We start from the raw sequence: 64120 nt of genomic DNA, 5'->3' as shown, positions 1-64120 counted from the left end.
TCTCTATCTCTGTCTCTCTCTCTCTCTCTTAACTCTTTTTTTTATCATCATATACCTATATTATTGGCAACAAGGTCAAAATCACCTATTATTACATTTCAAGCTGTCTGATTTGTTTTTTAATAGCCAAAGACGACTACGAGTTATTATTGTATACGATCCTTAATACAACTTTGTCTGATTTGTCGTTTAATAGCTAAATATAATTGAAAGTTCTTATAGTATACAATCCTTAATACATCTAAATGAATAGGGCTTAAAGTAAAGTTGTTTCTCTCCAACAGTTTATGGGTACAGGTTAGGTTCGGCTGGACTTGGACCCAGACTTGAATGTGATCACGTCTAGGTTTTGGAGCCAGGCCTAATTTGTTGGGTCCAAAAGTTGGACCCATAATCAGAACTGAGGTCAGGTCTATAGGTCAGGTCCAGGGTCTGATCGAGTCCATTGTCACCCCTAGGAAGAAGGTCAAGTGCTCGAGGACTGATAATGGTGGATAGTACACTTCACCAAAGTTTGTGAATTTTTATTGAGAACGAAGGAATTATTCATCACCTCACCATTCTGAAGACATAATGAAATTGTTGAGCGCATGAACATGACACTTCTAGAGAAGGCTTGTATCATGTTGAGTAATATTAGTTTGTCAAAGGACTTTTGGGCAGAGGCAGCAGGTCACCATCTACAACAATAAACTACAAAACACCACAAGAGGTATGGTCCGGTAGACCTATTGATTATTCTCATTTAAGAATTTTTTGTTATCTTACTTATGTTCATCTAAAAGATGATAAGTTGAGTCCCAGATCAAATAAGTGTATTTTGATTAGGCAGATGGAGTTAAGTGTTATAAAATGTAGTGCCCAGATCCTAAGTCGTGTAAATTTATTATCAGTTGTGATGTTAAAACGCATTTAGATGGGTGTAGAAAAAGAAAACCACAACAACATTGATGCAGTTGAGGTAGAGTTGACAACCCAAGAAAATACCCCAAAATATGTGCCAAAAAGTCACTATAAAAGAGTGGAGGAAGATGTTGACCATGAGGATGTCTTTGAGCCCACTCTATATACGGAAGAACCTCAACTTGGAAAGAAAAAGAGGATAAAAAACCCAATGATGTGGTATAATTTTGAGGCTATAGTGGCTTATGCATTGGTGGCCACAAGCCAAGAGCCAAGAGCCATCCACTTTTAAGAAAGTCATAGGATAGTGACACTACCAAGTGAAGTGATGTCATGGATGAAGAAATAAAGTCTCTTAAGAAGAATCATACTTGGGGTCTCTTAAAGTTACCTAAGACGAGAGCCATTGGATATTAATGGCCCTATAAGAAGAAAGATGGGTCACTTGTGACTGGTGGTGATCGGTTTAAAGTTTGGCTGCAAAAAGTTATATGCTAAAAGAAGGTGTTGACTATAATGAGATTTTATTTTCAGTTGTGAAACACACTTCTATTTGGGTATTGCTAGCTATGGTTACATTATTTTATTTGGAGTTAGAGTAGTTTGATGTCAAGACTGCATTCCTTCATGAACAGTTAGAAAAACATATTTATAAGACTCAATCATAAGGGTTTGTCGTTAAAAACACGGAGGACCATGTCTGCCAGCTGAAGAAATTGTACTGCCTAAAGCAATGTCCTAGGCAGTGGTACAAGTACTTTGATACATTCATGATTGGACACGAGTATGTCAGAAGTAAGGATGATAATTGTATTTATTTTAAGAGATTTACTGATGGTTCATTCATTTATCTATTGCTCTATATGGATGGCATGCTTATTGCTGTGAAGAATTCTTTAGAAATCAGTACATTGGACACTCAGCTTATCAGAGAATTTAAGATGAAAGAGTTAGGTTCAGCAAAAACAATTTGGGCATGGAGATATGTACTGATCGAAAGTATGGTAAATTGTGGCTATCTCAGAAGGAGTACATTGAGAAGGTCATCGTTAGGTTTGAGATGGAAAACTCAAAGCCTGAGGATACTCCTCTTATTACACATTTCATATTGTTGAACACATTATCTCCAAGTTCAGATGCTAAAAAGAAATACATGTCGCGTGTTACCTGTGCGAGTGCAGTTGGAAGTTTCATGCATGTAATGGTTTGCAATCGTTCAGATTTTCTTTTGCTGTTAGTGTTGTTAGCAAGTATCTGGCTAATCCAGGAAAAGAATTGATACAGAGAGAATGGATGGAAGTAATAATTAAATAAAAATAATAATAAAAGGTGAGATAATATATATTCTCACAATATTTGCAAGGGAATTCACCCCAAAAAGATCTTTTCACAAAATCAACTTTACTCAATTCCAATATCTGCTCTTAAAATGAAAGACTTCTTCCTTTTAAATACACAGAATAAAATAAATAAATGTATAAAAACACATTTATCTCTCCTTCTAAAACTCTTCCTTTCTTAAAAACAATAGCCTTTCTAACTACATGTTTATGAAAAGTTTGACTTTCTAACTAAAACATTGACTTTCTAAATATTAAAATATTTCATCTAAGATAATCCTTCATGTTTCTTTCTATCTAAAAGATAACTCATAAAATTCTACAATAAATATCTTTTTATACACCTCAAATCTCTCTGACAAAAAAAAAAACAAACATAAAAATAACCCTAAATAAACTAAAAACTTAAATAATACCATATCTAAAATCAAGAAAATATATATAACAAAAACCCTAATTTTTATTTGCATTAGTCTCTCGGAGTTGAGAGAAGCTCGACCCCGAGCTTATGGAAGTCGACAATTTCCTTCATTATCTTATCCAATTTATTCCAACTGGAAATTTTCACTCTCTTGATGACGCTCTGAAGCAAGAGCCTGTACTTGAAAACAAAATCACATGCACTTCTATCATGACAGGTGTTAACCCTTATGAGTATCTCGAAGAGGCACTCATTGGGAAGATTGTCAAGAGAAGGTTTCCTTTAACAGTTGGTATTGTCTTCCCATAAAACAAAAGAAACCATGACACAAGATCTCATTCGTGGAGGGAAATATGCATCCAATTTGGGAGCACGAGAGAGAAAACTCGAGTCTATGAGGCTCGAAGAGTATGTAGGCCCTCTATGGGAGTCATCCCTATGAAATTTTGGGATGTTGACTTTAATACCAAAATCTTGCGGACGCTCTATAGGATGGGGATCATGCTTGTAAATTTTTTTGTTACAATCAAAATCAACACATTAGGTTTGTCGTGGGACCATCAGTGCAAGATCAACGTGATTGTGAGCACCCTCTTCGCGATGGACATTGTTCTCTAACTATTGTAATCGTTAATTCATTTCACTTCAATTCGAGCATCATCCATGACTTTGGTCAAATATTCACGAACATCCTCTATGACTTTGGTCAAACTTTCTAAAGCTTGTCCCAAGTGATCTTCTATAACAGGATTTGCTTTCGGTGCTATTGCAAAAAGCTAGATCTTAATTGCATTGATACCAGTTGATACATGGAGAATGAATGGAAGTAAAAATTAAATAAAAATAATAATATAAAATGAGAGAATATACCATCTTTCAAAGTCTGCAAGGGAATCCATCCTAAAAAAATCTTTTCATAAAATCAACTTTTCTCAATTCTAATCTCTATTCTTACAATGAGGGATTGTTTTCTTTTAAATATACATAGAAGAAAATAAATAAATAAATAAAAACATATTTTTCTCTCCTTCTAAAGCTATTTTCTTTTCTAAAAAAGATAACCTTTTTAACTACATGTTTATGACAACTTTGACTTTCTAACTAAAAGATTATTTTTTAAATATTAGAACATATCACCTAAGATAGTCCTTCCTATTTCTCTCGATCTAAATGACAACTCCTAAAATTCATAAATATCCTTTATACCTCTCAAATCTCTACAACAAAATAAATATGTACAAAAATTACCCTAAATAAACTAAAAACCTAAATAATACCAAATCTAAAAAAAAAAAAAAATTATTTGCATAAGGAGCATTTACTTACAGTAAAATGGATTATGCGTTACCTAAGGGGTACATTAGATGTGGGACTGATGTTTGATGAAAATAACAAGTTTGACGACAAGGTTCTTGGTTATGTTGATCTTGACTTTGAAGGTGACTTTGTAGGAGATCTATTAGAGATTATTTGTTTACACTTGCAGGAATTCCGATCAGTTGGAGGTCGATATTATAAACTGTGGTTGCCTTGTCGATGGCTAGAGCAATGATAGAAGCCATATGGCTTGTCGATGACTAGAGCAATGATAGAAGCCATATACCTTGTCGATGACTAGAGCAGTTAACGAGGTAATGATAGAAGCCATATGGCTTAGAAGACTTAGAAGTGATTTGGGCTTACGACATGATGTGATTATTATTTATTGTGATAGTTAGAGTGCAATACATTTGGCTAAGAACCTGGTACAATCATATTGATGTTAGCTATCATTTTATACGCAAGATAATAGCTGAAGGTGATATTTTATTACTGAAGATTAACACCAGAAGAATGTTGAGGATATGTTGACAAAGTCAGTTTCATTACAGAAGTTCAAGCAATGTTTGGACTTAACTAATGTGTTGTTGAGGTGAGCGCATGAGGAGGTGTGTGTAGAGAAGACAGTCGATGAGAATGTCTTTTAGAATTCATGCCAATATGGAGATTTGTTGATATTTGTCTTGAATCCCTAATTTTAAGGGATTGGTTTTCCTTTTACTTTGGTTTTTCTATTATGTAGGATGATTAATTTTTAGGTTAGTCCTAGTTGGGTTAGGATAGACATATGGGTCTATAAATAAAGATAAAATTCAAGATTCCATAAAAGTAGGAAAAAGTAAAAGGTTTACGTACTTCTCTTTGGGAGCTCATATAGCAAAGATAGTAGCCATTGTTACGCTAGTTGATTTCCTATAGACCTGAGCCTATTAACCGTAATATGAATGGATCTGTTTTTTGGCGTCATGAGGGAGACAATATTACAAAACAAAGTTATGAGAACGATGCATTCTCTCATGGTGATAGTTTCATGTGTGATGTTGTTGGAGATGTTGGTATTGGACTTTTGTTCGTGTTGCACAGGTTGCCATTGTAGGTGCTGATAATTGGGAATGTTAACGATCACGATGAAGTTAGAAGTACTGTTGCTATTGGTGATGCTCGTGGTTGTTATGCAAGATATATACATGTATACCAGTGATTAAAAAATCAGCGAGTCACAACAGACTCGCCCGAGTCAGCACGGGAATCAGTCCCCCCGTGTCGACGTTGGATCATTTAGTTCTAGAGAAGAATCGACGATTCTATATAGTAAATCGCCACATGATGCGCCCATCGTGTGTTTGATGTGGGCATTAGAATCGCCGCATGATGCGCCCGACGTATGAATGATGTGGGCATTCTTGTAATTTTCGATTTAAAACGGGCCAAGGGCTAAGAAATTAGTGTCCACACACCTTACCATGCATCCCTAGCCACCAGGCCTTTAGCTTCGACACTACTTCGCACGTGATATGAGTAAGCAGTACCAAGAAAGTATTTATTCACTTTTGTCTTCTTCCACCTTTTCGATGTGGGATATTATGAGTAAAATATATTACCTTGAAAAGTTGATATATTATAGTATTTTAATCGGGCTATTAAGATCTACTGGTTATCATATCTTTTATTTGTGTAGAGGTCGCTGGTTCGATGCTTCAAATGGAGGGGTGGTTGGTTCGATTTTTGAAAATGTTGTTTTTTTTCCTTTTCTTGTCAAAAAAATAAAGGTTTTTTGTTAAAAAAAAATGAAAGATTCTTATCAATTCATTTTCTTGTAAAATTTATTGTTCTTGACAAAAAAAAAAGGTAATAAAACAAGTAGTTATTGCCAAAAAAAAAAAACAGGTTCTTATTAAAAAAAAAAAAAAAAGGTAATACGAAAAACATTTCTTGTAAAAAAAAAAAAAGTTATTGTCAAAAAAAAAAAAAAGAAAAGGTTCTTATCAGAAACCATTCTTTCTTGTAGTCCATGTATGATTATATACTTCATCCATGATAATTACATGATTTTTCTTTTATGTGATGTAATTTAATGGTTAAAATAAGTTCATAAAGGGAAAGAACATCTCAATATTCGCATATTGATGAAAAAAATGAAAGTTAATAATGTAGTACTGCTATTTCTTATTGGATTCCTAAAAACCAATATTTATAATGAATTTTAATAATTTTTTTGGATTTTTTGTAAGTCTTAATCCTGTCGATTCCCAATCCGAATCGCCAATTCACTGATCCGGATGGATTTTTGGGGTGCCCGATCCGAGGCACTGATCCGTTTTTTAAACCACTCATATATATATATATATATATATAGACACACACACACACACACTGACACGCAACGTATATAGGCGAGATGCTACAGTGATTTCTCCTATAGGCTCGGTGTCGTCCCATTTTTTTGGATGACGAGGATTAAAAGACCGTCATGGACCTAGCATGTCCTGTCATGAACAAAGCATGTCTATGGCAATTAAAAAAACACGCATTACCCCACAAACATGGCGTCGTCCGTTGCGGTTCCGTTTGATAAACCGCCACAAACATGCTATGTGCAGAGTGAAACACAATTCAAAATTGCTGTTAGGTATTGTTTACAACGTAAAATAAGAGATATCTTTGAGTGAAGATCCCTAGATCTGGCACTACAAAATCCTTACTAAAATGTATTAAAGAAGTGGGATCAATCGAATTTTGATGCAAGGGCCGATCTATTCAGATATGAGTAGACCTTCTCTCAGATCAGCAGTAGAGTCGGCGTCGATCCTATGCACAAAATATAGAATCAAGCAAGGAAATACTCTAGATTTAATGAAAATACTAAAAAAATAAAACTAAATATACCTAACTAGGCCAGTTGGCCTGGGACACCCGAGGCTTTGAGACCTCGCCCGTATCAAGACCATAGTTGAGTTTTTAAGTTGTGCATCCTCCTTTCTTTCTTTAGAATTGAGCAAGCCTTGGCTTGGTTGAACTAGGGTTGGGGATTACTGACCTAAAGGTTGAAGATGGCTATTTGTGGATTGATGGTTTATGGTTTTCTCGGCTCTAGGGTTTTTGCTCACTTAGCTAGGTGAGCAAAAACCCTAGAGCAAAAATGAATTTTATAGACTGAAAAATGCATAAAATGGACAACTACAAAAAATGAGCGTATTTGCCAACCCAAAACATGTTTTTGGGGTCAGAGGGCTAGGCGACACACTGTCGCCCAGCCAAGCCAGCTCAAAACCACATTTTGAGGCAAGAGGGCTATGCGACACAAGTGTGTGGCCCAGATCAGGGCTGGGCTTGGGTGACATAAAGTGATCGCTCAGCCCAAAATGGTCCAAAGCCACTGAATTTGGTCTGAAAATGGGTCGACAGTTTAAAACACATGATTTGGGTCGATCTGGATTAGGCGACGCACTTTGTGTCGTCTAATCCAAATTTGATCAAGATATGAATTTTCCAATTTTGTGGTGATTTACATGCTTTTTCATAATTATCTTCAAAAAATAGAATAAAAATGCAATATTTTGTTATTTTTAATGATTATTTCCAAAATCGATGAATTGTCCGGATACTGGATCGTAGGGTGGAGACCAGGGACTATGGTGTTCTATGGTTCAAGGATTTCTTAGAATAATGTGGTCCTAAGGGTTGTCTAAGGTTAGGAAAATAGTGACATTTATCTTGCTAAAAAATGGGGTGCCTACAGGCATTTTTAAGATTTTTCTTTTATATATATATATATATTGAGGCTTGATATGGCATTTAATAGAGCAGAATAGAGATCCAAGATTCATGTAGTCGACCCTAATTAATTAGAAAAATGCTAAAATGATGATGATTATTATTATTATATATATTGAAGCTTCCAATCAACCAAAATATAGAAAATAAATAAATATTTATTTTGTGTTTCACCTCATAGTTAGTCAAGCTGTTATTTAAATTGGGGTGTCTCTCTTTGCACGCATACCATAAATACTACCTTTGATTTCTCATCAATTAGATTCCTTCTAAATATTAGATGTTTGGTTTACCTAAATGGACAGCCTTAAAATAGATAAAACTAAGTATTTTGGAGACCACTGGAGCGGGCAAAATGTTCAAAACTCCAAAACATAAAAGAAATAAAAATTTAATAAAAATAATAAAAATAATAATATAGTGAAACTCTAGTGAGACTATTGTCATAATCAACAACACCACCCATACAAACTAAAATCAGGAGATAAGTGTTATTGAAGGAATTCTAAAAAGCATAAATGAGATTGCAGGTATTATCACACAATGTGAGAGAAAAAAAATAACATATTTTAACACCCAATAAAAATTATGCTTGCATTGTATCTGCGCATAATTTTTTTTTTTAACACAAAGTACCCACTTTCTTTGTTTTTTTTATTTTTATTGGATGGTGGGGTCTATAAGAAAAGAGAATATCTAGAGAGAGAGGATATAAAACTATAGCTCCAGCCTCTATCAAAATCTAGCCAAAATGCTTATCCAAGAGGTGAGAGAGAAAAACATGGGCGAAATGACTGCTGATGAGATAACAAAGAAGAAATTTGGTTAAATGCATTGGAAAACTCTCTCCTTATTTCCTCATTTTCTGTTCCCAATATTTATTATGGGGGAGGTGAAGAGGGAGAGAACCATTTAATTTAAAAGTTAGTGAATTTAGATGGAAAAACATGCTAAGCTTAATGTGAAGAGGGAGAGAACCCTTTTGGTTCCCTCCTTAATGAATTCCAAGTCTACTAGTCTCCTTTGTTATTTATTCAAAAAAACTACCAGTGTCCTTATCATTTGTACTCAATATTTTTTTTTACACTCATTACCCTTACTTTGTAATATAATTGTTTTTCGAGCAAAGGTATTTTCCTCACTAGGAGGAGTAGAGTAGATATTCTTATAAGAAGCTAATATTATTCTATTAGTGGTTAAGAGCAAGTAATGCTCCATGTGGGTATGTCACACATCATGAGGATAATACCATTCTTCAATATAATTAATCAATGCTCTCTTTCTATCCAGATTTTTTATTTTGTCCTTAATTACCTAAATATCCTTAATTAATCAATGCTCTCTTACCGGAGGTGGTTTTGGCTGTTTTTGGTTGTTTTTTGGAAAATAGAGATGTATCCCCTTTTTTTGCATTTGGCGGTAGCCAAGGGATTGACAAAGAAAAGCCATTCTTGCTTTGATCCTCTATTGATTGACCTGATGGCCATTGTGGTGATTGAATCAGAGGTATTTCCAGTGAGGCCTTTGCTCTGCTATACATGAGACATATGCTTTTTCAATGTATTTAGCTTTGGCGAATTCCTCTTTGGCACTGCCTTTGAGTGCTATTCCTCATCTAGGTGATCCTTCTTTACTAATTTTGGGGCCTCGCAACGTTTCTTAAATGGTAGCCAAGATGATGGATGATATGGGGATGGAAGAGGTTCCTCTAAGCGTGGTGATGAGATTATAAAGCGTAGAAGGGCTAAGATTGATGTGGAGAAAGAGGTAGAGACTGCACGTGAGTCTGGCAGAAAATCAGCGAAGGGTCCGGTTGCAACTTCCAAGTCTCCAGGCAAAGGTGCTTCTTCAGCTAAAAAGAAAAAGGTGTTTCATAGAGGTGTCCGTTCATCTGCTAGATTGGAGGCCCATGGCATCCTTAAAGGTGGTTCGATTGCTGCTGCTATTTCATTTAGTGACCCATTGGTGGTGGGCCTGGACTCGTCTTCATCAACCTCTTCTTCTAAAGATGATGAGCTCAACATGGCTTTACTGTTGGAGAAAATGTACTTTGGTGGTGGTCCTTTTGGACCAAGTTCTTCATCTAACCACCCCCCCTTCTTGTTTTTAAATGAATTTCTTATCTTAGAATGTTAGGGGCCTAGGTGACCCCAGAAGAAAAATGGATGTTCTTTTGTTGGTTTCTAAGTACAAACCAGTGATTTTGGCTTTACAGGAGACCAAACTACCTAGTCCTAATGTTTATGGGGCTAGGGAAGTTTGGGGTTCAGGTACTGTTGGTTTTTGTGGGATTGATGCGGTTGGTAGATCTGGGGGGTTATGGGTGCTTTAGGATCCTTTGGTTATTCAAAACTTTGAGATCATTATTAGAGAGCTATTTTTGCTTCTAGGTTTTAATGGTCATAATTTGGGTTCTCTTAGGGCTTTATGAATGTTTATGGGCCTTCTGTTTCCATTCTTAAAGAAGGTTTTATTAATTATATGAATTCTATTATTATGTCTGTTCCTTATCCTGTGGTGGTTGGGGAGGGGGGGGGTTTAACCTTTTTCGGTGGCCAAACGAATGCTTAGCAGGAAATCCTATTAATACATCGATGATGATGTTTAATAGGTTTATTGAAAACAACTCTTTTTTGGACCCTCCTATTATTGGTTCTAAGTTTACTTGGTATAATAATAGTGTAATTAATCTTTCTATGTCCAAGCTTGGTACATTCTTGATCTTTATCGATTGGGTGGATGTTTTCCCTTTAGTCTCTGTCAAATCCATGGTTAGATTGTCTTCTGACCATCTCCCTATTTTACTGAATACGGGGTCGTTAAGAGGGGGGGCCTAAACCATTCAGGTTAGAGGTGAGTTGGTTGGAGGAGAAAGAGGTTCTTGAACTCATTAAAGGGACTTGGTAAAATACTATGGTTGAGGGTACTATAGAGTTCCAATTACATAGAAAATTATTGGACGTCAAACCTAAATTGATTGTGGAAGAAAGATAACAAATTTGACTTAAAGGCTAAGATTGATGGTGTCTTAGCTGAGATAGAACTGTTAGATCTTAACACCCAAGTCTTTTAACAGAGTAATCCATGATAGATCGAAGTTTGAAACTTAAAGAGTTGGGGGATTTGGGGAGATCAGAGGACCTTTACTGGAAACAAAGATCTAGCAACAAATGGATGAAGGAAGGAGATCTTAATACCAAGTTCTTTCATGCAATTGCTAGTGCTGGGAGAAGGCAAAATAATCTCTCTGGGTTGTCCATTCCGAGGATTGATTCAAAGAATAACGCTGCTATGGAACTTGGGGTTATTAGCCATTTCAAGAGTGTTGTTTCCAAGGAAGTAAAATTTACCCCCAAGTTAACTAAAGTTCCTTTCAAGGTTTTGAATTTGGACCTTAATGTCAACTGGAGAAAGATATCACCATTGAGGAATTGCAAAAGGCTGTGTTTGCAATGCCAGGTGATAAGGTGCTGGGTCTTGATGGATTCCCTTTAGCATTTTTCCATAAATTTTGGAACTTGGTTAAAGGTGACTTGTTGGTATTAGTCAGAGATTTTATGATTAGAGGACAAATTTTTGAAGGGGTTAGCTCTACTCTTTTTGGCTTTGATTCCTAAGAAATCGGTGATTTCAGAGCTCTCAGATATCATACCTATTAGTTTACTCACTAGTGTTTATAAAATTATTCTCAAAGTGTTGGCTGAATGCCTTAATGTTGTCCTTCCTTTCCTCATATCGAGTACACAGTCATCGTTTTTTGAGGACCGCCAAATTACTGATAGTGTGCTGGTTGTGCAAGAATGTATTCATTCTCGAGTTTTGATTAAGAAGCTTGGGTTACTATTGAAACTAAATATGGAAAAGGCTTACGACAGGGTAGAATGAGGTATTTTGTTAGAAATTTTAAAAAGAATGGGGTTTGGCGATAGGTGGAGAAGTTGGATTTTTAGATATCTTTCTTTTGCTAATTTTTTTGTGTTATTCAAGGGCAGCCCTATTGGTTTTTTTAATGCTATAAGAGGACTTTGTCAAGGTGATCTTCTTTCTTCCTATTGTTTACCATCTATGTTGAATGTTTTAGTTTGATGGTGAACATGGTGGATAATTTGGGGTAAAGTTTCAAAATTTCAGACTCAGGTATCATTGTATCTCATTTACAATATGCATATGACACTCTTATTTTCTGTGATGCTGAGTCGATCCAAGTGGAAAACATTGCCAGATTTTTGGAAGTTTGTGAGGTTACTCTGGGTCTAAAAGTTAGTTTCCATAAATCCGCTATGATTGGTATTAATTGCTCAGACATTTTGGCAGAGAATATGGCAAGTGTTATGGGGTGTAAGGTAGGGTCTTTCCCTGTCACCTACCTTGGCTTACCTATCTCAAACTCAAGGTTGTCTATTGTTATCTGAGACGAAGTGCTTGAAAGGGTGGGAGTCAAACTTGATATGTTAAAGCATAAATACTTGTCATTGGGAAGAAGGGTAACTTTGTTGAGATCTTGTTTGGCTAACCTTCCAGTTTATCAGATGTCCTTGATCCATATTCTCTCATCAATAGGAAAAAAAATTGAGAAGATGATGCAAGACTTTCTTTGAGTTCTTGTGGTGAGGCTAGGAAATTCCATTTGTTAAGATGGGATAGAGTCTGTACTCCTAAGCGGGAAGGTGGTTTGGGTATTGGAAATGTGAGAATAGTTAACCAAGCATTGATGTGTAAATGGTGGTGGCATAGTATCAATTCGAAAGATCACATCTGGTATTAAGCCCTATTATCAAAATATGATATGGATAGATACGAACTTTGGCTAGGAGGTGGAAGAGGTAAGGATACTTCTCATGTGCGGAGGGCTATTTCTAATTGCAAACCTATGATTTTAGGTTATTTCAGATGGAATATTGGAAGTGGAAGTCAGGTTCTATTTTGGCATCATAAGTGGATTAGGGATTTTCCAGTTAAATCTGATTTCCCAGAGCTTTTTGGGGTTGTCTCTAGGCCAAATATAAAGGTTTGTGAAGCTGTTGAGATGAGAGGCCATTTGATTTCGTGGAATATCTTTCTTATTTATAGGCGATTGAATAATGTGTTGTTGTCTCAATGGTGTTCATTGATGGAACTATTGGACAAGGTTTATATCTCACAGAACGCTGAAGACGATATGATTTGGGAGATTGAAAGTGATAGTTTGTTTTCTGTTAAATTTTGTTATAATCTTTTCTTTCATGATCGATGGAGATGGTCTTGTCTCAATATTGTTTAGATATGGAAATGACCGATTCTTCATAAAGTCCAGGTCTTTACTTGGTTGGCAGCACAAAATAAAGTATTGACCATTGATAATTTAGTCAAAAGGGGAAAGATATCGCCAAATGTTTGTTTGCTTTGCAAAGTAGATGGTGAATCGGTTGTCCATTTATTTATCCATTGCCCTTTTACGATAAGAATATGGTATTGGTTGTTTGAAGTGGTAAGTGTGACTTTGGTGCTTCCCCAATCTGTGGTTGGGATGTATCGCAGCTAGCTCAACCTTATTTGCCGAAGTTTGGAATGTGATTTGGACGATAGCAAAAGGTGTGATTCTTTGGGAGGTGTGGAAGAAGAGAAATAGAATGACTTTTGATGGGACCTCTATTTCTTGCGATGAACTAATTCATATTATCAAGCTTTTTATTTGGTCTTGGCTTTTAGTTAGAAAGGAAGGTTGGGGAATATCTAAGGTAGATGTTTTGGTCAATCTCACTAACCTTTCTCTATGGGTGTTGGTATTGGTAGACCAAAATGTATGTGGCTTGCTCCTGTTTTGGGCTGTCTAAAGCTTAATTTTGATGGGAGTTCCTTCGGTAACCCTGGCCAGGCTGGGATTGGTGGAGTTTTAAGCGATAGTTTTGGAAATATTTTATTTACATATGCAGGTCTAATAGTTATTGTAATTGTTAATTTTGCTGAGCTTAGTGCTTTGCTCTGGGGACTGAAGATTTTCATTCCTAAAAATCTAGGTAATAGTTGCATGATTGAAGGGAACTCTTTGAATGTGATTAGACGGTGCAATAAGGAGTAGAGGGTCCCTTGGGAACTCCGTTCTTTATGGTTACAGATTATGGATGCTTTTGCGTCATTATCTATCTCTTTTTCTCATGTCTATCGTGAAGCAAATTGTGTAGCTGATGCTTTAACTAAGGGTGGTGCTTCTTAACCCTCCTCTGTTATTTCTGATGATGTAATATCCTTTTTGTAATCATCAATAAAAGTATGATTATTGGTCCAAAAAAAGATATCAAATATCAAAAAATAATGAGTACATTAAGGAAATATTTGATGTGTAAGAGTACCTTAAGAAAAAAAACTGACTACTAATATTCTTTTCCTTAATTGTTACGAAAATATAATTGACTTGGACCTAAACCGAGACTCGAGGGGTAGACTCGATCCGGTAATATTTTTTGGCTCCCAATAAATAAAATATATTTAAATATAGTTAAACACAGATATTTTAATTGTCAAGTCAGATCGCGTCTAGGCCCGACCTGACTCGGACCAAACCTAAGCTATTACCCCTAACAATTTAGGATTTCAAATTAATATTACATTTAAGATTTAAAATTAATATTAATACTAATAAAAGACGAACTGACGAAACAAATAATTTGACAGTAAAGAGAAAAATGGTTTGTTCGGCTACTCCTCGAAGGGTTAGCAAATATCATTCATTATAATGAATAATCAAACAGGGTGCCTAGTGACTTCGATACAAACTCGAGCAAATATCAAAGTCAAGGATGAGTGCCAGAGCCCTAGATCTAAAAGGAAATGTTGTGAGGCTGGTAATCACATAGCTCTGGTTTTCCATCCGAGAACCTTTAGAAAGAAAAGCAGCTATCAAAAAGCACCAATGGCTCTATAATTTTTACCATATAAAACTCCTTTTTATATAGGAAAAAGGGAAGTTTAATGTTCCTTTTAACGGATCATTGACAAAACGGCCCTTCTAGATATTAGAGATATGCTTATCCTCGTATAATGGTTTGAAACTACTTTGAATATATATATATATATATATATATATATATATATATATATATATATATATATATAAAGAGAGAGAGAGAGAGTAATGATCTTATGAGACCCTCCTACACCCATGTATGTAGGCCCTTAAGGATCACCATTAAATTTGACACAGATCTCTAGAAAAATTATCATATGGGAATGATACTTGACTTTTTTAGAGATCTGTGCCAAATTTAATGGTGATCTTTTGGGGTGCTATACACATGGGTGTGGGAGGGTCTCATAGGATCAATACTCATATATATATTATATTTAAGAAAATTTTATAAAGTATAAACAAAGAAAAAATATTCCAATGGGCACAGGATGCCAACATTTAGGAAATGAAAATCCAACCTTTTTTCTTGTAAAATAATTTGCTGGTTATTCTAGAGTGGATTCCAAAATGTCAGCTTATGAAAATCCTCTTAAGCATATATTTTGCCCAACATAATATCTAATCATGTGCTCCATGTAGAGTAGCGCAGATATGGTTGTTACTTGTTTTTGTAATCCACCATCAATGCGGGTGCCCTAATCAACCGCAACAAAAGAAAAAAAGGAGAAATTTAACAAGAAAGCTCTCAAGATATTAAAGAAAGTAGTTGAGCTAGAATATCCGTTGTTTTGATAAATGGTAATATATTAAATAGCTGATGATATTTCGGGTGTTTTTTACAAACTAGAAAACTGGTATTTAGTTTTGGGCACGTATACTAAGCTCCTACAAGTGTATGTTGTGTGTGTACTCCCTCAATCAAATTACCTACTTGGAATTTTTTCAGTTATAAATTTTGGGAACCATCTGAGAGTCAAAGATTTGAATTTTGAATTTTTTTGACATGGAGATCTCACCGTCATTGTTCAATCTTGAGATGTTATCTTTTTTTCTATTACATGAAAAGTGCAGTTCAATCGTATCTTTTTATTTATTTTATTTTATTTTTATAACAGAGGTTTGTTACCATATATATTAGTTTATACAGGAGTAAACACCGATCCCAAATAGATGGGATAAAACTTGGATGATGATGATGACTCAAAAGAATAAATAGTCACTATACTCTTACATAAATATAAAACCTTTAGGTGTATCTTTTTTGGATAATTGAGTGGGGACGATATGTTTTATCCGGATTTTAAAAATAGGTTAAGAGTTAGATCTTTTCGAAGTGTTAGTGATGTTTTATCCGGATTTTAAAAATAGGTTAAGAGTTAGATCTTTTCGAAGTGTTAGTGAGATTGTATTAGTAGTGGGAGTGAAAATCGCAACATCCCCATTAAAGTGTGGGATCCTTAACTTTACTTTTTACTATGAGAATATCACAATGGCCCTTCGCCATTAAATGTAGAAACGTACTACTAGGGACGACACAAATACCGGCTGGTTTAAAATCTGAGAGCCAAAAGGCATTGTGTTCCAATTGCTAAATGCTGTGATGGCCCCGCGGGCGTCGGATGTCTCCTATAAATATCGAACAGAACAGGTCGGTGATCAGCAAAAGTATGTGGTCCAAATTTCCACTTTTAAATCGCGCATCAAACGGGTGGGGTTTGTAGAGAGCCAAGGCTATAAACAATCAAAGTAAATTGATACTTTAAAATAGTATAAAAATATAGTTTTAATATTGAAAATCTTTGTGATAGTTTTAAAATATATTTTTATATTTAATTATAAAATTTAAAGCTTAATCTGTAGATTAAACTATAAAAACTTAAAAATCTTGAAAATTGATGATCTAAAAAAAATATCATAATATGTACTACTTCCCGCATTTGAAATCCATTTTTTTCTTTTTCATGTTCATGCAATCTTAATATCCAGATGATCAATTTGAGGATATTTGACAATGAAAAGAACTCTTCTAGTTAAATTTTCAAAGGGGGTTCTAATTGGATTGTTTAGAGCCCCAAACGGAAAAGCAGTTACTCCTCATAGACCGGCACGTACAACATTTTCCACGTGCACCGAGCGAACCTACTCCCGACATGTCTCCGACTGCGAGAGCTGTCCAGTGCCTCCGTACGCCAGTGCGACGCGGGTCCCACACGCGGAGCAAACGTATTTATGATCCTTCCTGCGTGGTCCCACTTCCACCCTTCAGACTCGGCATCCGACTTACCGGAGCTCCTCTCCTGACACCGTGTCCTCTGAATGACGTCACCATTCCTTTGCACGTGTGAAAAGAAACTACGCGCAAACGAAGAAAGGGCGACGAGCTATTCGCGTTTGTTTCGTCGGGAGTCGAGGAGACATACTTCAGAACTCTCTCCCTCCTCTCTCTCTCTCTCTCTCTCGGCTGTGGAACTTTCAGCAACTCGTTCAGGTTCTCTTTCTCTCTCATCTGAAGCTTGATATTATCTCTTCAGTTTTGTTTCTCTCTCTTCTGTTTTGATGGCTAAGCTCTCTATCCATGTATCTGTGTTGTATTTTACCTATCTATCATTTGATTATTGTTTGTGTGCTCTGTTTCGGATTTTGAATGTTAGATCCATTTTGGTAACTTATAAGGATTGTTGACGATATCCATCAATTTAGTAAACTTTGTGGTGGTAGATGCACCTAGGGTTTTTTGATTGGAATATGCGTCTGTGTGAATTGAGGAATTGGTTTATTTGATGTCATTAGTTGCTAAATTTTGAGATTTTTAGGGTTTCTTCATCTGTGTGTTTCCGCTCTCTGGAGTCTGGGACTTCTGCTTTAGTGTGGAGAGTTTTTGTCTTGCGCTCGAAACCTCTGCTAATTTGGGGTTTTAGGGTTTACTGTTGTATGGGTTGCTGCTATATTGATTTCTCTCAGCTCAACTGCCTGTAATAAGTTCAATTCCCATGCTTCTGTACTTTTGGTTTTGATTGATCCTCTGTTCTTTTGCTCTTGATCTCTTTTGCATTTGTATCCAGTTCGACTTTATCTGTGTTTTGGCAATATGGAGCATAAGTTTTTGTTCTGGAGAGAAATTGAGTTTAGTTTTGCTCTTTAGGTGCTATGTTTTTGGCCCTATGGGTAATTAGTCATGGGAATTGGATTTACTTTTATCCAGAAATTTCTGAGATTTATCAAGTTTCTGCTCCTTTTGCTTGGTTTCTTGGTGGTCGTTTAATTTGTAACATTATGGAAACACATGAGGGAAGAATGATTTTCACTTTGGTTGCTGTTGTGTCACTGTGATTCTCATGATTATCTTTGTATGGAGGCTGTCAATCTAAGTTATCTCTTTTCTTATCTAGAATATCTAGAATGTCCAATTGGGTTGAATATGAACTACACTGGTATTCACGTATATTTATCAGAGTTCAATTACACAGCTCAGGCTTGTGCTCAAGACCCTGAAAATGGAAAAATTAATATAATTTAAAAATTAAAGTGAGAAAAAAATTTGATAACATGCAACAAAAGCTTACCAATGGTGTGCGAAATGAGGCTTCAGATCCTTTATGCTAGGTGTTAATGCGAAATGAGGCTTCAGATCCTTTATGCTAGGTGTTAATGCAGCCCCAATAAAAAGTCGAAACCAATTTTGCACTCTTGACTTTGGATCTAGGAGATCCGAGTCTTTCAAAGTTTGGGAGGAATAGTATCCAAAATTCAACAATATAAAGTCATTTTTTGTATCTATGGAAAAAATAGCATCCGGTTGGACCAAGAGCACAAAGTTAGTTCTAGGGTTTGATTTTCGTTAAAGATCTACCATCTATTTTGAAATATATTTTTTTTTAAATCAGGCTAAAACTTGCCTAGTTTTCAATCTAGTACGAAATTATTGAAATCTAGCAATGTTTTTTGGAATTTAAGGCTTCTAATAGCTTTATCTAGTGAAATCTAGCTTAGGTTTCATGGATCAGAAGTTAGGGTTTTTGGGCTCCAGCGAGTGAGAAAAATCAAACAAGGGGGGCAGATTTCCACCCCATTTTATTTCTGATTCAGCGTATAGTACTCAGGAAAGTCCTGTAATGGCTCCCCTGAAAACTGTAGAACTTAGGTGAGTCTGCCCGAGTCCTACAATACTAGGGTGAGTTTGTACAATACTCACCCAAGTACTGTACAGGTATTCCACCAGTGAAAAATCAAAGAAGGGGGGCAGATTTCCACCCCATTTTTATTTTCTGATTCAGCATATAGTACTCAGGCAAGTCCTGTAGTGACTCCCCTGAAAGCTGTAGAACTTAAGTGAGTCTGCCCGAGTCCTACAATGCTAGGGAGAGTTTGTGCAATACTCACCCAAGTACTGTACAGGTATTCCACCAGTGTAATGACGTACCTTATACGTACGTTGGCAGGGTGCCGAGGCAAAATTAACTCTGCCAAGTTCAAATTGACTCGCCGATTCTTTGAGCACTGATATTTGTTGATGCATATTGTGCTTTTACCTCTCATCGCAAGTGTCTTTCCCAAAGCTATGTTATTATAAATCATGCAGTGATTCTTATATATAAGCAGTTGGAAAGTTACCCAGCAAAATAAAAAGGAAAAAGCTTGGGATAATTCATATACTTCATTAGTTCTTGGTTACCTATCTCATACAGGTTAATGAGATGTTAATGTTCAATTTGAGCACAAGGAAAGTATGTTTCTTTTTAACTCTTTCTTAATATAAGGGTCCTTGCAGGCTGATGGCCATTCCTTGGAGGTTATAGCTCGAAATGATAATATGATGTATTGAAATTTATATCAGTATTCATTTTTTGTCTATTTCCTCATGGTAACATGCCCCTTGCTGACTCATTTAGGAACCTAAAGAGCTGATGCCTGATCGGAAAGGTTTTTGATGTTCATTCTCTCTTATCTTGGAGAAGATGTCCACTTTCAAGGTATGCTTCTATTCGTATTAAATGAATGACTTTGGATGTAGATGCCTGTACAGTGCTTTTATAGATCCATGGATCTTCCTGTTATTGTGGCAAAATTACTATACTCTATGGAACTCGGTTTCCCTACATATTTGTCCATTAGACCGTTTAATCATGATTCTTCTTTTCGGTATTTTTGATGTGTTTTTGGTTCATTGCATGTGCACATCCCTTAGGCCTAAGTTCACATTGCTTGTAATAGAATGTAATAGGCAAATGTATTAGGAAACGGAGAATGGGAGGGTAGAATATGCTTTTTAGAAAATAAATAAAAAGAAGGAACCCTGATAATTTCTGCAAACAAATGGGAAACAAACTTGGGAATAAGACTGGATAAAACATGTTGGAAACCACATTAAGAAATGCATAAGAAATGCAAAGTGCATCTTTGCAGATGCTCCTTCCCAATGTCATAGAAAAATTCTTTCTTGTGGGGGTAAATCCCCATGAGAATATGTTTTATTTATATACTTATTTATTTTGATTAATATAACTTGAGAATATGATTGGACACAAAAGATCAAATGTTTGATCTATCTGTCATTACTGACCTTCCATTCTCCTCAATTGACAGCAGTTAAGCTAGTAGTGATGGCTTTCAGACAGGTAAATGATGCATATCTTTCTGACGAGTAAATGATGTATATCTTTCTGACGAGTAAATGATGCCTATCTTTCTGACGGGTAAATGATGCCTACTCCAAGCCATTAACTTCATGCGACAGCTCCCAATGTGATGGGCAGCTGATATGTACAACAAGAAATTACACCCCTTGTTTGGAAATTTCAAATGTAATGGAACAGCCCCAATGCACTTTGTTTGATCATTAAAGATAGCATATTATGGTACTTGTCTTATCATTGTTAAAAGGAAGTGGTGATTAGTGATTATTGAGTTCCCTAAAACAGTTGTCTAGATAATTTCATCAGAAATAGTTGAAGTCATGCATTATTGTGTGCTGACTGCTGACACTTGACTTTGATACCTGAGCTTGTTTATGCCCAACTATCCCCAGATATTGTAGATTGAAACAAGTGCAAAATTTTAAATAATTACATTACATTACATACGGTGTGATCCACACCAGTAGCAAAATGGACTAGAGAAAAAAGAATTAATAATCTAAGATATGTGTAGTACAACTCTTAAGGAATAATGGTAAAAAATCATTACATGACCAGCTTAATCATCATGATAGGCATTGGTGGCCACCATGAATTAATATAAATCATGATAACGATTTGATAGATGATGAAGATGAGTTGGTTAACACTGAGTAGGTACATGGATTTCTATAGAGCTAAGATATTGGTTTGGATCTGTAATGATTGCCAGAGTAGTGGACTAGATTAGGAGCCTGATTGCAAGATTAAGAAGTAGATGTACTTTTGGCTATTGGTAGTGAGTTGTGATGATTTGCTAGGTCTCGACTCAGAGTGGGGTGCTGATTACGAGGTAGCCTAGGAGTAGATTTGTATGTATGTCATTAAGTGTTTCTTTTGACCGTTAGTATGTCATGAGGCGTTCAATATTGGTTACAAATGATATTTGTGTGACATTGGTAGATAGTGTTATAACTAGGAGAGTATTTTCAAGATCTGGACTTGTACACTTCGACAGTTCAACCATATTTATGTTTATCTGACGTTGTTGTGACCTATTGGAGGAAACTTCGTCCTTTTATTGATATTCATTCTTTTATGGACGAATGACTGTTCATAATTTTATTTTAGATTATTTTCTACATCTGTTTATCTATCACTATGATTACACATTTTAGTTGTAAGGGAAGAAAATGATTCCTTTAATAGTGTAAATTTATTTGTTTATCCATGTGTTATGGGGTAATATTGCATAATAGATTTGGAATTGACTTCGGGAACCTTTGCGATGGTCTTGCTTCTAAAGCCAGCACGTTGTTAGTGATTCCTGGGCAGTTACATAGTGGTCTTGAACTGTTGTGGATTGTAGGGGTTTCAGAACATAGTTCTATATTTTCCATGTTCCCTTTTTGTGTAGGGTTTTACAGCCATATATAAAATGTATACATGTGTCCTGGGTCTTATAACCTTTAGGAAAATAACTTCCAGAAATTCCAGCACAGATTTCTTCATTTCTCAGGGACTGAAGTTCTCGCCTTGGTATTAGAGCAGCTTCCTGCTTAAGACTCAAAACCATCTCCTATTGGAGAGTACTAGCATAGCATATGATGTTGTTTGTCTTTCCGTGGGTTGGATTCTTCCTGCACATCTAGATATTTTAGTTGGAGTTTCTGGTTGGGATGGGCAATACTTGTTGTGCTTTGCCATGAGTTTTATTTATTTATTTATAACATTGCAACCATAGTTACCGGAATCTCTGCGATTCCGGTTCCGAAACCCGTTTCCACGTTTCCGTTAAGGAAACTCCACGTAAACCCTTTTTTTGAACCAACGAAACTTGATTCCTTTATTTTGGAATCTCGATTCCGTACCTAGGTGGAAACCTTTTTTTTGCAACATAGGAAACTTGATTCTTTAATTTCAGAATCTCGATTCCTCACATATGTGGAAACCTATTTTTGGAACCAAGGAGACTCGATTTGTTAATTTCAGAATCTTGATTCAACACTTCTTTTAAGAATATTTTTCGGAACCAAGGAAACTCGATTCCTTAGTTTTGGAATCTCGATTCCTTATTTTTGGAATCTCGATCCAGTAGATCTAGAGAAACTTGAACCCCCTAATTGTGGGTAGACGCTCCCAAATAGATTGAATCTGACTTCTAGCGAGGTTTAAATCTTGATTCCTTGTTAAATGAATGATACACGATTCTACAAATAATGGAACTCATGTCGTCAGGATTTTGAATCATCTGTACCATATAAAACATTGGTTTCTTGTAAATAATAACCACAAAAGTAATGTTTTATTTTCTAGTGGATATCATGTTTTGAGGTCCCAAACGATAGCATTAGGCAGCATGTGTACCGAAGGGAATTTAATGAGATTATGTTGCTTTTTTAGTTATCTTTATAGTGTTTCTTATATTTGCGTTAATGTAAATTGCTATAGTTTTTTGCTCATAGTTATGTGAATTGCTTAAGTGAATTTGCACCCCTTCTCGCCTTGCAACATTGCTTAGTACTGTACTACCGATTGCAAAATGGTTATTAGTAATGTTATTTTTACTCTTTTTTTCCTGATTTAAATGCTTATAGAATAATGTTCCTTATATTTGCGGTGATGTAAATTGCCTTGGTTTCTTAATCTTACTCATATGTTATGTGAAATTATTGAAATGCCCATAGGATAATGTTTCTTATATTTGCGGTGATGTAAACTGCCTTGGTTTCTTAATCTTGCTCATATGTTATCTGAAAAGACTGCTTAAGTGATCTTACACCGTGTGTAGCCTTACAACATTGCTTAGTATTGAAATACTGAATCTAAAGTGGTTATTAATAATGCTAATTTTATTTATGCTCCTCTAATTTAAATTCCTATAAAATATTGAAATCATTTAATAACATATAAAGCAACACATATGGACTGACGATTCTACACAACAACATATCTATGTACCACATATGTCAGAAACTCGAATCAAGTGATGTCAGAGACTCGATTCTGCTATTGTAATTCTCGATCTCAAATCAGCATGGATCTCTTATCCATATATTTCAGAAACTTGATTCCAAACATGTTAGAAACACAATTCCATTGATGGAAACTCGATTCCGAATATGTTAGAATCACGATTCCATAAATGATGGAAACTCGATTCTGCATATGTCGGAAACTCGATTCCGCATATGTCTGAAACTCGATTCCATAGATGACGGAAACTCGATTCCGCATATTCATGAAACTTGACACTTGGAGTGTCGAACCCAGTGGGATGGGAATCTCGATTTCTAGGAGGCCGGAATCTCGGTTTCATATGTGGATGAAACTTGGACCTATTCCGATCGATACTCGATTCCTGAAAATTAGGAATCTCATTCCCAGTGATTCCTAATGTACAGACAATGATTCCTACAATGGGAAACTTCTGACCAGGCGCGATTCCGGTTCCTCAAACTATTCGGGTTCCCAAGCATTTTCAACAACTATGATTGCAACACCAAAAGCTGCTGAATATTGCAATAAACAAAGCCATCTCAAAGCAAACAGCTCAAGCCAAATGCAATCCTATATTGTCCCTAGCACAAAAATCACAATATATTGGTTACAAACCAAACTTGCGGGCTTAATTCGACAATACAACTTAAGATAGGATGAAATTTCCCATCCATTTTGTTCAAAATGTATCTCGGGTTTTGTGTATAACTTACCTTCGTCATCGCTAATCAATTTGCATGTATTGTTTTTCTAATCGTATAATTTGCATATTCTAAGTCTTAACACCCCAAACATACAAGACACATCGAAGCTGACGATCTTTTTTATGGTGAGAAAGTGATTTTTGAGATCTTATGTATTCTTCATGTGAGAAGCGTAGTTAAATTTGCAGACACATTTACGAAGGCCTTTGGAAAAACAAGGGCTACATGACATCATGGACAAATTGGGCATTATTGATATCGATGCACCTTGATGGAGCTAAATGTTAGATACTGCTATAATGACAGTATGCATCTTATTTCCAACATTATTATCATCAAAGATTATATTATTGCACTTGTTATTGTAAAGTATGTTATAACGCAGGTCTATCATTTACTACTTGGTTACAAGAGAACGTATGAATATGATATATGCTTCATTTGTAGCTGACATACTACAACAAAAGGTGGTGAAGTTGCAGCAGCGCATGTTGAGCTTTCTTCTGCAACTTGCCTAATATTTCATCATTCATGGAAAGACGAATGATGAATCTACTCATTGACTTTTTGAGCAAAAGAAATCTAGGTTGGTGGATGGAGAGATTAAATATTTAGTGATGATTTGTAGAGGGGTTATGAGAGAAATCCCAGTGAGTTAGCTGGTAATTGCCTAGGTCCACTCAACCCACAATGTTGTCCGCCTAAACACTTGCATCACAAACACCTGCTCGAGTATTTTAGGTTCTTGTTTTGAGGTGGTTGACCTGCTGACTGCTTTTGGGCATTTTAGGTGTATTCTTTTGTACCTCGTGCAGTTTTGACACCATAAGCCCATGCAGAGACACATTATATTTGGATTTGTCATATATCTCCCCAGTCTCTCTGGACACGGATTGTTGAGTTGGAGTCCTGGTATCTAGAACCTTGAGAGAAAGAAAAGTTCTCAATGATGCTTTCAACTCTGGAGAAGATATTTACTAATGCCATGTGCATCATGAGATCTTGTAAATCGTCTCTCTTTTGGGAGTGCATTTGTTGTTGCAATTATGCAATGGAAAAAGTTTATATAAGGTTGACACCTCAAATTGTAGAAATGCGGTGCACCTCAAAAATCCATCTGAAAAGGCTATTTTGATGTTGGACAACCATCTAATTGATCATCTCGGCATTGAGATGCATGGATATTAGAAAAAAGAAAAAGATTTCAAGTTCAAAGAATAGTACATCTCGCAACACATTATCTAGACCATCCATTTTCAAGATTTTCATGCGTTTATAGATCTACTTGATTTGAACCACTTTTGGAGTTTAAAATTGTATGATTAGATATGACAATAGATTCTCGTGGCTTCCTAAAACTTTTGACACGAAAATTGCATCTTATGACAAAGTTTATCGGTGCACCTTCCTTTGATTGTTTAAGGTTACCACCTTATGTAATTCTCAACTTGGTAGAAACAAGAATATGTTAAGAGTCTCATAGGGACTTTATTTCTTCCTAAAGAGTATGGTTTTTATCCTCTTATACATCATGTTGATTCACAGTTCACTATTAGTTTGTAGGCTCATGACTTACTGGGGATCTGATCAACCACTTAGTCAACTCAAATCATTACTTAGGCAAGTCCACAATTCAGTCACACAGACTGTGAATTTAGGGATTAAAAAGATATCTTGTTATCATGAACAGTTTGAAAGGATTGCTAACATCTTCTATAAAAATCAGGGAAAATCAATTCAAATATTGAAAGAAATACTCATGCCATATTCCATGTCTCTAAGAATGAAAGAAACCAGTTTGAGCATTTGTCAGTTTTCTTTTTCCAAAATCTGATCAAAACTCTGTTCTTATTGCTCTTGAGAAGGTAATGACTACTTCCACTTGGTAATGGGGGTCATTTATTCCAATTTCCTTGCATTTGCAGGACGTGGTGAATTCAGAAGCCACTTAAATACTTAGGTCACTGCACAATACCTATCAAAAAACAAGGAAAAAGCTAAAAAGGGGAGAGCAGAGGTTACCACTGGAGTTTTTTTAGATAATGCAGTAGATAATAAATTATTTTCTCTCATAATATTGGGTACTTGAGTGCTAGTCAAGAGTGCTTTTGCTTTTGCGTTAAGAGATTCACTAATCTCCATGGGCCCAACAAATTTATTTAGTACTTTATATTGAAAATTGCAAGTAGTCTTTCCACTCTGAAAGCTCTGGGGTCCTTGAAGGTAGTACCATCAAAGTTAAGCTTCAGGTATCATTCTGTAGTTTATCTCAAGCTATTCTCCACTCTTGAATCAGAATGTTTATAGTTCGATTAATTCGTCCAGTACAAGTGCCCATTAGTTTGCTTTATATCTAAATGGAGAGAGGACGAATATAGGAGGTTGCAAAGAATTAAATACAACTTTCTTTTTACTAATCAATTTTATTTCTTTACTGTCAGAGATTGACAGGTATTGATCATAAAACTTGCAATATGGGAACTAAAGCTAAGTGGTTTCCAAGTTGGAAGTTTTTAGTTTTTGTAAAATCTTCTTTAATATCATTTGACTCCCATTTTCTCTTGGTTCTCTTGATGTGAAAATAAAAATGACAATTATCCTGTAGTTTATTGCTGCTGGCTTCCTAGAAATGGATTGCTCTCATCCTTTTCTTTTATTTTCTCCACATTTTGATTTGTTATGTGAATCGTATATAGTCCCCATCAAGTATGGAGTCCTCTTTATTGCATGTTTATGGTGAAATGATCTTGAAATTTAGAATGTGACAGTGAACTAATTGGTTGTATTGGTATTATTGCAGATTTAAACCTATTAATGGTACGTGTTCTGGCTTGCTGATTGACTTCTTTTCTCTTGAGCAATAGAAAGAGGAGGTGGCTATGTCAGCACTATACCTCTTGGTCAATCTTATTTACAAAATTGAAAATATTACTCAGGCATTTAACTTAAGAATCTACCTCGACTGAGATGAAAATGGACTTGCCAGCTTTTCTAGTGTCGACTATTCTTTTTATCCAGCTGGAGAAAGATTTCACTAGCAAGATTACAATCAATACAACTGGGGAATGTTCAACTTTTGGTGGTGTCATAATTGCCACCGCAAATCACTGATTGCCTCGGGCAGTTCACTAAGTTGGGTGAGTCAACAGTACTTTGATAATTGGCTTCAAGAAGCTCAGAGGTACAACTTAAATGGAAATGACAGTTTGACCATATTATTAGATACGTTGAGAAAGCTGCATGTGGACCAGGAGAATTCAAAAGGAACTTATCTGATGCTTGGGACAAGGTTCTGAATAATGAATATGGATGGAGAAACACAGGACCTTAGCAAGAGCTCAAATTCTCGTGACCATGAGCAAAGATGTACTCTTGAATCAAGATCATCACCAGGAGTGAAGTCTTCAGATTGTGTAAATTCCAGAAGTCCATTAAAAGAGGGTGCCCATGTAGAAGGTGAGACAAGTGGTTCCAAAGCCCATCATCTTTCCAATCACTTGGAACCAGTGAATGATGTGAATGTTTCATTTCGTATTAAAGGAACCTTAAAGACAGCTTCAGATAAGGAAAATGCAAAAGGTTCTCCCTTAGAGGCACACCATCATGGCTCTATTTCTGAGGAAGTCATGGACAACAAATGCCGATGCCTTACAGATACAGATTTACCTCTGGGTACCTCGGAAAGAACTGCTTCCACAATTAAATGCAGGTCTTTAGAAAATCGAACTGCTCTTAATCATGAAAAGGCTTCAGAAAATCCTGAAGTGAAAGAGCAGGATGATAAGAAGCTTGTTACACCATTAGCTCCTAATGTTGCCGCTCAAAAGGACTTAATTGAAGCTGATTCATGTGATGTTGATGTGAAAGTGAAGGAGAAAATGGTCTGCAAACATCTTGAGGATTCTCATATTTCAGAGGAAAAAAACTTGAACAAGGGTGTTGATGATGGGTCACCAAATTACTGGAAAAAAGTAATGGAGCAGAGACCTGAGAATCAGATTGGTGAGCCTTTGGGTTCCAAGTCCATCCAATATGCAACTGGGACCTTGCTTGGAAAACAAGAAATCTCAGGTTCTATATCAGAAGATGATGGAAGTTTTAGAACAGAAGATGGAAGGAACACTTTTCCTTGTAAATTGGATATGAAAATCAAGCGTGAAGGCTCCATGACCTCAGTTGAGAAGGTCAATGATTCTAAAGTGAATCTGGAAAAGAAAAATGAAAATTTCCTTAAGAGTAGTGCAGATATGGAGTTCGCATATGCAGTTGACGATGCTCTGGAGGTGGCTCGGCAGGTGGCAAAAGAAGTGGAGGAGGAAGTCGGTATTTATAGAGAGGCACTTTGTAGCTCTTCCTGTGATAAGGACATGAACATTGAAACCACTGTGAGCACCGCTGATTCCATAGAAGCTGAGAAACATTCAATGGTTACTGGGGATGAGCAGGAGCAAATCACTCAAGACAGTTCTGAATCTTCTGATGATGAGATGGGCTCCAAGAGGGCATCTGGATGTGAAGGGTTGATTTCAGAGAGGAAAGATGTAATACGAGAGGAGAAATGTTCTTCAATGATGAAAAATGAGGACAGGCTATGTGAACAGGAATCATCTCAATTGACAACCATGGCACAAGAATCAGCCACCAATGATCCCCGACATCTCTGCGGTTTTGATTTAAATGAAGAAGCTGATTACCCAGATCAATCAATGGCGGTGACTGTTTCTTCTAGCTATGTTAATAACTTGACTGCACCAATCCCTGTGGTGGGTTTTCTAAGAGGGCCTGTTTCCTTACCTGTAACTCCATTGCACTTCGAAGGCAAGCAAAGCTGGATAGGATCTGCAGCAACTAGTGCATTTCGTCCAGCCTCACTTCGAAGGACACCTGATAAAGACAGTGCATGTTCTGTTGAGGAGAGCAACTCTAACCTGAAGCATTCTCAACGTTCCCTCTGTATTGACCTTAATGTTGCCGATTCTTGTGATGATACAGCTATGGATTTGTTATCACAAAAGGAGGTCCCCATCTCATCTGGTCATCCTTCTGGAGACTCTTCAATTGAGGTCAGTTCGAGAAGGGCAGAGAAGCTCAATTTGGACCTTAATCGTCTAAGTGAGCAAGATGATAACTGCAAAGATCTCTTATCTGATTGGAGGATGGAAAGCCGATTACCGCAGCTTAGAAATGGGGTCTGTAGCCCTTCACCTACATCATCGTCGAGGCCTTGTGTGAGGGATTTTGATTTGAATGATAACCCATCATCCCATAGTGAGGTGCATGATCGTCAAGCACCTCAAGGAACTGGTGGAAAAAGTGGGATTTCCAATGTTTCTGTTGTTTCCATCATGGGAACGAGAGTTGAAGTTAATTGTAATAATGCTCCATCGGCTCCTGCACCTAGGGTTGATCCAAGCACGATGCAAAACTTTAGTGGCAGTCAGTATGGACCAGAATTCATGAATCAGTCATTTTTGTTGTCTGGGCCTGCTCTCTCAATGGCACAAGTGGGGAGAGTGCTACCTATTCAGGCAACTCTTGCTTATACAGGGCCACCTGCTTTTGCTTACAATGGTATGGGACTTGGCCACACAATTCCTCTACCTTCCTCCATGTATGCATCAGGTGGTGTGCCTTACATGGTGGACTCTCGTGGGGCTACAGTTGTTCCCCAAATCATGGGACCTGGCAGTCTTTCCTTTCAAAGAGCTTCCCCATATGTCATGGGAGTTGCCAGTGCATCAGCCGTGAATGGTATTGGCATTTCATCAAGGCCCAACCTTGACCTGAATAACTCAATGGTGGAAGAGCAGATGAAGTCGTTTCAGCAGGTTGCTTCATCTGGGTCTGTTCCTCCCATGAAGAGGAAAGAGCCAGAATGTGGGTGGGATTCTTACCAATTCGCCTACAAACATAATACATCATGGCGCTAGATTATTGAGGCTACAGTATAAATTACTCTATGACCTTTTGTATCTGGGCTACTTTTGTCTCCATTCAAGTTTGAACTTTTTACATTCTTTTCAGGGGCCTGACCTGCTGAATTGAAACCAAGAGTGGAAACCTGATATGGGTTTTCCAAGCATGCCATTTCACACCCTTGTAATTTCTCTTTTGACAACATCATCTTCATCAGCCTCCCCACTGCGCTAGTTCACTTTATTGGAACTAAATGACTGCCCATCCGCTGGTTCGCAATTCGTAGTTTGTGTGAAATAATTATTACCTTTTCGGTTCGTCATGAAACCTATATCCTTCCATTTTTTTTGGTCACTGTGCAATGTAGACCTATGCAAGGGGGGTCTCCTGATTAGTATTGTACATGTTATTTTTCAAATCATATTGCTCTAACAAATGTAATTCCTATAAATCTACTATGAACGTGGTCATTTTCTTACTACTATTGAGCTACTCTTGGAGTTGTGTGCATAAGCCATCCTACCAGAACATTGATCAAATATGTGCATGTATTTGTCTGTTAGCTCTCTCCCGAGAAAGATACATTTTTGTAGTGGTGTTAGAAAAGTCAACTGCAATGCGAAAACTCTCTCTTTTATATATATATATTGGTTATTCTAGTATGCATTGTACTTGTGGTAGGTTTAGAATTTAGTACTTTAAATTTTTTTATTATAAAATACCTGAAATTAAAATTCAGTACTTCTAAATCTTTTACTATAAAATACCCTTACACAGTTAAAAATGACTTTTTATATATATATTTCATGTACTTTGGAAAGGGTATATGATCTTTTTAAAATCCGGTAAAACTCAATTGCAATTTCAAATTCAAAAAAATTCTCTATTTTGAATGAAGGACCTCAAAAGTTTCAAGTTAGCGATTGATAACATGCTATTTGAATATTTGTAAGGCCGTTTGATGTCAAAAATTTCGAAGTATTAAATTTTAAATTCTCTACCAAAATAAATTTTTATTTTTTAACGTTGTTAATCTAATGATAATAAAGTTCTGTGAAAAATTTGGAAAGAAAAAAGATTCTTTTAAAGCTTAGATCTAAGCATCTCAAGAAAATGGACGGTCTTTGTTAATTGAGCTAAAAAAACACTTTCTAAGTTGTGTTTTCAAAAAAAAAATTTTGTGATTGATCAATAGAGTGACAAGAGTGTATATTTAAAATTTCAGTAAAAAAAAATGCCCCTAACTTGGTTTTTGAAGTTCATTATATTACGATACAACTGTTGCATGAAATCACTTCAAATATAGGGCAAAGATTTCATGCAATGGTTGCATCATAGTATAATGTAACAACACTTCTAGAAAACCATTTTGTGGTATTTTTATGACCCAAAATTTTGCACACATACTCTTTTCATCTCAATAATCAATCCCTCTCAAAAAATAAAATTCAATTTGAACCTTAGATACGGTCAAAATAAGTCTTCTAACAACGAATCTAGACCATCCATTTGGGGAATTTCAAGATTTTAGCCTTTACAAACTCAAATTCATTTTTTTTATTTCGTAACATTGTTCATCTAATAATAATAAAGCCATCTAAAAAAATTGGAAAAGAAAAAATCCTTATCAAAGCCTAGATCTAAGCATCTTATCAAAATAGATGGTCGGGCTAAGAAAATACTTTCAGGTTTTATTTTCAAATTTTTATTTCTTATAATTGTTCATTAGAATGAAAATAGTGTATATTTCAAAATTTGGATCAAACAAATGGCCTTAAACACTACGCAACGCCTATGAGCAAAAATGAACAATGTTTTCGCTCATAGGCTCATCACCGTTCGAAAAATAGGCGACGTGCGTTTTTCGATCGCCACGGACATAACATGTCTGTGGTGGTACCGTCATAGACATACTAGGTCCATGGTGGCCAAAAAATCATGTGGAACTGCAGCGGATGGCAAGGGTTCGTTCAATAAACCACCATGGACATAACAAGTCCGTGGCGGTGGCGAAACACTGTAGTATGAACCACTACTATATATATATATATATATATGGGTGTGGTTTCTATAAGGTTCCAACCTTAAACAATCCAATGAAATCTTTCTTTATTTAGAGATGGAAGTAGTTTAAATAGGACAGACTTCTGTGATTCTTGTATAGGGGCTGGTATTAACATATTTTCGATTCTTAGTGTTTGTTTTCCTATAGATTGCGTGCATAAATTAGTATAATTATTTTGTTCTATAATGTGGGGGATTAATTATATTCTATGTACTATTTCACCAGTGGTCATTTTATATGGAGTAGCCTTTGTTTCTAAAGTGGGTGCATTATCTGATTCTTTTCCTTTTATAATAAGGCTTTTTTCTGGAGGATGTACATTAGTGATTTTATTTCCTTCTAAGATATTATAAGTATTGTATTGGTTTTCTAGAGTATGTATTTCAAACTTAGGTACAAAAACTCCCCTTTCTGCTAATATTTCTCTTAACCATATAAAGAATCCTTTATTTTGTTTTTCTGTTTTCACAAATTTATTATATCTTTTATGAAATAGTTCTAATAGTCTCGGTTCAAAAGTAGTAAGATACCAATCCTTAATTTGTTTATTATCATCAGATAGATAATCTGCTTCTATAAATTTTTTATCTATTTTTCTTTCTTCTTGCAGGGTTAATATTTGGAAATCCATCTCAGAGTCAGAGAATTCTGGGTCACCTTTAGGTTCAGTTTGTATCTTTTTATATTGAGGTATTACTATATTCTCTCTTGTTCTTATTACTCCTTGTATTTTTGGATTAATGGATGAAGTGGAAGTTCTAGAAGGTTCTATATTTATTTTAGATTGTTTTATCTCAAAATCATCTTTACGACTTGAGCTAGTTTTGTTAGTGAATAAAATTTCTACATTCGCATCTACATGTTCTATTATCTTATTTGGAATATTTTGAGAGGGTACCTGGAACTGTTTATTTTCATTGTGTATAGACCATGATTCTGATAATACTATTTCTGACCATTCTATTGACTTTGGTATAATAGTATTAGATTTTTCTATATTTGTTTGGAAAAAAGTGGTTTTTCCCCTAGTATCCATTTGTATAACTTTTGAACATAAAGTATCCATTACTTTATAATATATTCTATATATTATGGCAATGTTTTGTGATCCTGGAATAACATTTAAAATATTAGGATCTTTTAATGATACTGAATAATTGGAAAAACAGTTAAAATATGTTGGCCCACTACATAAACTAGATTCTACCATTCCTAACAATGAGTTTGAGAATTTATTATGCCTAGTATCTCTTAGACATACTAATATTGAATTATTTAATCCTAACCTTGTTAAAGGTTTGATAGCTACTTGTATTAATCCTATGTGTAAATAGTTATAATTTTTATCTTTATGGTTTTGTATTATTTTATATGATAAAAGTTGAAAGTTTTCTTGACTACTGGTAACTGATAAAGTTTGTTCTACTGTTTTAATGGCATAACCAACTTTGAGATTAAAAGTTCCTAATTCATATATATCTGATATAGGTACCTTAGGTATATTCCAGTTTTGTATTTGTTTTTCTATATTATCAATTACAATTTCTTCTTTATTTTTTATTCTCAGAGTATTACTAGCATGAGGTAATGTTTTATTTGACAGATTCCTGAGGAAATTTTCCATTATTAGGTTGCGGATGAGTGCTTTTTAACTACCTCTTACGTCTTTCTTGACCTCAGCAGCTCTCCTGGCTTTAACGGTCTCTTAAACTGGGTGTTTTTAGCCTCAACTCTCGGTCAAACTTTCTCTAATGGATAATTTAATTAGGTTTCTATTTATAAAACACTATCCTTAGTCTAATAATTATTTTGTTGGATATTATTTATAAAGATTTCTGTTTATACTTTAGGAGAATTATTAGCAGAAATATGTGCAGAAGGATTAGCCTTATGCACAGACATGAAATTAAATAAACAATTAGAAAAACAAAGAATGACTGGTAGGAAAGAACTTGGAGTTTTTTGTGAACAGTTTGGATATAATATTGACAAATCTAAAGAGAAAATTCTTAAAAAGAAAAAATATAAATATGAGAAAAAGAAAGAAAACCATATAAAAAATATAAAAGAGAACATTTATGAAAAATTTTTCACCAAAACAAAAATATAAAAAAGGAAAGAAAAAATTACTTGTATGCTATAAGTGTCGTAAAGTAGGTCATTATAAAAATAATTGTAAAGTTAAAAAGAAACTAGATGCAATAATTTTAGATGAAGATCTTAGAAATAAAATATATGATATCGTACAAATATATAATGATAGTTCTGAAAATAGTTCTACAGATAGTTCTAGTGATATGTCATTAATAGGAAATATTGAAGACGAGAACCTTATATGGAATAGTATAGAAAAATCTGATAAAGAAATGCAAGAATGCCCTTGCAACATGTTATCTATAGAAGATAATTTAATATTAGATCTAATAGAAAAAATAGTAGATCCTAATGAAAAAAGAGAAATTATAACCCAATTTATTAATATAACAAAAGCAAAAAATAAAACCCCTCCATTAATAAAACCTCCTAATGAGTATAATTTTGCAGAAATTATGAAAAGAATAAGTAAAAAAGATGTATTACAGAAAGAACCAACAATTTCAGAATTAAAGAAAGAAGTAAATGAAGTTAAATCAGAAGTCCAACAATTGAAAAATAGAATTCAAATACTAGAATTACAGAATGAAGTTACAGGAAGCATAACAGATACGGATGAAATAGAATTTATTCATCTAATAGACAATCATAGATCTGTAATACCAGATGAACCTAAGCCATCTGGAACAAAAATAGAGGATTTAGACGACAACAAATCGGTCAATTTAATGAATAAAATAATTACACAAAAATGGTTTGTTCTAATCAAAATAGTTATAAAAGAAGAATATAGTTTCCAATCTTTAGCATTAATAGATTCAAGAGCAGATTTAAACTATAGAAATGAAGGTCTAGTACCCACTAAGTACTTTCACAAAACAACTCAAATATTAAACACTGCTGATGGTAGCAGATTATTCATAAATTATAAACTATCTGATGCTATAGTTTGCAATAATGGATTTTGTTTCCATAGGTAAAAGGTCTAAGCCAAGCAGTAATACTCGGTGTCCCATTTCTTATTTTACTTTATCCTTTAAATATCAATAATACAGGAATAGAAACAACAAGAGATGGCCATGTAATAAAATTTGAATTTATTGATAAACCAAAAATTAAAGAAATAAATAGAGTAAAAGATAGCATTAAACAAAAAGAAAATTTTCTTTGCTCTTTAAAAATAGAAATTAAATATAAAATCATAGAAGAAGAATTACAAAAACCTGAAATAATAGAGAAAATTAATTCAATTAAAAAACAAATAGAAGGAAAAATCTGTAGCGAAATACCTAATGCATTTTGGGAAAGAAGAAAACATATAGTTAGTTTACCATATGAACCTGGATTTAGTGAAAATAAAATTCCTACTAAAGCTAGACCAGTACAAATGAATTCAACACTATTAGAATTTTGTAAAAAAGAGATTGAAGAATTAATAAATAAAAATTTAATAAGACCAAGTGCATCTCCTTGGAGTTGTACTGCATTCTATGTAAATAAAAATACAGAAAAAGAAAGAGAAGTCCCTAGATTCGTCATATATATATATATATATATATATATATATATGAAAAAGATGGGATTTGCCCATTAGCTCATATGAACAAATGAGCCCAACGGCCCAGATTGAATCTGGGCCGATCTAATAGTTACGGATATCCGTCGGTGTTTGAATTTTAATTTTTTTCTATAAATCCAAATCACTTGAAATTTTAGGTGTATATTTTTCTCATCAAGATAATATAAAATAAATTATTTGTAAAAAATAAAATGACCAAAATATTTTATTTTATGTAAAATATTTTTTTGATATTTTTCAAAGATTCACCTATTTTTTATGAACACACGCCTAAAATTTCGAATGATTTGGTTTTGTAGAGAAAACAATTAAAATTCAAATACTGATGAACATCCGTGACCAACAGATCGGCCTAGATCCATTCTGGGCCATTGGGCTCATTTGAACTCATATATTCATATGAGCTAGTGGTTTCACATATTCTCATCACCATCTAAAGTTCATCTCAAGGTCACAATTGTCTTGTAGTGTTTCATTTATCATTTTTTTTTACAAATCATAATGATATGAAATTTGGAGCATGTGTTCATAAAAAATAGGTGAATCTAAGAAAAATATCAAAAAAATATTTTATATGAAAAACTTGATCAAAATACCCTCAAAAAGTTTTGGGGGTATTGTTGTCAATTGTTTTTACGAAATATTTTTTATATATTTTTATTAGGTGCGGCTCACTAAGATGTATACATGTTCCAAATTTCAGGTCATTCTGTTTTGTAGAAAACAAATGGAAAATGAAACACTATCGGATAATTGTGACCGTGCAATAAACTTTGCACGATAATGAGGGTAGGCAAAATCATTGTTCATTTTAGCTTATAGGATTTGGGAACTTTTCCATATATATATATATATATATATATATATATATATATATATATATATATATATATATATATATATATATATATATATATATATATAGCAGTAATTCATACCACAATCTTTACAAAACATACCTTCAAAATTTATATTAGGGATATTTGTTTCACTGCAAACTGCAATTTGTAAACATACGATTTGTTTTAATTTGATGAATAATATTAAAAACAAAAATACAAAAGAAAACCCACCCTAAAAATTTCCTTTTTTTAAAAAAAACTCTGACCATAGGCCATTCCATTGACAGGAGATTAGATTTTGGTTATAAGGATTTCATTGATCCCAATTATTAGAAATTGCTCTATTGTCATGAGATGAACATTATTTTTAAAAAAAAAAAAAAAATTTGAGTTCTTACCTGATGGGTTGCCATGACATCTTTTCTTTTTGTTTGATAGAAGTACGCAATAGCTATTTCATTAAGTTATTGAAAAGATTGCAAAGGAAAAGGTGAAAAACAAAACAAAGGAAAAGGAAAAGGAAAAGAAATGAAAGAAAAAGTTGGCGCTAAAACAAGCCAGGCCCTAAGCAGTAGCAGCTTTAGCAAGACAACCAGCTGTTATGTTGAAGCCTCTCTTAACGTGAGCAAATGTCAACTCGCACAACCTCAATGGGAGAATGATAGCATCCATAACTCCATTAAGGTGCCACGATATAAGATTTGACTTAATGCACCATTTGATGACATTCGCATAATCTCCTTCAATAATCACTTTAGAATGTTCTTGGGCCAAGTGGTCCACTTCCATTTTAAGTGCCCAATGCTGCGCCTCATTAATCTCTCACGAATGCAATCTACCTTGGAAAGACCAAATAGTCAATCCAGAACTGTCACGAAAAAGTCCACCATACTCGCCAACATTTCGATGAACACTTCTGTCAAAATTAAGCTTTAGCCAGCCCATCAGAGGCTTTAACCAGGAACAATTAAGACGTCTGCGAGGCTTCTTCAAAAAAACCAATATCTCGAAACTTAGGGAAGAAAAGGTATTTGGGAAAGGAAAGCACCAGCAACATCGCGAAAACCCACATGATGGACAATCGCTTGATGGAATCGATTAGGGAAAAGAAGTTTTTGGATCATCCCTCAAAAGTCCTCAAATTCCTTTCTTTCCAAATACTTCAAAGAGCAGCATCAACAACCATTCTCTACGATGCGATACCTACAGAGGAGAACCTACAGAGGAGAAAGGTTGAGTCCAAATCTACTGCATCAAGTCGGAAATGCTTTTCGAGCTGGGATTTTGCTAGCATGAGATTGTACTAAGCCAATCCCAAAGCCTTTCCGTAAAAGGGCATTGCAGGAATGGGTGATCCATAGATTCTTCTACATTTTTGTAAAATAAACATACACTTGGCAGGCATAACCCCAATCTCCTTAACCTCTCTCTAGTGAGTAACCGCTTGTAACCAAACAACCACAAGAAGTATTTCACCCTGCTTGGCGCTATACACCTCTAGAATTTTTCCACGTTGCTATCGGTCTGAATGGATCGATCTCTGAAGATCACATCGTACAGAGACGAGACAAAAAGAGACACCTGATTCCAAAGACCATATAATTCTATCAGGCTTTCTAGGCAAAAAGTAGAAATTGTATAAGGAAGGTAATAAAGAGGTATAGTTATTGGCCACCTCTTGGTTAACTCTTCGCATATTCAACATCACGTTCCATAGATGAATCTCTCCAGAGAAATAAAATTGGCCACCATTTCCTGTTTTTGAACAAATCTTGAATAGACATTAAGGTAAAGAAGTTTTAGGGGATAATCCCCTAGCCATTTGACTTGCCAGAATCTAGTGGCTTTGCCATCTCCCATCAGCATCCTAGTGTAAGATAAAATAGGATTGCGGACTTGGCTGCCCCTCCAGATTGGTAAAAGAGCAGAGAATATCGAGTAGCGTCTAATAATAAAGCCATTAGGATCACGACGATACTTCCCAAGGATGACCTGGGCCCAAAGCTGATCCTGTTGGGTAGCAAGAAGCCGCCACCATTTTGCTAAGAGAGCTTCATTGACTGCCTTTATTCTACGAATTCCCAAACCGCCTTCCTTGCGTGGAAGACAAACCGAGTTCCATTGGATGAGATGAAACTTCTTTTTTTGCTAGGTGCCGCTCCACAAGAAAATTCTCATCATTTGTTCAATCTTTTTAATCACCACAATCGGGGCCTGAAACAAAGACAGATAAGATTGGGAGGTTAGAAAAGGTAGCTTTGTCCCGGGTCGTATAACCAACAAAGCTTAAAAATTTGGATTTCCAACCATAAAAAAAATGCCACATAGCTCTTGGTGTCCGACCACCAAGAAGTGGCAAACCCAAATACTTGGTTGGGAAGTGATTGACCTCGCAATTCAGCCAAGCCGCCCACTCAAGAACTTTGGAGACATCACAATTTATACCAATAATTTGATATTTATTCATATTGACGCCCTCTCTCGAGGCCAGTTCATAAATCTTTAGAATGAGCGATACATTCTGAACATTCTCCATGGACCCTTCTAGCAGTATCAATGTGTCGTCCGCATACTGAAGATGACTTAAAACCAAGTCATTCCATGAATAAGGTTAGCATCCACCAACCCTTGGAGCATCTTGCTAAAGGCCTTAGCCACAAGTGTGAATAAAAATGGGGACAGTGGGTCACCTTGACGAAACCCACGAGAGGCTTTCAAGAAACTGTGTACTTTATTTTTTATTATAACTGAAAAATGGGCCAAGGACAAGCACCCAGTTATCCATTTTCTCCACCAACAGCCAAACCCCGTGAGCTTCATAATAGAGTCTAGAAAATTCCACTCAACTCGATCATAGGCTTTTTTGAAATCTAGTTTCAGGAGAATGCCTTTAGAGGATAATGAGAACGTGGAATGAATAGTCTCTTGGGCTAGGAGAATACCATCCCTAATAAATTTTTCATTAATAAAACACAGTTTGAGACCCTTCAACCACTTCATTAAGAACCACACGTAGTATGTTAACTAGCATTTTAGAAATAATTTTATAGCAAGCAGATAGCAGACTAATGGGACTGACATCCTAAAGGGACAGAATTGAGGACTTCTGCGAGACCAGAGAGATAAAAGTGGAGTTCATAACTCTACATACAATACCATCTTGATAAAACTGGTTAACCCAGATGAGAATATCATTTTTGACTACCTCCCAAAATCTTAGAAAAAGCAATAGGGAAACCATCAGGACCTGTCACCTTATCCCTAGGAAGGTTGAAAAAAGCCTTTTTGGCCTCATCCTCCAAAAAAAGAACCTCTAAACTTGCAGAGGTCTTAGAAGATAACCTTTGAAAAGGAACCTGTGACAAATCAAAAGGCATTTTGGGTTCGGACTTAAAAGCCTCCTGGAAATGCGAAACAATAACAGAGCTCTTGAGATCATCATCATCTTGATTGACACCCAGAATTTCCATAACACTAAGGCTATTAGTCAGGCATCTAGAATTTGTAATAGTATGAAAATACTTAGTGTTATTATCACCATCTTTAACATATTTTGAACGAGATCTTTGAAACCAGAAGATCTCTTCAGTCACGAGAAGGTCATTCGGTTCAATTTTTTTTTTATCTTTCAACAATTTAAGTTCATCTGTGAGACCCATTTTGCTGCTCTAAGGCATTAATGGAATCAATTTCATAGGCCAAAATATTGATACCATAGGCTAGATTCCCAAATTTTGTCCTGCTCGAAGCGATAAGCTTTTTCTTAATAAATTTTCACAAAACGCAGCCAGCCCATCACAGGGCAATCCTTCCAGCCATCAAAAACTAGCTTAGACAGGGACATATCTTTGAGCCACATAAGTTCTAATTAGAACGGTGGCTTGCTAAAGGATTCTCATAATTTAATAGTAAAGGCACATGGTCTGAAGCTAGTTGAGGGGCAGCCTTCATCATAGCCTTGGGGAAGACATACTCCTAACTAAGAGACACCAAGAATACATCAAGCTTGGACAACTTTGGAATCAAAACTGAATTGTTCGACCAGGTGAATTCTGCTCCCACAATAAAATAATCGAGTAGCTCATTACTCGTTCTGAAATCATCAAAGAAATGTCATCTGCGGTGTGATGGGTGTAATCAAAGAGACCTCATTTGGTCTCCTAACTAAATTGTATTCCCTAGCACCACACCAAGGCAAACCACATGAATAAATAATATGAGAGAGGGCATTGAAAAAATCATATTTCTCCCCCACCAAATTTGGACCATAAACATTAGAAAAACACCACAAAAAAGACCCAAGTCCTGTAAATTTTATAGTCAAATAGAGAAAAGAAACATAAAAATACATATCCCGATAATATACCCAAACAGTTAGAAGGCCTCCTAAGAGGCCACAAGAAGGTAAAAAAAGAAAGTCTGAATGGCTAGAGCCTCCAAAAGATCTAATAAACACCACGTCGACGGAGATCAACTTTGTTCCCTGCAAAACAATGATGTTAGGCTTAGAATTAAACACCAAACGCCTAAGCACTTCTTTTTCTGATGTCTCCAAGGACGTTACAAGGAAACACAATCATTGCGGGTGAAAACCCAAACCCCCCTCATGATCCCTATGAGACCAGGAGCAAGAAGATTGAAAGGGAGTGTTGTAAGGAGTTCCTCAATTTCCCGTCGTATACGAGGCCTACTTGGTAGTAGGTTTGGGGCAACCGCCTCTTCAACTAGCCTGACCTCCCCTTTGAACTTCAACCGCATGCCAGTCAGCATCTTCACCGCTCGGTCTTGGGCTTATGCTAGACAGCCCTAGACGTTATTATCTTCCCATTTAGAAAGGAAAAGATAAAAAACATTCTCAGGGGCAAGGGATGGATCAGAGATAACAATGTCTTTCTTCTCCTGAACCTTAACAATATTAACTTGGGCCATGGGAATAGGTGAACTAGGGTCTAGGAGAAAACGACGTAATAGATACAGAAGAATAAAGTAAAAAAGAAGAGCCCTAAAGAGCAAGAACTGACCCAATCCCTACTTAAAGCAGAAAAGGCATCAAGGCGAGGTTATCGGGATCATGGGGAGAGGACAAATGGCATGAAGGCACCTTCCCAAAGATTTGCATCAATGCACGTAGATCTAGCACCGACAAAACACTTTCCTCCAACGAACCAACCGTCTCCAAATCTTGCATTTCTGACCGTTGATTTATCAGGCTCGGGTCGGACTCCACCATCCACAGTTCACCGAAAGTTTCCTGCGTGTTAAGCCTATCAATTGACAAAGTCAGTGACAGTTGAGTGGACTGCCTTGGGGAAGCGAAAAAAGTAGGCGTCACAGACGCAACTGACATCGACATGCTTCTCGAATGGTACGAAAAGTGCATTTTTCACGTCTCACCAACTGCAAATGTGGAGCATGAAAAGCAGCTTTTGACTTGCATAAGACCAATGGGCATGCTTACAGACGTAGGCAACGACTCCTTACTCCCACGAGGCAAATTTGAATTTGAATTAGAGGGATTGAGGCTGCAACCAGAAGCAACCAATGCAAAGGAAGAGCTAACCACCTTCGTCCTCCACTACTTACGGAAAGTCTTATTTGTCCTGTAGTTAGGCTTAGGTGAAGAGACCCTCCTTTTTTTGGTAACCACGGTCTAGGGTTGTTCCTAATCACCAGAATCAAAATTCCGACCACCATCTTGGGAATCCATCTATCTCCTGGAACTCCCAAAAGAGTCCTCTAATGAACCCCGAGACAGAGGATGAGGAAAGAACAGGAGCTACATGCCCTCCACAACTATCGTAATCCCAAATAATTTCCAACGACTTTGAGGAGAAGATTTTCCAACAAAGAAGAGTCTAGTGATGGTGCAATACACAAACGTAGAGGCCCTAAGGCAAGACCCGTAGCTGAAAACTAATCTATAACTAGAAGATGACCACATTGTGCAACAATAGAATGAAAAACTTCTTTAGTCTATAAATGCATAAGGATACCCATAACCTTGATCCAAACAACCGGTTTCCTGATCAGGGATCAATTATCCGATAAGGACCACTTCTCAACTATCATAGGTTTTCCTTTGACTCTCTAGAAGTGTTTATTAAGAACACGAGCAATATCTGCGTCATTGTCAAACATGGCCAAAACTTTGTTATTTAGAATGTTTCTACAAGATAGATAGCATCCTCACGTTCGAGACACACAGTCTTGAATCATATTGAGGTTCTCAATCGGAGGACTAAAAGAACAAACCAAATATTTGTTTAGGTGATCTGTCCACCTTGTAGTGGCTGAAGCATCGACCTCAACAAACTTAGCTCAGAGGAAAGGAGAAGCATTCACTAAAGGAATTGACCATAAAAGGCCGGCAGAAGAATGGCCGGGACCAAAACATGCTTGTTTTCAATCCAAGAAAGGATAAGGGCCAGGGAGAGGAGCCCGAGCTTCATAGAGTCTTTGAATAGAGTAGGAGCTGCAACAAGATTCACCGAAGAAAAAGTCAACGATGAACGCCTCAACCAATTAAGCCTGTTCACCTTATAACTCCCTCCACCCGAAGACCAAGAAACCTGGCTAGCCCGAGGGTAATGGAGAGAGGAGTTCCAGGTATGCCTCCCTATAATAGAATAAAAACGAAGAAGAACATAAAAGAAGGAAAATGAGAGAAAATGAAACTAAGAGGGAGGGAGGTCTAAGATCAGAGAATGAGAGAAACCGCTAAGACTAGAGGAAGGAAAAGGGGGGTGGGAGAGTTCTATATATAAACCCCATCGTGTATCTTGGGAGGTTGGAATTTTACATAAAATAAGGAGTTGGGTTGCCATGACATCTTCACCAAGTCCTATAGAAACATGCATCAAAAAGTCACTGTCAACCATCTACAAGGGGTAAGCCAAGCCAAAATTCAGGCCTGATACGTTTAAACCACATCCATAGCACGAAGCCAAAGAATCATCCATCACACAAAGTCAAAGAACAAATCTAACAAATCAACAAAAGCTAAGTACTTCACAATGCTTGTGCCAACACAAAAAAGGGAGAGACCATAGAACAAGGCGGATTGAAAATTAAAAAAGAGCCCTTATGTCAAATATAAAAAAAAAATGAGAATATGAGATGGAAATCAAAAAGCGTTGGTCAACAAATAATCATTAGCCCAATGGGTTAAGGATAATGACCTTTTTATGTAGACCTAAAGGACCTCGACCATTCATACGTTAGAGGTTGGCAGTGGGGTAATCAAAATCGGAAGTCCAAGAACCCTAAAACAGTAAGGGCAATGTGCCTCTCTCCAAGACTTAGGCTTATTGAAAATCCTAAAGTTTCTCTTTGGGTTCTGACACAAAATGTGAAAAGACATGGGGTGCTTGATGATTGTTTGTTTCGAAATCTTAGTTAGGGCTGATAGGACTTGTTGGCAACTATAGCATCAAAATATTGACTTTCTTCTCTTGTGGATTACAATATATTGAGTTTCTTATTTTGTGAGATTACAATTGTAATGAGATTTCTTTCCTAAAAGACAAGAATTGTAACTCTATATATCTCTAGTAAACCAAAGTAATCCTTATAAATGAAATACTAGTTTACACTTCGTGGATGTATGAAACATTGCCGAACTACGTATATAATGTGTTGATCTATTTCTCTCTCCTACTATTCCTATATTGCAACTTCAACATGATATCAGAGCAAAAATTTTGAGACTTGTGTAGAAAATCAATAGAGTCGACATATTCTTGTTTTTCAAGGATCAATCTTCTATAGGCTCAACATATGGGCTCAGCGGATTCTTCGGATTCATTTTTCACTCTTCATTGCAAACTAGCAAGTTCTATCAGTCTTTTCCAAACCAGTTGTTACCGTCTTTTTTGCAATATCGTTTTTGTAATTTATTTGTTGCAAACCAACCTCCTTGCTGCCCTTAATACCTTGTGTAAAAAGGTTTTTTTAGATGGTGTTTTCCTCCTTCCTCCATTGTAATCTTTTTTTAAGATGGTGAAGAAACAAAGCAATGTTCAAAAGATTGACTCAGGTAAGGTATTCGGCCCTTGCTTGAGTCGATTTACTTGGACAAGTCCGAGGAACTCACTTGAGTACAGTTCAGGTTTGTTTTATTATAGTAGAATGAGATAGTGATGTGGCTTTATTTCAACCATAGGATCTACTTTAATCTGACGGTCCACATGTAATCAACAAAAAGTTATTCTATAAATTTCAAATTTTGAATTTGAAATCAAATCCCTCTTTCTAACTACTAGGGTATCTTTCTGTGATGAAGGGTGGGAAAACTCTCTCCATTGTGACCACCGAGGGTACGCTCTCTCTCTACAAAATTAGGGACTATCCGTGACGAATGGTGGGTGTTCTCTTGTGACCACCAAGGGTTTTCTCTGCGGATTTCTCAGAGAAAGAAAAGTGGGAAAAGAGAAAATAGAGGAGTCGATTAACAGGGGCTTCATCCTTTCTCTATCTATAAGACCTCTCAAAACCCTTTTCTCTCTCTCAAACCCCACTCTAGTTTGGCCACGGCTTGCCCATGTCTTCTGGGGCTCTCTCTCTTGGCCCTTTAACAGAGTTACACGGAGCACTAAGTACTCAAGACCCTTATAACTTTTGAAGACCGTGTAACCATGGATTGCCCATCGTAATTATTAGGGCTTCCAACTCCATGGCAAACTCCAATAAGTAATAGGTTTGTATTGCACTCTCTGCTTGAAATGATCTTTTACCTTATCTCAACTTGGGGCTTCTTTTATATAATGGGATAGGTTTCTAGGTTGTTATCCTTTAACTTGGGATTTCGGTGTTGACTACAAGTGCAGTAGAATTAGGCTAATCATTTGCAATTTATGGGTTTTCTGTCACACCTTATTTTTATGGAATTTTATTGGGCTTTGCCTCTCATGGTGGAATTTTGCAAGTTATCATGATTTAAGATTTTTTGGGGTAGGTGTCCTGTTCTCATCAAATTTTAACCTCAACTTTGAGCTAGAACACTCCTTCTAGTTGATTAAATCTCATTTTAAGCTCTTTTTAGACTATAGGAGATTATTTGTGTACTCTGAGACTTCCATTTTGCTCTATTTGTGAGAGATTGACTGTGAAATAAGTTGGTTTTTTAGTAGATGAATTAGATCATTGTTTATGTAATGTGGGTTCCCATTGCATTATCTGTATATGAATGATGAGAGGTATTTCTATTAAATTGTTGTGAATCGTAAATGAAATTTGAATTGTGATCATTGTTTATGTGGTGTGGGTTCCCATTACATTGGTCTTTTTCTTTTTTCCTTTTCTTTTTTTTTCTTTTCTCTTCCTATTTTTTGGGCAATTTGTTTGTTATTTTGCTTTGGTCTATAAATCCAAAGTGGTTACTGCTATTATATATTCTAGGCATTTCTGCCTCATAGGTTCTTGCTATTTTCTTAATGTCCTTTACCAAATTTGGTTAAGGTTCAAGAATATGCAGCAATCTCCATTACGTTTTTTGGTGTAGCAATTCACTTTTCTGATTAGGCTTTCATTCATTTTTTTTTTGTGCCATTTGTTTGAGAATAGTCTCCAGCAGCTCCAAGTGGAAACACCATTTTGTTTCACGCATCCCTTTCATTTCCTTTTGGGTATTAATCATGAGAATTAATGGATAGCAAGTAAATACTAAGTTTTTTTTTTTTCCCCCTCTGTATTGGATGGCTCTTTGTAGCCATGCTCAGCTTCATACTCTCATCCTTTTTTTTCTTCTTTTATTGAATGCCTAGCTTGTTCATGTACTCTCTTTTAAAAACTATCAGTGATTGTAAATTACATTTTTAAAATTGAGTATTTTGGCTCCACTTCCACTGGTTTGACGGGTTATGAAAGTTGCCACTTCCTCTTCAACTATTGATTACTGTACTTTTTATTTTCTTTATTTCTCCCTTTTTACCCTTTTGGTGTGCAGTTACACCTGCAAATCCTTTTATAGCTCGTCAAAGGCATCGGGGAGACTGTTGGATTTGGCAAGGGAGCTAGCAAGCATTACGCAAGAATCATTCTCGAGAAAGCCATAGTGGGTCGTACCCGTGTCCTCACGAACCAGTTAGTGAACCCACGATGGTACGAGTCCTTCCACATCTACTGTGCTCACATGGCCTCCTACATAATCTTCACTATAAAGGATGATGTGCCAATTGGAGCATCACTCATAGGAAGAGCACATGTCCCCGTAAAAGAAGTCCTCAATGGTGATGAAGTAGATACATGGGCTGAAATTTGTGATGAAGATCGTAAGCCTATAGGTGGAGGCACCAAAATCCATGTGAAATTGCAATATTTCGATATTACAAAAGATCGAAACTAGTTAAGATAAATAAGAAGCCCTAAATTCCCTGGTTTACCCTATACATTCTTTTCACAGAGGCAAGGGCGCAAAGTCTATCTATATCAAGATGCACATATACTCGATAACTTCATCCCCAAAATCCCTTTGGCTGGGGGGGAAGTATTATGAGCCTCACAAACGCTGGGAAGATGTATTCGATGCAATTAACAATGCTAAACACTCGATCTACGTTACGGTCGGTGTATACTGAGATCATCTTGATTAGGGACCCAAATTATGTTTCAGTACTTCATTGTAAAGAAGTTTCTTATTAATATATTTCATTTGGATTATTTTGTTCCACGTGAATTTCATTCATGCAATTGTATGGTCCCTACATGTGATAATCCAAGTTTCAATTTCACATGGCTTCTATAATGAACCACTCTCTCTCTCTCTCTCTCTCTCTCTCTCTCTCTCTCTCTCTCTCTCTCTCTCTCTCTCTCTCTCTCTCTCTCTAACTGTGTACTTTGTGGCTTTGATTAAAATAAAATTGCCATTTCATGAAGTGTAAATTCATTGTGTGGTCCTTACATGTGACAAACCATAGTTCATTGTATTGTTGGGTTATGTTAAATACAATTCAATATAAAAAATATCAGATTTAGCTGATGGTTTGAAGAAATTGGGGTGTTTGTTCTAGACTTAAAACATGATGATGCTTTGCACAACATGATTAAAGAGAGAGAGAGAGAGAGAGAAGATTGTTCTAGACATAAAACAGGATGATGCTTTACACAACATGAAGAGAGAGAGAGAGAGAGAGAGAGAGAGAGAGAGAGATCTTATCATAAAGTTAATAGATCGTATATCATCTGACTGTATTGAGTGATAACTCAAAGTAAATGGCAAGCTTCTCATCTATTGATTCAATATAAGTGACTTACAAAAAGTTTACCACCAACTGTAGAGAAACTATTCAATGTATTAACCTTGGATTGTATTCTATTTAGTCCAAACTTACATTTGTTGGAGGCCACATATATAAAAAATGGTGCTTGAGGCAACATTCTATATAAAATAAAGTAACCCTTGGAAAAGGGCAACGTGTAAAAAAAAATGATGCTTGAGGTAGCATTCTTTACAAAAAGTGGTGCTAATGAGAGATCACAAGTTCCATCAAAGGAGCAATTTTCTCAGAACAACAAGTAGTGCTAATGAGAGATCCCTCAGTTCTTCTTGATAAGCTGACTTTCATGAGACTAAGATATCACCAAAAGAGAAACTTCCTGTAACATACAATTGAATTTTACACTTGAGATCACAAAACTAATTTATAAGAATAGTTAACAATGCAATAAACAATAATTACCAGTAATTACTAATGCAACTTCTCCAATGCTCTTCAAACATAAGAAGCATGATTGTTACCTGCATCTTTTACAAACAAAATGCTAATTAATTGAGGTTGGCATGGTGTGGGGTGGAGGGAGAGAGAGAGAGGGAGATCAATTACAAATTCATTAACAATTGAAAATGACGGATTTAAAAAAGGGGTCAATTTAAGAACCTTTTGATTTGCACTCTTCGGTATTCAGAAAACTCCTCAAAGTTGGGCAATTCCTCTTATCACGACCACTACCTCTACACATGGTACATTTCCTATCATTTTTTTGTATATTCTCCAAGAAGGATTTCAACAGATGCTTAGGAGGCTTCCCTTTCATCTTCACTGGTAGGGGGTCAAGTAATCTCTAATTATTTATTAAATTCACATCTTCACTTACATTGACATTTAATTACAAAACTTGGGAATCTTTTGGGCTGCCTTGTTGACATATTTTCTCAATATTTTCTTTGACAATTGCAACTCTATTCAAGCCCTCATCAAGAACATGCATTGCTTCTTGAAATGTTTCTTTATATATAGCACCAGTCTGCAAATTTATCGCCCTTCTACACAATTCATTGTATCGTACAGTCAAGGATTCATGTAAATCAACTTGCATTGTATGACCATGTTTATCTATTGCACACCTTTCCTTGGCATTTTTTGTCCATTGCTTCAAGATGTAACAAGGTGAGATTTTTAAAATATTTTTCATAATGAGAACAATTAAAATGTGTCTACAAAGTAATCCAGCAAACCCAAACAATTGGCAACTACAAGTTACTTTGATGGCAGGTACATTTAATGTAACAATGAATACCCTTTTTTTTTCATCATATTTTGAGACTAAATACAATGATTTCCCCATCATTCTCTGATTCTATCACAACATACTCAATACTGCGACACAATTCCTCTTGAAATTTGTCAAACATTGCTTTGGTAAAAATGCATGTTGCTTCTTTCTCCATTGGAGAATAAGTCTTCAAAACCCGATGTTTGTGAATTGTTTCAAATTTTGCATCTCTCTCATTTCTAAACCGACTATCTAATGCAAGTGCATAATTTTCAACAAATTCTTTGAGTGCCTTTTGCATTTACATAGCCATCAAAAAATGAATTCATACTCTCACTCCGTTGGGTTGTAGACATCTCTGCAAAAAAGGTGTTGCGCATGATTGCTTGAACCCATTGCTTACGAATGCCATATATTCTGATTAGCCATTTATTCTCTCTTAAATTGTAGTGATCAATGATTGTTTGCCAACGTGATTTAAACTCCTATATTATCTCAGAGTTATGGATGCATTTGTGAAAATCATCACTAAAACATTTTTCATGTTCTGCATATACATAAGACAACTTCTCTGGTACTTTCTTCAAAATGTGTCATAAGCAGAGGCGATAGCGAGTATTTGGAAATACTCGTTTGATGGCTGCTCCCATGACAAGAACTTGGTCAGTGATTATTGAAGTTGGATAATGGTCAGACATTGCTTGAAGCCATGTCTTAAATAGCCCAACAAATGACTCTTCACTTTCATCAACTAGTCAAGCACAACCAAATAACACAGATTGACAATGGTGGTTTACTCCTGTAAATGGCGCAAAAGGCATTCGATACTTGTTTGTCAAATATGTTGTGTCAAACACAATAACATCCCCAAAAAATTGATAGTTCATCCTTGATCTAGCATCGGCTCAAAATATTATACTCAAATGTCCATTCTCATCTACTTGCATCGCATAGAAAAATGCAGGATTCTCAAATTGCATATTTCTAAAGTATTCAAGAACAAGTTGAATATCTCCTTTTTCAAATCTCTTTTGCCGACCTTTGGCAATGTGATTTCGACAATGACGATCAATGAATGCAAGATTGTCACTTTCACCCGCCTCTTGGCTAAGCACAGACATTATAAGGCACAGACGTAATCCGGCACTGGTATATGTGTCTATAATATGTTATGCCTTGTTGGTCATCTTCTTATGTGATCGCAGATATTGAACTTCTCCGGCTTCGCTAGCAAATAGTTGTGATCTTTCACAAACTTCCTAATGACCCATTCACCACTATCAATTTTCTTCACCATCATCATTGCCTTACACCCTTCTCAAGTTATTGCACGTGGTCTTTTAACTCTATTTTCATTGTCCATGTATTTCTTCTCTCGAAATCCTTGTTTTGAACAAACAAATTTTATGGCATTTACAATTCCATCGTGCGCATAATAAAGGATACTGACACACATACTAAAACCCACCCTCCTAGCATAATCATTATAGAACTCCTTCGTAGATTTCTGAGATTCAAATTTCATTCCTTCAAATGGTTCAAACTTCAAATTTCATTAGATTCAATTACAACTTTTACCATAGAATTTTCTATCATTCTAGCATCATCATTGACATAATGAGAAGCCTCCACCAAATCTTCAGTTGTATACTCATCCTCAATTACAATAGGATCCTCAACTACTACATGAGTAATGTCCCAAAATTCATCTCATTGTAACTAATAACATCATTGGTGAAAGTATGACTCTGATTTTTGTCAATATCCATGAAAATATATATGCAAAAATAACCTGTGCAGACACATCAACTATCAAAGTGAAGGGAAATGTGAAAATCTTTATGCAAAAAATCAGTCCAGCACAAGCACCATAATACCCAAAGTATAAAGCACAAGCACCAGGAACCATGAACTAAAGGAAAGCAAATCCCAACCCAAGAAACCAGGTACCTCTCTCTCTCTCCACCTTTTTAATATTTTTGAGTAAATAAAACAGAACAATACAAAATGTTTTTTTTGGAAAATTCTATAGATTTTCTAAGAAAAATCCCTTTTCATTTTCCTTTTTGAGCTTTCCGATGATTTGTTCATCTTCATTTTGAGTCTTTAACAGGCATGTTTAAATCTCAACACTACTTAATTTCAAGCATTCTCACCTATAAAGAAAAGGCGATATCAAGAAAAAAGCAAACAGAGAAAGTTACATCTTCAATAAAACCAATAAATACTACAATAATACAATAGCAAAAGACCATTCTATCAAGTTCACGTTTCCTCCATTTTCCAAGAAATTAGTGTGTGCACCATTCTTTGATAAAAAAGGATCTCTCCTTACCTGTCTGATAAACTTTGGGGCACCTCCTATAGCTCTGTGAGGGTCTGAAAGAGACTCTACCTCATATATAGTTACATGGAGGGCTCCATGGAGCAAAATATGAGCCACATTCACTAATAAACAAAAGATTTGACCTAAAAACCCCACAAACCAATGGAAGTGGAGCCAAAACACTCAATTTTAAAATGTAATTTCCAATCGTTGATTCTAAGAAAATTAGGAGAAAAAAAGATCATTTCAGTAAAGGACCATCACCAATAAAAATAACTCAGATCCACCAAAACACCATCTCAACCAGATTTGGTCACCAAAATCACTGAAAATTAGGCAGATCAACAAGATAACTTGTTGGAATTGAGGCTGCACGATAGCGTTCCAGAAGAGTAGAGAAAATTTATCAGAGAGCTTGTTAATGGTGTTAATGGTGATCACAGAGAATTTCCTTTATACAAAGCAAATTACCCAAAAAAAGAAAATTAGGAGAAATTTCAATAAATCACTTAAATAACCATCTTTACATAAATAAATGAAATTAAAGAACAAATTATCCTCCATCTTCATTATTTTCTAATTCAAGAATAACAAAAATACAAGAAAATTGCAGAAAAATCGCACCTTCTACACCAAGAGCCCTGATTTGGCTATTTGGAGCCAAATGCACCTTCTACACCAAAAGCCCTGATTTGGCTATTTGGAGTCAAATGCACCTTCTACACCAAAAGCCTTACTTGTTTGGGGTTCTTGAACCATATTGATTTAGCTATTTGGAGCTTTTGAGTTTGCTGGTGATCTTCCTCTTTTTTTGGGAGCAATGAGAGGGATGGAATGGGATAATGAGTGCGGAAAGAAGAGAGATAAAGCTTGGAGAGGAAAAAGGAGAGAAAGAGATGATAAGGGGAGATGATGGGGAGAGGAAGTTAGAGGAGAGAGGAACAGGAGGAGAGTGAGGGGAGTGAAGGCAGAAGAAAGCTTGCTGGTAGAGAGATAGACGTGGTAGAGGACGACAGAGGGGCAGAAGGAAGGAGAGAAGCACGAGAGATTGAGGCGATGGATTTGACGTTTTGAAAAGTTAATCTCAGCCGTTGGATTGCTCAAGGATCCAAGGGCTAAAATTTAGCCAACTCATCGTCTCATTCTACGATAATGCAACCGTTGCATCAAATCATTTCTCCACAAACTTTAAATTATATATATATATATATATATAAATTATATATATATAAATTATATATATATATATATATAAATTATAGCATTCACTTTCACGACAATGAACGTAGTAGGACTTGATGATTAGCGCTGTTGTAGTCTGATTTAGTTGCAGAATGAATAGACCTCGAGTTCCCTCAACTCCAGACAAATGTATGTTTGCTTTCTATTGTATTAAAGAAAATACTATATATATATATACCACTCATTACAACAAAATTGCGGTGGCCCATTTGTTATTAGCAACCTTTTAAAATACCCCAGCAAGAGGTGTTGTTAAGTTCAACTATAGGATTCAAACCTCCAGAAGTTAACTTAAGTTTTGAAACTATGAGACAAATGTTTGTTTTTAGACGATGCTTTCCTCCTTCCACCATTGCAAACTCCAGCTTTTTTTTTTAGAAAAAAAAAATATATATAAAGCAGAAAAATAAGAGGTTCAACCATAGGATTCGAACATTCAGAAATTAACTAAGTTAACTCCAGCCTTTTTTTTTCTTTTTTTTAAAAAAAATAATATAAAGCAGAAAAATAAGAGGTTCAACCATAGGATTCGAACCTTCAGAAGTTAACTAAGTTTTGAAACTATGGGACAAATGTTTGTTTTCAGACGACGCTTTCCTCCTTCCACCATTGCAAACTCCAGCTTTTTTAAAATATATATATATATATATATAAAGCAGAAAAATAAGAATTAACTCCAGCTTTTTTTTTTTTTTTAAATATAAAGCAGAAAAATAAGAGGTTCAACCATAGGATTCGAACCTTCAGAAGTTAACTAAGTTTTGAAACTCTGAGACAAATGTTTGTTTTTAGACGATGCTTTCCTCCTTCCACCGTTGCAAACTCCAGCTTTTCTTTTTTTTTAAAAAAAAAAAAAATATAAAGCAGAAAAATAAGAAGTTCAACCATAGGATTCGAACCTTCAGAAGTTAACTAAGTTTGCAAACTATGAGACAAATGTTTGTTTTTAGACGATGCTTTCCTCCTTCCACCATTGCAATCTTTTTTTTTTTTCGATGGTGAAGGGAGAAGGAAGGCAGACGCGTAGGGGTGTGGTGACTGTCTATGATAATGGTGCTTCCTCTCTCGTATGAATTGCTATTTTTGTAAAGATTTTTTTGTCTTATTACGGTGCATTGGCAACATATTTTGAGGACATGTTTCGTTTAAAGGTTATGGGTCACAATTTATAATAATTGTTTTGCGGAGAAAACGCAACAAATTGTTGCAATTTCTGGCAGGTGTATGCACATCGGCAATTTTTAGAGAGAGAAATTGCAATTCTCATTAAGATCTTCGGTTGAGGCATCTTCTATTATTTAATCACCATTGTTTTTTATTAAGTTAATTTGAAGGTTATTGTTATCTCTTTATAATGGCTGATTCAGAAAATAACTCCAACGTAAAACTTACTATTATTCTTTTGAATGGATTGAATTATTTTGCTTTGTCCAAAGTTGTTTCTCGTTCTCTCTCTAAAAAATCTAAACTAAGACACATAATTATGAAAGAAAACATAAATATTGATTACAAAACCTCTGATTGAGAAATTTTCCCTCGTTGTTAATAATGAGAAATATAAAACAAAAGTTGTCAAAATAATGGTGGAGGTAGTGGCACTAAAAATTATTGCGATAGTGAAAGGGGTCGTAGTAATAGAAGACATCATAGATGAATGAGAAGTGTTAGATATTATACCCGCACTTAAGGCCTATGAATAACAGGACAGCCGATAAATCTACCGTTCAACCAGCAACCACTCAAACCCATCACTACAACCGTGATCATTATCAACAACCAAGTAACAACACTAGTTCTTCCTTCACACATAATCATTCTTCTACATTCCTTAACATAGGTAACCCTTATGCTTTCATCTCTTCTTGTGATACTTTTCCTTGGATAATAGACTTAAGGGCTACAAATGATATGACTGGTAACTTACAGTGTCTATCCAACCTAGAAAATAATGAAAATATAAACCTTGTGTCAAATGCTAATGGTTCCTTAATTCCTATCAATGGTGTTAGTCAGACCAAATTCTTCTCCAAGTCTCATAACTCCGGAATTCTTTTATGCCACCATTTTCTTCTAATTTGATATCTGTCAGTAGAATTACTTAGAGCATGAATTTTTATACCTGCACTTAAGGCCTAAGAATAACAGGACAGCCGATAGATCTACCGTTCAACCAGCAACCACTCAAACCCATCACTGCAACCGTGATCATTATCAACAACCAAGTAACAACACTGGTTCTTCCTTCACACATAATCATTCTTCTACATTCCTTAACATAGGTAACCCTTATTTTCATCTCTTCTTGTGATACTTTTCCTTGGATAATAGACTCAAGGGCTACAAATGATATGACTGGTAACTTACAGTGTCTATCCAACCTAGAAAATAATGAAAATATAAACCTTGCGTCAAATGCTAATGGTTCCTTAATTCCTATCAATAGTGTTAGTCAAACCAAATTCTTCTCCAAGTCTCATAACTCCGGAGTTCTTTTTATGCCACCATTTTCTTCTAATTTGATGTATGTCAGTAGAATTACTTAGAGCATGAATTGCAATGTTAATTTTTCTTCAAAATCTGTGACTTTTCAAGATCGGGCCACAAAGAGGAAGATTGGTGAATGAATACTGTCTCATGGGCTACATTTATTTAATCAAGAGAATAAAGCTTTGGTTGCCAATCACAATAATTATGATATTAATAAATTGTGGCATTGAAAATTTGGACACCCTTCATATAAAGTTTTGAAAATTTTTATGTCTTCTCTATTTGTGATCTCTCATTCTTTTGAAGTTGGAAAATTCTCAAAATAAACAAGATTTCATTTTCAGTCTTTTATGCATGTTTTAAAGAAACCCTTTTATTTGATACATTTTGATGTGTGAGAACCAACCCTAGTTAATTTTTATGATGACTTTAAATATTATTGATGATTGGTCTTATGCTACTTGGGTATATTTATTGAAATAAAAAACATAAGTTTTTTTTGTGTTCAAAGAATTTTCCAAACCGATTTCTACTCAATATAATGACAAGATTAAAATTCTGCGAACAAATAATGACACAGAGTATGTGAACAAAGCATTTTCTGAGTATTTATGTAATCTTGGAATTATACACCAAACGTCATGTGTTGGAACACCTCAACAGAACGGAGTTGATAAAAGAAAAAATAGACACTTTTTGAAAACTACACGGTCTTTGATATTTCAAATACATGGTCCAAAACTCTATTGGTTAGAAGTTATTTTAACTGCTTGCTATCTGATTAACAAATTTTTGAGTAAAATTATTAAGGATAAACCTCCCTTTAAAGTATTGAAAATAGAAAAAATTAATTTGTCCAATTTGCATGTATTTAGATGCATGTTGTATGTTCATGTGGATTGACAAAACATGGATAAGCTTGATAAACATTCCAAGAGATGTGTGTCATTCTTGGATACTCCTCTACTCAAAAGGGATGCAAATGTTATGATCCCACCATTAGAAAAATATATATTTCTCGAGATGTTCAATTTGTTGAAACAGACTCTTATTTCCAAGACACTTTAGATAGTGATTTAGAAAAATGATTCAGGGGGAGTGTTCAAGAAGTCATTTTTCATTGCCCAATATTAGTACTAGTAATGTGTCCAACATGCCTGAAAAAGTCATGATGATCAAGTCGAAGCTGAAGATAACTCTAAAACTCAACAAACTGGTTTAGAAGAAGAAGCCTTTGTGGTGGCCCCACCTGATCTCCCCTTGTGCAGGTCTTTTCATATCTCTCAACTTTTATCTAAACTTCAAGATTTTTATACTTGTCATGCAATTTGTTATCCTGTTCAAAATCATATTTCCTATGAAAATAGCTATCCTGCCTATTTTACTTTTTTTTACTCCATTTCTAATAATTTCGAGCCAATCAATTTTCAAAATAATATTTCTCAACCTGTAAGGAGGAAAGCCATGAAAGATGAACTTCAAGCACTTGACAACCATACTTAGGACATTATCAAGTTCTTGTCAAGTCACCTAAAGGAAATAAAACAGTTGGACGTAGAAAGGTTTTTAAAATAAAATATAATAGCGATGAGTCTGTTGAGAAATATAAAGTCAGGTTGGTGGCTAAAGGAATTACTCAAACTTATGGAGTCGACTATAAAGGGACTTTTGCACTAGTTGCCAAGATGAATATTGCTCGTATTCTTTTATCTATCGCAGTTAATTATGGGTGGTCTCTACATCAGATAGATATTAAAAATACATTCTTACATGGGGAACTTGTAAAAGAAGTTTATTCCATTTTAAAGAAAAGGAAAATTGACTGGTATGCAACTAAAGAAGGCCTTGTATGGACTTAAACAACCACCTCGTACATAATTTGTACCAAACTCAGCTAAGTTTTGATGAGTGTCGGGTTTCTTAGTAGTTCAACTAATTCTTCGAAGTTCATTAAAAGGGGAATTTCAGGTACAACAATAGTACTCATTTATGTTGATGATATTATAATTACCGGTGATGATAACGAAAGAATCATGTAACTTAAAAATTATCTTCACAAGAAATTTGACATCAAAGACCTTGGTCAACTAAAGTATTTTCTTAGTATTGACGTAGCACATTAAAAAAAGTGACTCTTCATTTCTTAAAGGAAATATGTCTTAGACCTGCTGAAAGAAACTAACAAACTGAGAGTCAAACCTGTTGACACCCATGTTGCTATTAATTGCAAGCTTGATTCAAGGAATGGAAAACCTCTTAAAGATGTGGGTGGCTTTTAGAGACTTGTAGGCAGATTTGCTTTATTTGATTGTGACATAACCAGATATAAGATATGCGGTTAGCTTTGTGAGCCGATTTATGCATGCTCGTAGATCATGTCAAATGGAGGCAATGAATAGGATTTTTAGATATTTTAAGTCGTCACGCGGTAGAGGTATTTGAATGAAACTAAATGATCACACTAATATTATTGGTTATTTTGATGCTATCTGGGTAGGTAGCCCAATTAACAGGTGGTCCACCACCGGCTATTGTACATTGGTCGGATGAAAATTAGTTACTTGAAAAAACAAAAAACAACATGTAGTGGTTCTTCAAATAGCCTTAAGAATCAATGGCATCATGAGAATTCAAGATGTAAATCAAGCAACAACTTTCAAATGAAGTGAACCCCCCTTTTTTTTGTTCTTCATGATGACAAATAAATAAATAAATAAGTAAAGTGGTGAGGGGGGGTGTAAAGAGCCACGGGAGAGTTAAAGAGAGAAAACAAGAGCCTGAGGGTTTAGCACCTACAAGCGGTCGGGCCAAACCAAGGACACGCGGCTATGAAACGTGTGGACAGAGTCTAGTAGGCCTTGGAAAGCACGAGTCTCATATAGATATGCCTTTGATTTTTTATTTTTATTTTTATCTTATCTTTTAGGAAAAAATAAAAAATAAAAACATTGCTGGAATAGAGATTTAGATTCTACTACTTTTTTTAATTTTTGGTTTTAATTTTTGGATTTAATAATGCAAATCTAAAGAAATATCAGATAAAATCTCCCTAAATTTATGTTTTATATTGTTAGAATTATAATCGATCGATAATCGTAGGGTCTTTCACGTTTCAAATAGAATCTTGTAAAATCAGTCTTCTTTGAAAACCGTCGGCAAAGCTAGCTTAAAATTATGCAAAATCCATAAAACCAAAAAACTAAGATAGAAGAACTAGAATAAACTTAAAAATTGAAGACGGGTTGTGGGTGGCCCAGATTGGACTGACGATTCAAGTGCCTTCATCCTCAACACGCTAAATCTTTTGCTTGAATTTAAGAGGTACATAAGGCAGGTTCATCATAGGGTTTTGAATTTTGCCCGGACTACATCAAAGAAAAATTGATAGACACAACAAAAATAAAATGAAAAATAAAATATAATGAGAATTTTGAGAGATTTGAACCAAACCATGAACAAATAAATCCCTTGTAACGTACAAAACACAAATAAAACTCCAAAAACACCCCAAAAAAACCAATGACGCAGCAATCAAATAAGTAAGAAAACAATATGACAAGAAAGGTTGGTCACTTCAAACATGCTTAGACGAATTAGGGAAGAAGTACTATCTAGTGGAAGTTTAAGGTTGCAACCTTAAAAAATGCATAGTTACAGATGCACTTAAAAAATCATTGGAAAAGAGTATATTAATGTTAAAAAGCCCTCTAATTGATCATCTCAAAAATTCATTGGAAAAGAGTATATTAATGTTAAAAAGCCCTCTAATTGATCATCTCAACATTGAGATGTATGAATATGAAAAATAAATAAATAAATAAAGATTTTGAGTCTCATAAATAGTGCATATTTTATCACATTATCTAGACCGTTAATTTTCAAAATTTTCATATGTTTATAGATCCATTTGATTTTAACCATTTTTAAAGTTTAAAATTTTATAATTAAAAATAAAAATATATTTTCAAGTAATCCTAAGAATTTTTTATATCAAAATTACATGTTATGATAAAATGTAAAGGTGCTTCGTAATTGGATGGTTTAAGGTTGCAACCTTATAGAAAGCCTTAATATTAAAAGGCCTAAAAACAATACACATGATGACCTTTATCACGAGAATCGCAAAGAAGCATTTCCTCGCTATTATCCCCTGAACTGCAAACTTGATAATGAACACTCCATAGTCTAAATCGCCTAAAAGCTCAATAGAATTATATTCTTCTGGCAATGAAAACTCAAAAGTATTTGCCATTATTTATGTACTTTTTGGTTGAAGATTCAGGAAAGTTGTAGAGGAATAAAGGGGCCTTTGTTTTCTTTTTGACGCTCGCCATTGCAGGGATGCTAGCCAAAAAATGGAAAGGTAGCTGGTGTGAAAGGAAAATGTATATTGTCTATTAAGTTAATATAAAAGCTGTATATTGTAATCAGTGTATTTGGGATGTTAGATTACAATATACATCTTTCATATTAACCTGATAGACAATATATACTTTCTTTTCATAACTGGAAAATGGAGGGGGTCACCAGAAATTTCAACGGAGAAGATTTATCAAAGCAACAATGATCTTAAGTGAGTTGAGAGAGAGACAGGTATCTTTTTTTGAATTTCTAATTTAAATCAATAATGGTGCTTTAGTCATAATTTTTTCTATTGAGTAACCAAAAAAAAAACAAGAAAAAAAACAGGTTCTAGGGTAATGAATGTGAGGAACTTTTCAACGTGTAGCATTATAGTGAGGACTTCTCTTTTATTTTGAAACAACATAAACATGAATGTGGTATTCATGTTGTATGGTATATCATAAATCGTTTGCTGTTTATATAAGAAATACAATCACCTTTAATTGTTACTGTAAAATCCAATAACTAAGAGTGCCTCGCAAAGTTAAACAAATGACTTTTTGTTCTATTTTTTACTCTTAACTTCGCTTCTAAATGTGATTATGACCTCGTATCAAAAGGTAAATATTTTTATATGTTATATCAGTTTTGTTTTATGAGGCGAAATGTTGGCCAGTCAAGAAACAACATATTTATAGAATGACTGTATCTAAAATGAGGATGTTGAGATGGATGAATGGCAAGATAAGAAGGGATATAATCCAAAATGAATACATCTGGCAGAACTTAAGTGTGGTCCAATAGGTGAAAAGATGAGAAAAAATAAACTTACGTGTGTTGGTCATGAGACAACACTCGTTAGAAGGTGAGACTTCGTAAAAGTAGAAGGCTAAAAAAAGACAAGAGGTAAACCCAAAATGACATAGTTGGAAGTAGGGAGAAAATATATGAGGAGCAAAATGACAGACCAAGATTCGTATAACCAACTCCAAATAGTTGAAAAAAAAAACTATGATGATGATGATATAAAAAGTAAATAGTTTTATATTATATACCTTTTTCTTTTCAAACTAGAAGGCACGTATAGGTCTTCAAGTGGTTTTCATGCGCACTCGTAGAAATGTGATGGGGGCATTTAACCTCATCTGTTTCCGCATGCAACCCAAGTATTATTCAATGTAAATCTTGTAGTTTGCCCTGCATGCAAATCATTGTTCGTAAAACCAGCCGGTCCGAACTGGAACCGGCCGATTAGATCGGTATCGGTAAGATACCAATTTCGGTTAAGGCCGATTTTGTGGTAGTACTGAAAAGAAGCCGTTTTTTCAAAAAAACCGGTACCAAAATCAACCAGATCGAGGTTGAACTGGCGGTATTTACTCAAAACCAGTTGGTTTTGCCTAACCGGTCCAGTTTACTGTGAAAACGCTCGATATAACGTTGAAAATGGCAACACAACAAATAACAACCGTTATTTGACATAGAAGTCGTTATTTGTAACAGAACCCGTGATTCACCTTTTGCAGGCTTTTTTTTATTCCATTTTTTGCCGTGTTTTTGTTTTTGTCGGTCAATTATTGCACTTATACACTATAAATCTTCTATAAATCATTGAGTATTGAATAAAAAATCGAAGATTATTTCATTTTTGTTGATCTTTCTTGACGTTATTTCGTGTTTTTCAGTTTTCAATGAACAATCCGCCAATCGAAGGATTTTGGTGTAGTTTTTCATTTGTTTTCGATAAAAATTGGGGGCTTTTAATGATCACATAGATATCTAGATTTCTAGACTCCTGATTTCATTTAAATGGAGAGATTTGGAGCTCGCTTTTGAGATTGAAGCTTCATTGGAGTAGGAAGAAAACAAGGTAAGCTCCAATCCGATTTTTTTTTAATTTGTTTCCTATTTTTCAGCCTTTTTTATGATTATTTAGACAATATTTGACTGAGATTATTGATTGCATTCAATAAAAGAATGGATTTGAGAACAAAAACAAACATTTGGAGCTCGATGTTAGGGATTTTAGGGTTTCTTGAATAAAAAAAGAAGTTGGTATATTTTTGGTGAGCTTCTTGGATTGTTTTTAATGTTATATATATATATATATATATATATATATATATATATATATATATATATATATATATATATATATATATATATATATATATATATATATATATATATATATATATATATAGATATTATATAAATATGGTTGTTAAAGTTGCAATTTTGTGAATCGTATTGTTTGTTATGATTTGTTTTTAGAGAAATTTTGTTGGATTGTTACTGATTTCAGGAATTTGTTGGTTTATTTTATTTATTTTTAGTTGAATTGTATGACTGCTGTGTAATCAGTTAGTTATAATTGAACCCATTCCCCTAAGTCCCAAAATTTAAATACAATCTCTACACTTTCTCACGCGCATTTTCAGCCTCTTTATGTCTATCTGATTTCTGTGCCCTCTCTCTCTTTCATCGAGCAACGGGTTTTCTTTTTTCCAGTTCCAAGACAGGATTTGGACCACCTTTTTGGTTCAGATTAAAAGCAGTATTCGGATTAGGAGCCTTGTTCTTGATTCCCTTGTGCTTTAATAGTTTATGGTAGATGATCTAGTCTTTGATCTCCATGTGTTTGTCAGTGGTGTGGAATTTCACAATCTTTTCTGAAAAAATAGTTCGTTATTTGTAAATTATAGTTTCATTTTCTGAATGGCATGAAATTTTTGGGCTTTGCTGCGCAAAATTGCAATTTTCTATAGAAATAGAAATTATATATGGGCGTTCATAAATATTCAGTTTTTTTTTTAATTCTGGATATCTTGTAAAAATTAAGCTGATGTTTAGCTTTTCTTTTTTGATTGTTATCTTATACGTGTATTGGTGAATTCTAATCAGTATAGGAACAAGTTCCTGGAATTAACGAGTTTCAGGTTTTTCTAATTTTAAAAGAATATGGAACTACATGGCTTAGGTTTCTAAGAATCCCTATTACACCCTGTTGGGCTTAGAGAAATTCATGAATTGTTTATCAGGAGTCTTTGAAACTTGTGTTTGTTGTTTTATGTACATATCTTGTATGCCATGCCTAATACTCTTGTCCATTTTTGGGTAATAATTTCTTTGAATGTATATTTGACAGTAAGCTCATGTCTATGTTTTGTTATAAATTTTAAATATATTGCTCGTGTTGAGCTGACTCATGCTTGTCCCTAGGCCTACTAAATCTTGAATTGGTTCCTTTATAATCATAAGAAACACAGATAATATCAGTGAATACTTTAAAAGTGTTGAATTCTGTTGGTAAACACAAAAACTACTCATATGGATGTATTCTTATGTAAATCTTTATAAATACGTAATATGGTCAGTAAAATTCTAATCATAAGTACCTACAGGATCTACTGGCAATCAAGATTTGGAATCTCGTAGTTGTTAATCTTTATCCATATCTCTCATCCGTTGGATAGAATTATTTCAGCCTTGAATCAAATTCTTCTTTTTTGTAGTGGTATCAAAATGAGTTTTTTTTTTCAGGAGTAAATGAACTCACCCACATTGGTTGTTTTTCTCAATTTGCATTGATCCAAATTATGAAGTAGACCAAGCGTTAATGCATATATTAGGGCTATTTTGTTTACACAGTATGTTGCAATGACATATTTGGAACCTGTAATTGCACCTGAAAAGCACATTTCTTCGAGTCTCCAAAGAGAACTAGATCTTTATATGTAATTACCCTAGAAACCAATTCATTGCACAAAAAATTGAAATAGTTTGAATATTGATTGGCTTGACTACTATGCTATATTTGTATTCATTGTCAATGCCTTCTTGATTGTAGTCTTTTGCTATCATGGGAGGATTGGACCTCTCCAATTATTCGACTCGAACTGTACTCTGGATATTGAACTTATGCTATTTTTTAATTGGAGGAAGAAGGATGAATTCCAATGTGTCACTTTTATGTAAACTCAATTTCTTGATGTGTTTATCCATCATTGAACTTTGACAGCTGTAAAATAAGAATTGGAATGGTTAAATTTATATTTGAGGTAATAAAGCATCACACTCAGTTATCTATCATTAAGGGGCGTTCATGTGACACTTTCGACTAGAGTATTAAAGAGTAGGCAGAGCAGCATCTGGAGTTGGAAAAAGCGCACCAAATATGCTTTACAAGGATGAAAATTCTGAAAACTAGGAGAATGGGCGCCTTTGGTTGCAATATGTGTTTGATGAAGGAGAGTGCCGCAACAACTCTTGCATTATATGAATTTGTTATACAATAGTGTTGTCCAGGCCTTTTTTTTAATGGGCTTTGCATTCTTAATTATTGCTTTCTTTTTTTCTTGTTGATATACATGTAAATTAATATTTGTTATGATATTGCCATGCTTACAAGGTCTTCTTTTCTTGTTGATATACAAGTAAATTAATCTTTGTTATGATATCACCATGCTTACAAGGTCCCTTGGTAGAGTGATCTTCCCAAATAAATATTTTTTTTAATGAACTTTTATGTTTAGAAAAATTTACATGAAAATAATAAGATGAGGAGGGGAGATATAACGTGGTAGTATGGCACAAAAATGAATAATAAAATAATAGTTCGATGTAATTTTTGTAACAAGGAAATGGATAATGGTATTTATTGCTTAAAAGAACACCTTACTCGGGTAAAGAGTGATGTCACCGGTTTTAAAGAAGTGCCACCGGCAATAAAACAACAAATGCTAAAATTAATTACAGATGGAAAAGAAAAAAAGA

At 35.2% G+C, this 64120-nt stretch overlaps 1 protein-coding gene, 3 long non-coding RNA genes and 1 pseudogene across 8 annotated transcripts; 3 read left to right on the top strand and 2 right to left on the bottom strand.

Moving 5' to 3' along the window:
- The first annotated feature begins 17042 nt into the window (after positions 1-17042).
- On the top strand, positions 17043-30386 carry LOC18449057 (uncharacterized). 4 transcript variants are annotated; one of them, XM_088851738.1, is made up of 4 exons: positions 17043-17132; positions 19534-19614; positions 26761-26777; positions 26897-30386. In XM_088851738.1, the coding sequence occupies exon 4, from the start codon at positions 27260-27262 to the stop codon at positions 29888-29890; it is 2631 nt and encodes an 876-aa protein (XP_088707864.1). In that variant the 5' UTR covers positions 17043-17132; positions 19534-19614; positions 26761-26777; positions 26897-27259; the 3' UTR covers positions 29891-30386. The 4 variants fall into 4 exon arrangements, 3 of the variants coding, with proteins under 3 accessions (XP_088707864.1, XP_006859168.2, XP_088707865.1); XR_016044298.1 differs by lacking the exons at positions 26761-26777; positions 26897-30386 and adding an exon at positions 24408-25160; XM_006859106.4 differs by having other exon boundaries at positions 26761-30386.
- Positions 30387-32554: 2168 nt separating this feature from the next.
- On the top strand, positions 32555-47271 carry LOC148779842 (uncharacterized). The gene is made up of 2 exons (XR_016044297.1): positions 32555-32631; positions 46400-47271. It is a non-coding gene; the product is annotated as an uncharacterized LOC148779842 (long non-coding RNA).
- A 466-nt stretch (positions 47272-47737) lies between these two features.
- LOC148779840 (uncharacterized) lies at positions 47738-52287 on the bottom strand. 2 transcript variants are annotated; one of them, XR_016044296.1, is made up of 3 exons: positions 51896-52287; positions 48132-48196; positions 47738-48048 (listed from the first exon to the last, which is right to left on the bottom strand). It is a non-coding gene; the product is annotated as an uncharacterized LOC148779840 (long non-coding RNA). The 2 variants fall into 2 exon arrangements; XR_016044295.1 differs by having other exon boundaries at positions 48132-48190.
- On the bottom strand, positions 48983-50101 carry LOC148779841 (protein FAR1-RELATED SEQUENCE 5 pseudogene; annotated as a pseudogene).
- A 9316-nt stretch (positions 52288-61603) lies between the features above and the next one.
- Positions 61604-63758, top strand: LOC148779839 (uncharacterized). Its single transcript, XR_016044294.1, has 2 exons — positions 61604-61954; positions 63195-63758. It is a non-coding gene; the product is annotated as an uncharacterized LOC148779839 (long non-coding RNA).
- Positions 63759-64120: the final 362 nt, after the last annotated feature.

The sequence above is a fragment of the Amborella trichopoda genome, chromosome 11 (assembly GCF_054954075.1).
Source record: "Amborella trichopoda isolate Santa Cruz 75 chromosome 11, AtrichopodaSantaCruz75HAP2 v2.0, whole genome shotgun sequence".
NCBI classification, from domain to species: Eukaryota; Viridiplantae; Streptophyta; class Magnoliopsida; order Amborellales; family Amborellaceae; genus Amborella; species Amborella trichopoda.
This window is presented reverse-complemented; position numbering and strand designations above follow the sequence as displayed.

What these genes read in the sequence shown, in the direction of transcription:
- LOC18449057 (XM_088851739.1), top strand. Translation starts at nt 27,260, where the DNA reads ATGAATATGGATGGAGAAACACAGGACCTTAGCAAGAGCTCAAATTCT.